This window comes from Cricetulus griseus, chromosome 5, assembly GCF_003668045.3.
Source record: "Cricetulus griseus strain 17A/GY chromosome 5, alternate assembly CriGri-PICRH-1.0, whole genome shotgun sequence".
Taxonomy (NCBI): domain Eukaryota; kingdom Metazoa; phylum Chordata; class Mammalia; order Rodentia; family Cricetidae; genus Cricetulus; species Cricetulus griseus.
This window is the reverse complement of record NC_048598.1, coordinates 176,077,270-176,149,358: the sequence shown is the minus strand read 5'-3', so window position 1 is coordinate 176,149,358 and position 72,089 is coordinate 176,077,270. Positions and strand designations below refer to the sequence as shown.

Below are 72,089 nucleotides of genomic sequence, written 5' to 3'. Positions count from 1 at the left end.
ATTTGTTGAATACTTGGTCCTCTCATAAGGCACTCTTTGGGAAGTACTAGTAGGTGTGGTATGGTTGAAGAATGTGAGTCAATGGGGGAAGAATTAGACATTCTATAATCTCATGGCATTTTCAGTGTTCAACTCTGCTGCCTGCTTGTGGATCAAGCTATGAGCCATCAACTGCAGCTCCAGCCACTAAGTTTTGGTTTGCAAATTGTGGACTCTAATGTTGAGAACCATAACCTCAAGCAAGTTCTTTCTTTCTTTATAAATATCCTTGGTCATAGGTGGTCATGTTTTTTTCTTGCAGTTATAGAAAAGTTACTAAGAGAGAGTTTCTTGCACCATGAGGGGAACTCCTCAGAGAACACAGCTGGAATTTCTGGCTCTTAGAGAAATGAGCTGGCTCTGTCAATGCTAATGTGTCACCCTCATACATTTAGGGGACCCTGTTACATTTAGATAAAATGGCAAATGTGTGTGAGAGATTTTCTAGGTGAGTAGTCCTCACTTCTCATGAATATTAGCATGTGATCAGATGCAGATGTTCAATACCTTCCTGTTTTGTAATCCCATATTCAAGTCCTTTAGAAGACAATAAACCATGCTTGAAATGCCGTCTCCATACAGACTCTGAACTGACTTTACTGAAGCACCAGGTTACAAAAGTCCCATGTTGAGCAGAAATGACATTCATTGAGTAATAAACTGAATTATCAGGAAGCACAGCTGGATCACGTATGAACCTGATGTGCACCATTGTCAGAAGAGGAGAGGTTTGGGTCTTGGTAGGGATTATGCACTGATATTTAGGCCCCATCGTCCTCTTGATTGTCCCTTCAATATAATAGATACTCTAATAAAGATATCTGACCAAGGATTTGCTTGAATATGATTTTTAAAAAGGAGGAATGAACACCCATGAACTTCCTCCTATGATTTCAGTGATGTAGGTGGAGGTGTTTTTACACTCATACCTGACACTTTTTTCATCTGAGACTCAGTCACCTTTCTTAAATAACAGCAGAAAGACAGGAGATACATTGAGGACACCAGTAACCCACAGCACAACTATTTACAGAGACTTTATGGGAACTGAAAGATGAAAGGAGCCTAAGCTGCTGATAAGAGTGCAGTTTTGCTTTTGTAGTCTCCAGGGATGGATGTGTGTTCGTTGTGTGCTGGGCGCCCCCTGGTGGCCGTGAGCGGCCTCACAGTGAGTTTATGTCTGGGTTCACACTGAGATCACTCACTGTGTCTCTAGCACAGTAATAAGTGGCGGTGTCCTCAGACTTCACACTGTTCATTTGCAGGTACAGAGTGTACTTGGCATTGTCTCTGGAGATGGTGAACCGGCCCTTCACGGATGGTGCATACCTTGTGGTACTGCCATCATAGTTAATATATCCAACCCACTCCAGCCCCTTCCCTGGAGCCTGGCGGACCCAGTTCATGTAGTGATCATTGAAGGTGAATCCAGAGGCTACACAGGAGAGTTTGAGGGACCCCCCAGGCTTCACCAGGCCACCTCCAGACTCCACCAGCTGCACCTCACACTGAACACCTGAAAACACACAAAAAATCCTGGTCAAGAAATCATCACACATGTCTATTGTCTCTCAGATTAATGTCCACTCACACAGTCAGCATCTACTGCTCTCCATAAATTACCTTTTAAAAGAGCAACAAGGAAAATCCAGCTCAGCCCCAACTCCATGCTGATCCCTGAGTTAGGACTTCGGATCCACAGCTGAGCTCCTCTGCCTAAGCTGCAAGTTCAGGGCTGGGCTGCTTTTCATGAGCAGAGAGAGGGTCCATTTGCATGTCTTCCTGCTTTATAGCAAGCTCTGTAGTGGAGCCTGGAGATGGCAGGTCCTGGATTATTCCTGAATGTGCTGGAGAAATCATATCATGATGTTAATGTTGGGGGAGATGATATTAAATTACATCATTTTCAATCATCTCATTTTATCCCTTTAACAAACAAAAGACTCATTTTGATGTTAATGAATGTCAACTCAATTCTCCATGTCAGAGATTACAAACCTCAGTGAGGTTGCTTTGTCATTCTCATTTCTCTAGGAGTTGGCACTGCTGTGTGGACCTCATCCTTGATGAACATAAACTCCCTACAGAGTTATACCTTTGTGAGCAGCAGCTTCCTGAGGTTGGGAACTCCCTTTCTGTATGGAGATCATGTGACATGCCTGAATCCCAGTGTTCAGCTAATCACCTGCATGAGCTTTTCCAGACAGGGTGTATTTCTTTTTTATCATCTTATTCAGTTTTCCTTTGCTGCACATTTACCTATTGGTGCCTAGGAATGGGAGTGACTGAGAAGCTGAATTTCAAGGAGAGCTGAGCTTTGACTTCTGTGTCTGCAGGTGGCCCTGTCAGAGGAGCAGCAGGGGGCAATCAAAGTTCAGCTATCAGCTCACCAGGAAGTGAATCCCTGGTGGGTGAATCCCTGCTTGGCAAAAACTGAGACCACAGACTCCAGAATGTCTTTTATTTCCATTGTTCCTTTACTTGTTTGCCACTGCCATCTTTCTCTGGACTCTTATGTGGTGTGAATGGGTGTGCGGAGATCCCCAATAACTGTGTTGTAGTGTGTGTATCTTGTGGAAGCACCCTGTTCTATTTGGCATTTTTACCTGTGGAGTAGTATAAAGATGATTTATCTTAAGGTGTGCTGCCTTACTGATAATAATAGAGTTAGTTTAAATAGAGTTTTGATGATTAAAAATAGATACTTGAAGTGTCACAGAGTAGGGCCTCTGAGTTTTACCCCTACAGTTGCTTAGACTGACGTTCAGGTAAATGTTGAAAGACACATTCACAGGTTTTGGTGTGCATCATAGCTGCAACCAATCCTGAAAACAACTTCTGGTTGGATTAGATGATTTGATAATAGCTTTGAGATGAAATGTCCCATAAAATAATCTGAAGTTCACAAGGACACATAGTTGTGTTACATATTCTTTTGGGTAGGATCACAGATACAAAGCAGCCCCATTATTATTAACTAACATGCTTTTATGCTAAGGATTGGTTGATGATTAAAGATGACGGCTAATGCCTTGTACCAATTTCTACCCTCAATCTCCTGATATAAAAAACCTGTTAACAAGTGGGTATGAAATTTACAGATTTAAACTAGAGCTGTTGGTTTCCATATATAAAATTTTAGGTTTATGATTGCTTTGAGATTTCTAAGAAAATCGCCTTCCAAGGTTAAGAATATAATGATTGGTCCTTTCCTTGTAGCCACAAAACGCAGCCTGACAGTAAAAGAACTGGTTGAAAAGAATACCTTTCTTGCTTTCACTGTTAATCTCCAAGAACTTGCTTGGGTATGGATGTTCATGGGTTCCATCTACAACTTCTTTTTCACCTGAAATGTGTAAAATGCTTAATCATGTAAGGGATATGGGAAATATACTCTTCTTTTTTACTTATATTCACTGTAATCATTCCTTGAAAAATTGAATGTAACCACAATGTAATTTTTATATTGATTGAAAGATTTTGCCAGTGCCTGGAGGCTTAAGGAAAAAATAAGGATCAGGAGGAGGAAAACATCAACAGAGCAAGAAGGGACATTCTGAATAGAGATGAGAAAAGAGAATATAGAACTCAGAAGAAAGAATACAGGAAAAGAATGAAGAAGGAAACTATAAAAACAGTGTCTATGTATTTTCCCTTAATTTCTCAGATTAAAAAAAAATGTCATAGTACCCTGACTCCATGGATTGATTCTGTTTGAGCCTTGTGATGCTGGAGTCTGGTCCCCCAGGCAGGAAACAAGTCCTCCAAGTGACCTGCACAGCCTCCCAGAAGGATGGGCTCACTTCGGTCACACATCCACTTGTCTTTTGTTTCTCAATCCCGTTAATGCCTATCCCAGGCAGTTGTAGGTTCTATTTTTACCAGGTGTACTTATGTCAGGTTTTCCTTTTCTATAGGCTATAAAAGTAAACATACAAGATGAATATCTGTTTGATTTCTCAGTCAATATATTTAATTACAATTAAAGACACTGGATTGCTTTGTGTGCAGCCTTCACTGTTTGATTGTTGACTGACATGCTGACAGGTCAATTGAACCTGCGGCTCTTATATCTGTTAATTTACTAATTCAAATTTGAATGGACTCCAGGTCCAGATCTATAGATGACCCAGCTGAGTTCTGGGATGTCATGGGAGAACATTGTTGGTCTCAGTGTTTAGCAACAAGAGTCAAGCAGACCAGAATAATGTCAGCTCATAGATTTCTGCACATGATATAGACTCAAGATAGACAATGGCATTGAGAAGCTTTGGTTCAGAAACACAGAGCTGGGCAGATCTGAACCTGTTGTGCACAGTCTCCAGGAGTGGAGGAGAGAGGAGGTTCCAGACCTGCTACAATTTGTGGTCTAAAAATCTTGGCTCTTCTTTCATCCTGGTTTTCCCATAAACACAAATCCATGAGCATTATATTCAAGAAATCTGACCAAGGCTCTTCCTAGGATATGAAAAGACCCGGGAGTGTCCAACAACTTCCTCATCATGTGACTTCAGTGACTATGTCAGGGTCCTTTATGTTCTCATAGATGCCAGTTTGCATTTTGTTCATGGGGGAGTGTGCCTTATATATTTAAATATTGTATAAAAAATACAATGTTTTGAGGACGTCAGATATTCAGGGTATACTTGTTTGAAAAAAAATGCAATCTAGACACCACAGAGGATCATGTCTACATGGTCTGCTGGACTGAACTTTGTTCTGTGTGTGCTATGCTCCCTTTGGTGACTGAAAGCGGCCTCGCAGTGAGGTTTATGTCTGGGTTCACACTAAGATCCCCTCACTGTGTGTCTAGCACAGTAATAAGTGGTCGTGTCCTCAGACTTCACACTGTTCATTTGCAGGTACAGAGTGCTCTTGGCATTGTCTCTGGGGATGCTGAATTGATCCTGCAAAGATACTGCAGGCTTTGTGGTACTGCCATCTCCATTAATTTTTGCCTGGAGGTTGGCAGACCCAACCCATTCAGTAGCTACTGAAGGTGAATCCAGAGGCTGCATAGGAGAGTCTCAGAGATGCCCCAGCCAGCACCAGGCCACTGGCTGACTCCACAAGCTGCACCTCGCCCTCAGCACTTGCAGACACAGAGATCCGGTCAACTGGCAAACAAGTCAGTATTTATACCATTCATGTCCACAAAAATACTCAGTGCCTATTCTTCTCCATAAATTACCTTTTAACAAACCAATAATGAAAACCCAAATCATCCTGAAATCCATGGTATGGGTGTCGTTCAGTGCTGATCATTAAATGTGAAGACCTGGGAATCCAGGGATGAGCTCTTTGTCAGGGCTTCAGGGTCAGTGCTGGGCTGGTTTTCATGAGAAGAGAGAGGCCCTAATTTCAGACATTCCTGATATATAGCAAGTTCCCTATCTGGAGCTTAGAATTTGGAAAAAATTGCAATGGTTGGAAAATTTTCTATCATATTGCATTATTTTTCCTTGGTACATACTAACTATCATCTATTTCATTTTATACATGCAAGGTAAAGATGCCCTTTCATGTAAATTTCAACCCTAATCTCAATGTAAAGATCAATGAATAATGAAGTATAATTAATGTAATGAAACTGGGCTCAGGACACCACGGGGGAAATTTTAACATGCACAAAGACCCAAGTTTCATCCTCATTATAGAATAAGTGCATATGTATATATAATAATATGTAATATGTATATACATATTACATAAACATGAGAATAAAAGGCTATTCCTTGATAAATCCTAAACCAACACAAACTGCTTTTACTTATATGCCACTTGTTTGTGTTTGGCATGTGTTAGTTAACATCTTTGACATTTGTACCATTATTTTTCTTCAAAGTGAATATAGGTTCCTTGTCTGTGGTTACCAGACAAAGAGTGGAAGCAGAGGAGTCTGTTACCTGGTTTTTAGTGCCATGGTTTTATGTCTTCCTGTCTCTCCAATAGCCCTGAGGATGTAGGACTTTCTTGGTGGCTGTGGCATCTGTCTCAAGAGGACCCTTCTGTAAGTCACCCCTTTATTAGAAAGGAGAGATGGGAAGTAATCTTTCAAATGATTAATTAATTCAGCTATTAGAGAATCATTGTTATGGCTAAGAGTTCTTATGGACTATGACATGATTGTTTCTGTGGCACTTTCAGGAAAGTGACTTCATTTGAATCAACAAATGCAGTGAGCTGATGACCTGAAATCACTTTTGCTTTGAGTCTTTTGGTGACCAAATCATTTTTTAACAGGTTTCAATTATTTAGCATGGTTATTATTTGTGGGTAAGCAAAAGGAAGAAACTCTAGATGGAAGCAGTGACCTCCTTTACTGATCAGGCTTTGCATCTGTTCCACAGACCCATCACAAAGCAAGTCTCAACAGCAACACGAAAATTAAAATAACTCCCTGTGATCTATAAGACCACCGTGAATTCACATTGGATATCAACAACTACAGAAGAAACAGAAGGCTACAAACTCATGGAAACTAAACAACTTCCTCCTGAATGACAACTGGGTGAAGTTATAAACAAAGAAAAAAACAAGAGACTTTCCAGCATTCAATGACAATGAATGCACAACACATCCAAACATTGGGGCACTATGAAAGGAGTGATAAGAGGAAAGTTCATAGCACTACTTGCTGCATAAAGACATTAGACACTTCTCACACAACAGACTTTACTGACCACCATAGCGTGTGAATGGGACTGACCTAGGGTCTCTGCATATGTTTGACAGATGTGTAGAATGTTCTTCTTCTGGGACTCCTGAAAGTGGGAGCATGGGCTGTCTGTGAATCTCCTGCTGACTTTTGTGACCGTTCTCCTCATACTAAGTTGTATCACCAACTGGCATGCCATGTTTTGTTGATATCCATGGGAGGCATCCCCTCCACTGAAGAGAAATGGAGGAGTGGATGGAGAGTCAGGGGAAAATGGGCAAAGTTTTGGAGGAGTGGAAAGAGGTGAAACAGCAGTTTGATGAATTAAAAAATAATAAAAATAAAAGGATATGAATTTTTATACATCCATATTGATATAAGTATCCTGAAACATAAGTTATCATATATCTGTACAAGATATAGAATCCGTATGGCACAACAAATCATAGTAGCGATACTGTGAGTAATCAAAAGTGGACTGTAGAGTAAGAGAAACATCAATTAGGATGCAATAATAAAACAAAATGTCTGGATAATCAACAGTTCATAGATCCATAGTTTTGTATTTCAGGTTTTCTTTACTTGAGCGAACAATTTTGTGTTCAGATTTTGGTGTGTTTTATGGATCTGATGGTATATTATTTTTATCAAAATAATAGATTTAAGAAAATTGTATGGAAAATTAATGATGTCGATGAACTTCTCATTTAGTTATTAGTGTTGTCCCACTGCTTGTTCTGATCATGTTCTATGTTATGTGAGATACGTGCCTGCAGAGATATGAGTGGAAAGAACGTGGTTGAGATTTCTGTTTATATTAACTTCTGAGTCTTTGAAAAGAGGTAAATGCATGGTGGACAGTGCTCATCACAGACGACCTGAGAGAGTAATTGAAGGCCACTGTGCTGGGTACATGAAAACTCCCAATGAGGTAATGGTCAGAGAGGCCCCACAGGTCCTGAGAACACTATGAGGTATTACATTGTTCTTACTTCCCCACAATAACTCCATAGACCAGTCTTGTTTCTGAGAAAGAATTGTAAAACTGAGTTGATTGTAAGAGAAGGAAGAAGAAACCAAGCAAATTTTCACTGTAAGTCACTCTATTTCCTGAACTCCAGTTGGGGGAGGAAAGGACAGTACTTTGCCAATGTTCCTCATCAATAGAAGAACATGTCCTTAGACAACTCTCTCTCTCTCTCTCTCTCTCTCTCTCTCTCTCTCTCTTCCTCTCTTCCCCCTCTGTCTCTGTGTGTGTCTGTCTCTCTCTGTGTGTCTGTCGGTCTGTCTCTTTCTCTCTCTGTCCCATTTGTGGTCCATTGTCCTCTTTTTCGTGGACAGCGCATGTGCTAATAAAGCTTTCAAAGACTGGAATGTTTTCATGCGTGAAGGATGGATTTGGAAGGTGAGCCCAGGAATGAGAAAAGCCAATATAACTATATACAATTTGGTTTGCATGTCGTTATAAATGTCTGAGCTGCAGCTACACATATTAAAACAAGAAAAGAGGATACAGAGAGTCAGCTGACACATGTCTGTTTTCCTCTAACTTCAATATCATGAATCAGATGCACCCAATGTTGCAGGGGAGAGGCAGCAGGAACCAGTGTATTTCATATCTTCTATCTACACCACAGTCTCTGAATGTAATGGTGTTGGCAGTGAAATGTGCAGAGGATGTAGGAATTCCGTCAGAGCACGTTTTTATCAGCTTCTGATACCATTTATTTCTTAGGGACTGGTGGATCTACAGTGCTGCCTGCTGGTTTGGAGAATCTAGTATTATAATTTTCTCTATGAACTCACACACCATGGCTTTTCCTTCTGTCTTCATTGTCTATGGTTCTGTTGAGTAGGTATTACAAAGATGAAAAGTGAGCTGTTCCTCATTTTTTTCCAGATTCCTGAAACCCAGTCTGTTCTATGGTGTTGTTGGATCTAGCGGTAGCAATGACCACTAATGATGAACTGAACTGATAGACAGCACAGCTGATGGACAGTGTCTACAAGTACTCTACCAGGGCAAAATTCACACACTCTGTAGAACAAAGGTGGCCAAAAGGTATCCAATGGCCTCTGAGAGATGATGTTGTATCAGTAAAAATCCATGTTCTATAAAGCCTTGAGACTGTGGGGCAGGTGACTGACACTGGGAATCAACTAAATATGGAACCAGAGAATACTGTCTGATCTCAGAATGAACCACAATGATTATGTACTTACATTGACTTGATTAAAGATTTTTGTGAAAGTAATGTAATAATACTTTTGGAGAACTTATAGGAATTATACTTAGGTGGTGGTCCATTCTGATACACACCTCACATTCTAAGAGACTGGAACTAGATTACACAGCAAGAGTTTATTATACATCTGATTCATATATTGGTTTATTAAAACCTGTACCAGCAAAGGTCCCAGGTTCAGATTGTCCAGAGATACTTTAACCTTAATGCATAATCACACTTTTCACTTTTATTGTATGATTAATAAAGAAACCAAAGAATAGAGTTGTCACTGGTGAAGAGAAAATCACAGTGTGGTGTACAGTAGGGCATCCTAAGTCAGCATCACCTCATGCACAGTTGTGATTTTGAGAATTTGCAAGGACTCTGTGAAGTAACAGACAAAGGGACACTCAGAATGGTTATTTTAAGCAAGGCTCCAGGTTCATCTTCTCTGACATCTCAGACCCAGGGCAGCTTCCTGCTCCTCCAGGGTTTCTGACACACTCAGGATGTGGTTCTATCACTGTGTGTCTTGCACAGTAATAGACTGCAGAATCCTCAGATGTCAGGCTGCTGAGCTCCATGTAGGCTGTGCTGGAGGATGTGTCTGCAGTCAGTGTGGCCTTGCCCTTAAACTTCTCTCCATAGTCAATAATATCAAAAGCAGGAAAAATACTTCCAATCCTCTCCAGGCCATGTCCAGGCTTCTGCTTCACCCAGCTCATATAGATGCTGGTGAAGGTGAAGCCTGAAGCCTTGCAGGACACCTTCACTGAGGACCCAGGCTTCACCAGCACAGCCCCAGACTGCTGCAGCTGGACCTGGGAGTGGACACCTGTGGAGAGAAACTCAGAGTAGATACCAATGCCACCTGAGTACATGACCTCTCCTCACTTCTGGAACTTGGAGACCCTTACCCGTAGCTGCTGTCACCAGGAAGAGGATAATCCAGCTCCATCCCATGGTGAGGACCAGTGTGCTCAGTGACTGTGGAGAGGACACGGATCATATGGAGTTAGTGGTGAGGACATTCCTGTATTTACCACCATAAAGTCATATGATTTGCATATTCATGAGCAGGGTGCTTCTTAGTTAAGGACCTAGTCCAGCTGTATTTGTGCATGGGAACATCACATGTCAACAACAGCAGGTGCCGGTCAGCTTGTAGACTCACGACAGGAAACCACAGAGGGAGGATACAGAGCCCCCTCCACACCAACCTCAGCTCCCTGCTGTGTATTGTTGACTCCATAGCGCCCCCTGCTGGTGCTGCTCTTCCCTGCAGGTTGATTTCTCTTGGCTTACACTGAAGTTGTACTGTGTCCCGTGAGCAGTAACACTCCCTGCATCTTCAGTGCTCACAGAGCCCAGCTGCAGGGAGAAATGGCTGCTGTTTATCTGGAGATGCTGACTGCAGCTGTAAATGACTGATTTTAAGCTTTTCAGAAACTGAACATTTTCATGGCAGATGGATGCTTTTGGAAGAAACTTCACTAATGTTAGTTGTGTGAGGCACAGATTAATGTGCAGAAATGGTCATGCCATTCAGAATCACTTTATTGTTGTATTTCTTTAGCATGGTTGTCCTCAAAGTTCCAATTGCTGCAGCCCTTTAATACAGTGCTCGTGTTGTGGTGATCACAAGGAACTTAAAATTATTTTATTGCTATTTCATAATTACAATTTCCACTATGAGTCATGATGTAAATATCTGACATCCAAGACATCTGATATGTGACCCCTGTAAAATATTCCTAGGACTCTGTGAAAGAGTTGTTAAATCCCTAACTTGGTTGCCACACAGGTTGAAAATCACTGCTTTAGCAGATCGTGTGATTTTCTCATAAGCCCATGGCCTATCTTGTCAAAGTTCTAGTTCTAGAACATTCTAGTATTTTCAGGCATGGGCTACATTCACAGACTGGGCTTTAATTTCAGTCTCATCAGCAGGTCACCATTGTAGGTCACAGTGATCTGTTAGGCTGATTCTCCTCTAGGGCATGCCAAGTAACCTCTACTCCTGTGAACTGTAGTCAGTAGGGCTGGGGCTGCACTTAGGCTCCAACTCACATTCTCCATGTCAGGTGATATATGTAAGCGTTGTCTTCACCAAAAGCATCCCATTGTTACCATCACTTTGTGGAGAGCAACCAGTTACCTGAGGTCATAGCTTGAGATATTTTGTGGTTTCCATGCAGTCACTTTGGCCAGTGACTCATTTTGTAAAAGACTATCTAGAAATGTCAGTCTTCCCCACATCCAGGAGTTTACTGAATATGAATGTTAAAATAATTCAGCATGTGCTGTCCTGGGGATTTGAGGCCTAAAACTAAGTGGAACAACAACCCTGATCTGCGATCTGCTTGGATCAGTGACCAGAAAACCTTATTCTTTAAAACCCCAACAGACAGTTTCTCATTTCTAAATAATTTTTAAAGCTAGCCTCATTTGTATAACAGAAAGCCAGGGATCTGAAACTCAGAGTAAAGAGGAAACCCCAGAGGCTAGCAGGAAATTGTGCCAATTCCCAACCCCATCAATTGCAGGAGGAAGACACAGAGCTGAGAACCAGCCTGAAATATTGTACAGCTGTCAGTCAAGGCTGTGTCATTGTGATCTCTGAGCACAGTAGTATGTGGCAGTATCTGCAGTGTCCACACTGGTGGTCTTGAGGGTTACCCGGTTGTTGGAGGTGTCCTTGGAGATGGTGAGGCGGCTCTTCAGGGATGGGTTGTACCTCTTGTCATCATCCCACCAAATGATTGCAAGCCCCTGGAGACCCTTCCCTGAGGGTTGTTGGACCCAGCCCACACCCATACCAGAAGTGCTCAGTGAAAACCCAGAGAAAGAGCAGGTCAGACTGAGGTCCTGGGAAGGCTGCAACAGCCCAGGGCCAGACTCCTTCAGGCTAACCTGGGACAGGACATCTGTGGGGAAAAAGTAGAAGGTAAGGTTGACAGAGAGTGAATTATGGGAGTTCATAGAGTAGGAATCCATGGCACTCACATGCAGGCACAATCAGCAGCACGAATGAGGAGACCAACAGGGCCATGGCTGCACACCAGTGACTGCCCAGGCCCAGCTTTGACTTTTCAACCTATGCTTGAGTGGAGCCAGGAGAGATTTGCATTCCCTCACCAGGAGCTGCCTCTGAAGGAGGACTTAAATTATGGGTCTCAGGAGGAGCCAATCTGTGATGCTGAGTGTCAGGTGAGTCACTGAACCCTTGTTGTAGGACAGGCATTATGTGATGCAGTAACACTTGGTTCCTTTTCCAGGGTGTGTCAATGTTACAGTGATTTTTAGTCTATTATTTAATTGTGTGTTTTCAAACAGGAGACTATCTGACATTGCTTCCACAGAGTGGACTTGCTTAACTTCTATTACTTAATAAACTACCTGTTATCAATCTAGATCAGACTCCACATTGCATTCGGCTTTACTTCCCTGAACTGCTTTATACTTTTCAAAATTACAGACCTCAGATATGTTCCCCTCACCCAAATAATCCCAACCTAGGCCACATCTTCTCTTATACACATACACTCCTGTTTATATATTTCATTATAATGAGAAAGGAAACAGAAGCAATGATGAAATAGAATAAGATTAAATAGAAACATCAAACTGGAGCAGGACTAAACAAACAAAGCAAAAGTACCAAAGAAACAAATCTAGACACAGAATATCTAGTTTGCACACACAGAGATCCCACAAAACATAAAGAGAGGACCAAATTTCATATATATATATATATATATATATATATATATATATATATCCTGTAGAATGAAAAAATCTGACAAGCATTATGAGATTAAGAATATCCAAAACCTTCACTGAATTCATTTTCTGTCAGCCATCTCCTTCTAGGCAGGTGACATTCCTTCAGAGTAGTTTATGTACCCAGTGAGACACCATCCAAGGAAAACATTTTGTCTCTGTGAGCAAGTTATCTGTTGGAGAGAGCTTCTGGCTTAGGGCTGATGCCTGGTGTCCACTTCCCCTCTTAACATTGGGACTCCATCTGGTTTAGACCTGGGAAAGCTCTGTGATGCTGACAAAGAGTCTCAGGTGTTAGTATTCGGGCAGCTGTACTGGCCTGTCCTTAGGGTACCCTCAGGACACACCCTTAGCTGCAGCCACTAAGAGTTCTACCTGTGCACATTCTCTGTGTTCCTCTACAGAAGGGCCCTTCCCGCCTCCCATTCTTCTCTCTCTTTCTTTCACTCCCTCTCTCTATCTGATCCCCTCTCCATCTCAAACCCTCTCATTTCCCCTCTTTCCTCTCTTCCCCCTCTTTTATGTCTCCCATCTTCTGCTACTCCTGTCTCCAGAGGCCTGATACCTTCCCTTTCCAATTTTTATTATTCCTTTCCTTAATTTAAAAAAGCCCTATGTTGAACCCTGTAGCGTGGCGTGTTTCTCTCAGGTGCCACTTTTCTAACTGACAACATCAGTGAGTTCACATCTGCATCAATCCTGTTGTGTCTGGAAAGCATTGTCTCCTTGGTGTCCTCCATTCCCTCAGGAATTTATCATCTGTGAGCATCCTCTTTTGCAAGGCTCCCTAAGCTCTGTGGGGACAGATTTGAAGGAGACATCACATGGAATGTTCCAAGATCTCTCACTCTCTGCACATTCTCAAGTCAGTCCCTGTATTTATGAATATTTCAGGAAGTTCTCTGATGATGGGTGATTTACGGATATTTGCAGAATGTCGTTGGTGTCATTTGATTGCTAGTTCTTTAGGATAACAAAATACTTGTTTTTTTCTCTAGGACTTATCTTACCTAGGATGCTGGCCTTATGAGTCTGCTTAACAAATCTCAAAGATTTGTTAATCTTTGGTTCTTGGCCACCACAGTGTCAGGATTGGTTCCATCTCATGGTATAGACCTTAAATGTAATCTATATATTGGTTGGTTCATACCTCAAGTTTTTGGAAAATATTGTATCTACATGTCCTATAGCCATGTCATGATTGTACATCTAAGGGATTATAACCATTGTACCATATTTTCTTCTTCTGTTTTTCTACTGATATCATCTACAATGTTTTTAATTCTGTCTATTATGACTAGAACAGCAATGACCATGGCTGTGCAAGTGTCTCTAGTAAGATGTGGAGTCCTTTGGGTTTATAGCCAAGGATGGTGATTTTGAATGCTGGGATAGATCTATTCCCAGCCTCCTGTGGAAAAGCCACACTGATTCCCACATGGCTGTACACAGTGGGTCACTTTGCAGTCTGAGGTGTTTGGGCTTTAAAATGACTCCCCCAGAATACACCAGATAAGTCTTAAAGTCATGTCTTTACAGCCACTAACAGATGCCTTCCTGGTACATCAGAGAATTCCATTGAGTTGGGGGCCAGGAGGTGAAGAATCTCCCGCTTTCTGGTCATTCTAGGCACCCCAGTTGGAGGAAGAGAGGAGAGTAATTTATACAACCATTGCTGTGTCCAGTAGTATTTTAAATTCAGCATGGATTTGCATAATCTCTAACATAGAATTGGCCTGGGGATTCATGTCTGCCACAAAGCATAAAGTATATATTTCACCTATGTTAAGGACATGGAACTTGAACTTGTCTTGGGGGTGATGGGGGAGGTCCTTCTGTATATATGTTTGTCTTATTAGTTGATAAATAAAGCACTCTTGGCAAATAGGGAAGCAAGTTAGGCAGGACTAGGAGAGAAGGAGGATTCTGCAAAACATTTTAAAAAGAGAGTCACGATGTGATCTCAGGTAGAGCAGACTCATAAGGCCAGCATCCTAGGTAAGATAAGTCCTTATAAAAATATATAGATTAGTAGTTATGGTTGATAACTAAGACTGAGAGAGCAAATAAGAAATCCTAGTCATTGGCTGGCAGCATTGTAACTAATATAAGACTCTGTGTGTTATTTGGGGTCCTAAGCAGCAGCAGAACCCAGGAAGCTGGCAGAAAGAGTTATCATTACTGGGAAGGGGATACAATATAGGGACATGCAAACTAATGTTATGAGATATGGGACATCACACTGAATCCAGCACTTGAGATGACTAAGCACCCTTGGTCTCCATGCTTGTTACTCACACACTAGTGAAAACCAAATATTCCATAGCATGAGGATGAGGAGCTGGTATCCAATGACTGTAGAGCTGATGCCATAGCAATGTTTTGGAGAGACTTGGTACTGTAGAGCTGGGTACTTGGACTGAAAAAGCAATAATTATAGCAGCCGAGACTAAGGTATAATCTCAGAAGCTGCCTCTAATAGCATGCACATGCCTCCAGTTGATACAAGTTACCTGTAAAAATAATTTAATAGTACATGTGTCCAATTTATAGGAATCATGCTAACAAGGCAGTGGATTCTGATATAAATATGTCTTTCATTATAAGGTATGGGAACTTGACCAGGCCACAAGGTCAGAGTCGACAACATACCTTGAGGTCACTGAAGACTTAAGACTATGAAAGGAGTTTTTATTTGCACTCTGTTGGTGATTTGGAATTGACAGGTCAACTGTGTTATACTTTATTCTCTGCTCTTGCTCCAAAACTTCTCATCACTCAAAATTCTTATATATTGTCATGGTAATTCATCATCACAGTTTTGTACATTTATTGTTTTATTAAAGAAAAACTGTGTCAGTGGGCGTTGGTGCTGCACAACTTTAATCCCAGCACTTTGGAGGCAGAGACAGATGGATCTCTGTGACTTCGAGGCCAGCCTTGTCTACAGCATGAGTGCCAAGATAGGCTGCAAAGCTACACAGAGAAACCCAGTCTAAAAAAAAAAAAAAACAAGAAAAAAAGAAAAACTGTGTCAGTGCAGGCAGTCACTGATGGAGTTTTCCTAAGGATATGGTATACTCTTGAGGATTCTAATCAATACCACTTTGTACTTAAATGTCCTTTGAAAAGTTGACAAAAGTAATATATGCCTTTGAGGAGGAATCAAACAAAGAGAAACTCCGATTTCTTATTTCTGAACAAGGCCCCAGGCTGATCTTCTCTTTCATCTCAGTCCCAGGGCAGCTTCCTGCTCCTCCAGGGTTTCTGACACACTCAGGATGTGGTTGCAACACTGTGTGTAGCACAGTAATAGACTGCAGAGTCCTCAGACGTCAGCCTGCTGAGCTCCATGTAGGCTGTGCTGGAGGATGTGTCTGCAGTGATTGTGGCCTTGCCTTGGAACTTCTGATTGTAGTCAGTCTCACCATTTTCAGGATCAATATCTCCAACCAACTCTAGTCCCTGTCCAGGCCTCTGCTTCACCCAGTAAACATAGTAGTCAGTGAAGGTGATGCCAGAAGCTTTGCAGGACAACTTCCCTGAGAAGCCAGGCTTCACCAGCTGAGGATCAGACTGGTGCAGCTCAACCTGGGAGTAGACACCTGTGGAGAAAAGGCAGAGTGGATATCTTTGACTCCTCAGTCCCTGTTGCTTCTTCAGCATTGGAACTGGAAATGCCCTGACCTGTGGTTAGTGACACAGAGAAGATGATGATCCAGCTCCATCCCATGGTGAGGACCTGTGTGCTCAGTGACTGTGGAGAGGACACTGCTCATATGTTGGTGGTGTGGACATCCCTGTATTTACCACTATAGACTCACATGATTTACATATTCATGAGCAGGGTAGTTCTTAGATAAGGCCTATTCCTGGTGGAGAAGAAGACAGAGGAAACCTGTGTCAGGCAGCAGGATCTTGAGGTTCGAGTCCTAATCCTCTCAGAGCATTTGTACAGCATCCTTCTTCCCTGGGCTCTCTGAAGATGCTAAGGAAGTAACAGCAGGACCTAAGATCTCAATAGATTTCAGGCCTGAAACAGTGACTCCAATGTGTGACAAGGTTAACACATTGATTTACAGATGTTGACTATGATGATGATGATGATGACAGTGATGAAGAACTTAAAACCTGCTGAGTTTTAAATTTACAGCCTCCTTTCAGATACATGCAATTAATATTTTCTTTTCCAAAAGATTATTTACTAAGAAATTCCCCCAAATGAACCAAAGCAAATATACTTCAGAAATATTTACACCACAATGGTTATTGCAGCAGCATCACAGTAACTAAATTATGGAAAAAAACTGTGCATCTGTTAACAGAGAATCTCATCTCTGTTATATGGTCATATAAACAACACAACAGAAGTTTTTCATCTACAAGTAAAGTGGAACTTAGTTTAGTGATAAAAAATGGAAGCAACTAGAGATAAATGTACTAATTAAGACTAGACATTGAATGAAACTCTCAAATGTAGTTTTTAGATATTGCATGCTTACTTACAATTATGAATACCAATCCATGATGAAGTATAAGTGAACTTGTCTAGTAGAATACACATAAATTAGGAGAGGAAAGAAAATGAAGGATAGAGATGATGGGGGCGAAAAATACATTGTACGAAAAACATGAGTATGAAAATTCTAAAACAATGAAAATTGTTATTTTAAAATTTTATATCCTGGTGACCACAGGGAATCACTCTCCCCTCACAGACACTTTCTGCATTTATTCAGGGAGGACTAGGTAACATATTTGTTTTAAGAATGTTAGTAAAAACAGAATCAATATTTTTTAGAGGTGGTGATCAATTTCTGAGTCTATAATTATGAATGGATCCCCCAGAAAACCAGCAGATGGAGAGGACACCCAGATAAAAACCACAAAAATAATCAATTACTTCTGAAGCTGGGCTTTATATGTACTGAGCGCCCCCTGTTGGCTATGAGAACCTATCAGGGAGGTTTTTGTCTGGGTTCACACTGGAGACTCCTCACTGTGTCAGCTGTACAGTAATAGGTGGCCGTGTCCTCAGTTCTCAGGTTGTTCATTTGCAGGTAGACCATTCTTCGAGAATCATCTCTGGAGATGGTGAATCTGCCTTTCACCGAATCTGAGTAATAGGTTGCATAATTATTAGGTTTAGTACTTATGCTTGCAACCCACTGCAGCCCCTTCCCTGGAGACTGGCGGACCCAGCGCATGGCATAGTCAGTGAAGGTGAATCCAGAGGTTGCACAGGAGACTTTCAGTGACCATGCAGGCTTCACCAATCCTCCACCAGACTCAACCAGCTGCAACTCACAGTGGACACCTGCAGAGAGGATCCTGATGAAGAAACTGTCACAAAGTCTACTGTCTCTCTCACTCATGTCTCCTCACACACTCAGTATCCCGTGTTATCTACCTTTTAAAAGAGCAACAAAGAAAACCCAGTGCAGCCCCAACCCCATGTTGATTGTCGTGTTTTCAGTGCTGCTCACTGAATGGGAAGACAGGGCTAGAGTCCTCTGCCTGACCTGCGGGGTGAAGGCAGGGATGGTTTTCATCAGCACAGGCAGGCCGTATTTGCATATCTTCCTGATATATATTATTCTCTGGTGTGTGTGAGACTTAGAGGCAACAGGTAATGGTGCAAATGTCTGAGAGAAAATGAACCAGAGAGGACCATGATTTCATTAAAATATTATTCATTATTTTTACAAAAACAGTCAACATCGTTAATTTTTTCTTCTTATTACATGAACTCTTCCCTGCTTATCTTATCAAATATTATACAGTAAGTTCATGGAAGTTTAAAAATTAAACATTACAATTTGAAAATTCAATGGGAACTAATGTAAAGATGAATGAATACTGAAGTGTACATTAAATTACAGTATTGAAACTAGGCTGGGACAGCATGGTGGGAAAGTTTAACATGTACAAGACACAAGTTTTATCCTCATTATAGAATACATATATATATATATATATATGTATATTACACACATTAAATAAACATTAGTAGTACAGAGGCTAATCCTCGTGAAATATTGAACACATCACAATCTTCTTTTACCTTTATGCCATATGTTTGTGTTTGGGGTGTGTTAGTTAACATCTTTGTCATTTCTGACATTAATTTACTCAAACTAAATAAAGGATCCTTGTCTGTGATTACAACAGGACGGAGAAGAATCTGTTACGTGGTCTGTAGTGCAATGGTTTATGTCTTCCAATCTCTCCAATCCCCTTAGGATGTAGGATTTTCTTGGTGGTTGTGGGATCAGTTTCAAGTGGTCCCCTAAAATAGTCACTGTGTATTAGAAAGGAGAGTTGGGAAGTAATTGTTTAATGGATTAATTAATTCAACTATTACAGAAACATCATTATGGCTAAGAGTTCTTACAGACTATGACATGATTGATTCTGTGGCACTTGCAGGAAAGTGACTTCATTTAAAGCAACTAAATGCAGTGAGTGGCTGATCTGAAGTGATTTCTGCTTTGAGACCTTTCATGACCAAACCATTTCTCTGCCATGTTTCACTTATTTAGCCTGGTTATGTGTGGGTTGGCAAAAGGAAGAAACTCCAGACACAAGCAGTGACCCCCTGCTGTTTTGTCTTTGCATCTGTTCCTTAGGACCATAAATGGCTGAGGTGTGGTCATCCCCTGCTGGCCTGTGCTTCATATGCATCAGTTTGATCTGTTATGGGAGTTGCTTCTGATCAGGAGTATGGATGATATATAGGATCCATCAAGTCTGGAATGTGGATATTAGATTCTTCTGCATGGTCTTTGTTCATTTCTATGCCCTTTTCACAGTTAGATGGTGTCATCTCAGTGGGTTTCTTCTCACAAGAACTGCTGGATAATACTCATGCACAGTTTCTCATAGTCATGATCTAGTAATATTACTTGCAGCAGACTGGAAAAAATAAATCCACATAAAAGTGAGCATGGAAGTTTGGACTGGTATCATCACGATACTTAGAAATTGAAGGTATATAAAATATTATATTAATTCCATAACTACAGGTAGAGGTACATAAAATGCAATGATGCCACTTTGTTATCAGCTGTGATAAGGGCAAAGCATTAGGGGAAATTTCATTTAATGTTTCCCTAGCATGATTTCAGGGTCCTAGTGCTCAGCTGTTCTATAAAAAGAACCTTGTTCTCAACCCAAACCCCTGATGATCCAGGACTGTGCTTTTTATCAATTGATGACAAAAATCTATTTTCTTGTCTGAACTTTTGTCTCTCACTCCAAACAAAACAAAATGGAAATTTTCAGCTTCGTAAACTTGCAGTTTTTAATTTGCTTTTTTCCCTGTTTTATTTGTTATGGGAATTCTGTTACAGCTCCTCTAGCAAACTGAGAGGAACATTTTAGTCTGAGAGATATGTTTTTCACTGGGGATGGACATGACTAAGAGAGAAAAGACTGAGCAGAGGAGTGTGTGAGCAGAGGAGTGACAGAGGGTGTTAGTGGTGGCTGTTTTTCAACTCATGTTCCCTTTTGTTCCTTAATAGTTGAGCACGGGATTTTTCATTTTTATAAACCAAAAAAAAAATAACTTGTAACATTTACTGTTATTCATGCAATGTATTTTGTCATACACCCATCAAACTCTTGTCAGATATTTGTTACCTTTATCCAATCATCTTTATGTTCTCTGTCTCTGTCTCTGTCTCTGTCTCTCTCTCTCTCTCTCTCTCTCTCTCTCTCTCTCTCTCTCTCTCTCTCCCCTGGTACTTCTTTTTTAATAATAGAAACTAGTGTTTTATTTTTTCCAACTTTTTATTTGAATTAGGAAGAGGATTGTTTTACATGACAATCCCAGTTCCCTTCTCCCACCTGTCCTCCCCTACCTCCCCCAACTAAAACCTTATCTGTCACATATCTTCTCTGCTCCCCCTGGATGGTGAGGCCTTCCATAGGGTGTCATCAGAGTCTTATGTTTCCTTTGGGGTAGGGCCTAGGCCCACCCCTGTGTGTCTTGGCTCAGGGAGTTTTCCTTTATATGGAATGGGCTCCCAAAGTCCACACCTATGCTAGGGATAAATACCGGGTTTCTACAGAGGTCCCAAGATTTCTGAGGTTTCCTCACAGAAACCCATGTTTCTGGTGTCTGGATCAGTCCCATGCTGGTATCTATTTTTTTCCCATTTACCAATAACACAGATCCACTCTCACAGCCCCAAACACTTACACTGTCTCACGTGCACTCACGGAAATTCTATGAAGACTGGAGTCTCTCCTATCATTATGTCCATGTAGCACCTACCCCCAATATAAATGGGGACCACTTCCAACAAACTGCCTTTGCTTGCTTTAGGCAAACCACATTGGACTATGAAACAGGCTTTTTTTGCCCATATGCTGTTTATTTCTCTCTTACTGGAATAACCTGTAGTATAGCTTATTCCCAGCTACTCCAGCAACAGCTCCAGACACTTGTATTTAAGAGATATGTATATCATGATGGATTGCTGCAGATTGTATTATTTTGCTTTATTAAAAATGAATCATGTTGAAGGAGGTGGTCACTGTTAGAGGTCTGATCAATGTATGGAGTATTCTAAGACAATCCTAAATCAGCATCACTTTATTCCCACAGTATTTACAATAGTTGACAAAGACCCTATAGGACAGTGAATGACAGAGGAACACACAGAATAATTGTTTCTGAGCAAGTCTCTAGTCTTATCTTTTCTGGCATCTCAGTGTCCTGCTCCTTCAGAGTTTCTGACACACTCAGGATGTGGTTTCAACACTGTGTGTCTTGCACAGTAATAGGCAGCAGAGTCCTCAGATGTCAGGCTGCTGAGCTCCATGTAGGCTGTGCTGGAGGATGTGTCTGCAGTAGGGTGACCTTGCCTGAACTTCTGATTGTAGTTGGCATCACCATCTCCAGGATAAATCCTTCCAAATGACACCAGGTCCTGTCCAGGACTCTGTTTCTCCCAGTTAATAAATCAGTGAAGGTGCAGCCAGAAGCCTTACAAGACATCTTCACTGAGGATACAGGCCTCACTGGCTCAGTCCCAGACTGCTGCAGCTGGGCCTGGGAGTGGACACCTGTGGAGAGAAAGGCAGAGTGGATGTCACTGTCACCTGAGTGCATGGCCCCTCTTCAAGTCTGTAACTTGGAGCCCTGACTTGTAGTTGCTGTCACCAGGAAGAGGATGATCCAGCTCCATCCCGTAGTGAGGACCTGTGTACTCAGTGACTGTGGAGAGGACACTGGTCATAAGCTGTTTTTGGGTGTGGACATCTGTGTATTTACCTCCATAGACTCACATGATTTGAATATTCATGAGCAGGACATTTCTTTAAATAAGTACTTAGTGCAGTTTTGAAGAAAGTAGAGGACACTTGGGACAGTAAAAAGATGCTGAAGACCAAATCCCATTCCTGTCTGTGGAAAGGCATCTTTATCCTTCTCTCAGATCTGTGCAGATGCTGTGGGTGAAACATCAGGACCTAAGCTCTCAGTAGATTTCAGACCTGGGGCAGTTGCTCTGCTTTGTGACAAGCTTGTCAGACTGATTTACAGCAGGTAGTTGTAATGATGTTGGTAATGACTGGAAATTTAAAATAAATTTTGCCAATTATATCCCCATTCTAATATATAGAATTAATATTTTCCATTCAAGAAGGCTACATATAAAAAACTCAGAGAACTGACCTAAAGGAAACATACCTCAGAAATTTTTGCACTTCATGTGTGTCAGCAGATGACTTCATCAAAAAGACATGGTTATATGTGAGACACAATGGGAGTATTTCATTTGAAAGAATGAGGAACTTGTATCAACTTTAGGAAAATCGATGTGACATTGGATAACTGTATTAAGATCATCTCTGAAACACAGATATTCTATGAGACTCTAAGTAGTTTTTAGGTATTGTCTAGGCACACAGAACTATGTATGTAAATTCCTAACTACTTGTAACTGAAAGTGTCCAGCAGAATACAGTATAAAACAGGAGTGTCAAGAACAGTAGATAACATAAACTCTAAGCAGATGAAGTGGTTTACTCAATATTTTCAGATATTCCAGAAGACAGCACAATGGGCAAAGGATGTTGGCAGTAGGAGCTCACAGGCCCTGGGGAATTTCTTCACTGATATCAGAGATGTTAAAGGATTTTTCTTATAAACTTTGATGTTTTTTACAACATCACAGAGATGTTTGTGGTTTGCCTGACTTTCACAACTTGCACAATGGCTGGCTTGCACATTGGTATGATCATGACTGAATATATGGAAAGACTTTTGAGTGAACTCTATATTTCATTAAAGATAGTGACACAAAAGTTAATATTTATGTATGAAACATCTTCATGTTTTAAACCCTTGAAGACAAATATGTCAAGATTTGTCCAAACTATGTTTGGTGATACTAAGTAAACTCTAAGATAGAAACACTGAAAAGAGAAACAAAACCCAGAATGCTGAGTGCAGTGAGGCTCTGAACCCTTAGACTTGGACAGGCTGTAAGAGCTGCACTAACACTTGGGTTCCCTTTCCAGGGGTTGACCAACACTAAACTGACTTTTGGTCTATGATTAAGTTATACATCTCAGAATTGGAGAATATCTGGCATGTGTCCATTACATTCCAAGATCATCACACTCATTCTGGAATGGATGATACAGAGGAAAAGTCATCGAGTATGGGTGAAGGGGCCAGAGGGTCAGAGATGCAAGGACCGCTGGTTCCTGTTGCAGGGAAGGCAGGCGACAGACTCTTCTGAAGAGAGAACTTCATTTCTAACCAGGAACACTCATGTTGTGTTTCACATGCCTTGTTCATGGAGGACATAAAAGTGTGGTGTTTTGTCTTAATCTGTGATATGAACTGCAATGCATATAGACATAATTCCCCAATTTTTCAGAGATGTACTTGAAGTGCTTCTGGTTCCAAGGCCAAAAAAGAAAAAAGAAAAGAAAAAAAAACATGAGTACAGGTGTGGATTATGTAAATTAAAATGCAGGAATTTAATCCGACAAAAGCTTACACAAATGTAGATTATCTCTCTTTGACAATAAGGGCTTACAATAAGAAAATATTCTTGTAAAGTTGTATCAGAGTAACTCATGCAATCAGAACATTTCTCTGAACTGCTTCATGGACCTTAAAATTCCAGAACTCAGATAGAGTCACCATGAGAGTCTATTTAATATATTTCCAATCAGTGCTGTAGGCATGTCTCAGTCTGTGACATGTGAGGTGGAAAGCACTTCAGAGAGAACATGTGTTAGATAAAGTGTAATTACTATTTCATCCTTCTCTGTTGCCAAATGCAGAGCCATTCCTGTCCCTGAGATATGACCTCATCATAAAATACCACCTTCACCTTTCACTAAGGAGATTCTTGTGGAGCTTTTTAGCATACAATGTGGAACATTACACCTGGTGGAAAACTACTTTTCATGGACAGGAAGAGGTCTGCCCAAACTTCTGGGCCTCAGCTAATGAAATCTGCCATTTCCTGCTCTCCCAGACAGAAATGTCTCCACCTTCTCCAACATCCATGTTCCTTGTATGTTACTAACTGACAATCCTGTATTCCTTTCAGTGACTGGGGCTGTGGTAGTTTGAATTGGAAGGTCCCCCAGTGTCTAGTATGTTGAATACTTGGTCCTCTCATAAGGCACTCTTTGGGAAGTACCAGTAGGTGTGGTCTTGTTGGAGAATGTGAGTCAATGGGGGAAGGCTCAGAGGTTCTATAATCTCTTGGGATTTTCACTGTGCATCTCTGCTGCCTGCTTGTGGATCAAGACATGAGCCACCAACTGCTGTTCTTGCCACTCAGCCTTTGGTTTGCAAATTGTGGACTCGATTGTTGGAAACCATAATCCCAACTAAGTTCTTTCTTTCCTTACATGTTTCCTTCATCACAGTTGGTCTTGATGTTTTATCACAGCTACAGAAAATTTACTAAGACAAACTTTCTCAGTTTTTTGTACAGTGAGAGGAACTTCTCAGAGAACACAGCTGGAATTTCTGTGGCTTTTAGAGAAATGATCTGGCTCTGTCCCTGCTAATGTGACACCCCCAAAGTGATCTCTGTTAGATTTACATAAAAAGCCCAATTGTGTGTGAGAGATTTTCTAGGAGATTAGATCTCACTTCTCATGAACATTATCATGTGATCAGATGCAGATGTTCAGTACCTTGCTGGGTGTGTAATCCCATATTCAGGTCAATTAGAAGACAATAAACCATCCTTGAAATCCCATCTGCACACAGACACTGAACTAACTTTCCTGAAGGACAAGTTTATAAAAATCTCATGATGAGAAGAGATGAAATTCATGGAGAAATAAACTGAATTAGCTTAAAGCACAGCTGGATCAAGTCTGAACCTGATGTGCACCATTGTCAGGAGGAGGGGAGGGGAGGTTTGAGCCTCGGTAGCATTTGTGCACCTGTAATGGGCCCTGTCTTACCCTTGATTGGCCCTTAAATATAAATGCTACCCTCATAAAGAAATATGATTGAGGATCTGCTTGAATCTGAGAAAAAGACATAGGAACATCCATGTTTCTTAAGTAACAGCAGAAATACAGGAGATATTTTGATGACAACAGTTACCCATAGCACAAATATTTAGAGAGACTTTATTGGGAACTATAAGATGAAAGGAGCCTAAGCTGCTGAGAAGATTGCTCAGTTATGCCTTCATAGTCTGTGGGATGAACCTGTGTTCTGTGTGTGCTGTGCGCCCCCTGGTGGCGGTGAGCGGCCTCACAGTGAGGTTTATGTCTGGGTTCACACTGGGGTCTCATCACTGTGTCTCTAGTACAGTAATAAGTGGCGGTGTCCTCAGACTTCACACTGTTCATTTGCAGGTACAGAGTGTTCTTGGCATTGTCTCTGGAGATGGTGAACCGGCCCTTCACGGATGGTGCATAGTTTGTGGTACTGCCATCATAATTAATATATACAAGCCACTCCAGCCCCTTCCCTGGAGCCTGGCGGACCCAGTGCATCCAGGAGTGACTGAAGCTGAATCCAGAGGCTACACAGGAGAGTTTCAGGGACCCTCCAGGCTTCAACAGGCCACCCCCAGACTCCACCAGCTTCACTTCACACTGAACACCTGAAAACACACAAAAAATCCTGGTCAAGAAATCATCACACATGTCCATTATCCCTCAGATTAATGTCCACTCACACAGTCAGCATCTACTGCTCTCCATAAATTACCTTTAAAAGAGCAACAAGGAAAATCCAGCTCAGCCCCAACTCCATGCTGATCCCTGAGTGAAGTCTTGGGATCCACAGCTGAGCACCTCTGCCTGAGCTGTAAGGTCAGGACTGGGCTGCTTTTCATCAGCAGAGAGAGGGCCCATTTGCATGTCTTCCTGCTTTATAGCCATCTCTGTAGTGGAGCCTGGAAGGGTCAGGTCCTGGGTTATTTGTGAATGTGCTGGAGGAATCAGATCATGATGTTAATGTTGGGGAAATGTTATTAAATTATATCATTTTCAAATTATCTCCTATTATCAATTTTTCTATAAAGACTCATTTTCATGTTCATTTCAACTCAATTCTCCATGTCTGGGATTACAAACCTCGTAATATTGCTTATGGTGCTCATTTCTGTAGGAGTTGGCACTGCTGTGTGGACCTCATCCTTGATGAACATAAAATTCCCTGCAGAGCTATAGCTTTGTTTTCAGCTGCTGCCAGAGTTGGGGAACTCCCTTTCTGTTTGGAGGTCATGTGACATGCCTGAATTCCAGTGTTCAGCTAATCACATGCATGAGCCTTTTCCAGACAGCCTGTGAATTTCTTGTTTTATCATGTAATTCAGTTTTCCTTTGCTGCACGTTTACCTATTTGTCCATAGAAATGGGGAGTGACTGAGAAGCTGAACTTCAAGGGGAGCTGAGCTTTGACTTCTGTGTCTGCAGGTGGCCCTGTCAGAGGAGCAGCAGGGGGCAAGTGACAATAAGGTGTCACCTCACCAGGATGTGAAGCCCGGATGGATGAATCTCTGATTGGGAAAACCTGGAGTCCGCAGACTCCAGAATGTCTTTTGCTTCTGCTGTTCCTTTTCATTTTTGCTGCTGCCATCTTTCTCTGGTACCTGGCATGGTGTGAATGGGTGTGGGGAGACCCCCACTGCCTGTAATACAGTGTGTTCTCATGTGTAAACATCCCATTCTACTGGACATTTTTACCTGTGCATTATTTTGAATATGATTTCTTCTTAAGCTGTACTGCCTAATAGATAATAATAAACTTAGTTTAAATATTCTTTTGATAATGAAAAATAAATACAAGGAAGTGCCACACAGCTGGGGCTTATGAGTTTCACCTCCATGGCTACTTAGACTGTAGTTCAGGTTAATGAATAAGGAAAACAATTGAGTCCCTGGAAGCCAAGCTGTCTCAAATTCTTTCAATCTTAATGTTGAGAGATGCTTTCATAGGTTTTGGTGTGCATCAAAGCTGCAAACAACCCTGAATATAACTACAGGTTGGATTAGATGACTTGATAATAGATTTGAGATGTAATGTCCCAGAAAATAACTAAAGTTCACAAGGACACCTAGTTGAGTTATAAATTCATTAGGTTACGGTCACAAATACAAAGCAGCCTCATTTTTATTGGCTGACATGCTTTAATGCTCAGGAGGGTTAATGACCAAAGATGGTGATTAATATCTTGTACAAATTTCTTCCTTAATCTATGATATAAAAAGTGATGATGATTGTTTTCATGTATAAATTTAGATTTTTAATTCTTTTAAGATTTCTTATGAGTTTACCTTTCAAGATGAAGAATTAAATGATTAATCCTTTCCTTGTAGCCACAAATTGCAGTCTGCCAGTTAAAGAAGAATACCTTGAGAAGAATACCTTGCTTGCTTAATGCTGTTAATCTAAAACAGGTTGCTTGGGTATGGTTGTACATGGCTTACATTGACAATTTTCTTCTCATCTGTAATATTTAAAATGTCTAATCATATAAGAGTTATGGAAAATATACTGTTCTACTTGCTTATATTCGTTGTAATAATTCTCTTGAAAATCTGAGTGTAAACATATTGTAATTTTTATATTGCTTGAAAGATTTTGCTGGGGTATAAACACTGTAAGGGAAAATAAGAATCAGGAGGCAGAAAACATTAAGAGAGAAAGAGAGGACATTTCTGCATAGAAATGAGACAAGAGAATAGAACTCAGAAAAAGCATAAAGAAGGAAACATCAAGAGAGTGTGCAAGTCTTTTCCCTTAACCCCCTCAGTTAAAATGCCAAAGACCCTGACACCGTGGATTCTGTTTGAGCCTTGTCTTGCTGTAGTCTGGGCCCCAGGCAAGAAACAAGTCCTCCAGGTGACCTGCTCAACCTCCCAGAAGGATGGCCTCACTTCCATCACACATCCACTTCTCTTTTGTTTCTCAGTCTCCTGTCCCAGAAAATTATAAGTCCTAATTTTTTATGGGTCCTTAAGTCAGGCTTTCCTTTTCTAGAGGCTACAGAAGTTAACATACCGAATGCACATCTGTTTGATTTCTCAGTCAATATATTTAATTATGAAGATTGATACCGGATTGCTTTGTGTGCAGCCTTCACTGTTTGAGTGGTGACTGACATGCTGACAGGACAATTGAACCTGTGGCTCTTATATCTGTTAATTTACTAATTCACATTTGAATGGGCTCCAGGTCAAGAACTGTAGTTGACCCAGCTGAGCTCTAGGATATCGTGGGGGAACAGTATTGGTCTCCGTGTTTAGCAACTAGAGTCAAGCAGAGTAGAATGCAGGTCAGCTCATAGATTTCTGCACATGATATAGACACAGGAGAGACAATGGTATTGGGAGATTTTGGTTTAGAAAACACAGAGCTGAGCAGATCTCTCCCTGATGTTCAGAGTCTTATGGAGGAGAGAAGATTCCAGACCAGTGAGAAATCATGGTCTAAAAACTTGGCTCTTCCTTCCTCCTGGGTTTCCCTTAAATACACATTCATGTGGGCAATGTTAATTAACAAATAATTTTATTCTACTAAGTTTGGAGTATTGTCATAGTAGCTACATCAGGAGAATTACATGGTCTTGGCAGTTATTTGAGGTCAGGAGAGGAAACCTTAGGGTTTCAGAGAACTCATCACTGTCCAGATGTTTCTCTCATCTACTATATTTTCTTTCCTAGTGAAAGTTGGGTCTACGGTGCCCCCTGCTGATCCTGAGCATCCTCAGATTGAGGTTGTTTCTGGGCACACAGGGAACCTGCTCACTGTGTCTGCTGCAGTGTAAGGCAGGGCTGTGTCTTCAGTGGGAGCAGAGCTCAGCTTCAGGGAGATCTGATCCTTGAATGCATCACTGACACACTATGGACTTCTCAGTGACAGCTGCAAAGTTTCTCCAGTCATTGTCCTCCATTCTCTCACGTCATGCAGGCTTTTCCTGAAGGGGAACGCCCAGGAAGAGGATCTCAACTCTAGAGACACAGGTGTTTTGTTTTGTGACCCATTGATTCATCCAGGACCCTGGAAGTAATCCTGATAGTAAGACTGTTTAAAGGAGACTCGTGGTTTCCTTTTGTTCCTAGTTAAAACAAGGTATCAAATGGTCACAAGTGCCCTGGAACCAGCTGTGTCCTGAGACTACCCTTGACCTGCTAATCTTCCTTATCTACACAAGGTGCTAAGATTGTGAGCTTCATTCCAATAAGCCAATGATCACCAAAAACAGCATTTTCTTTATTTTACCTTGTAACTAATTTTGAGTTTGTGAGTGGCTGTTTTCTTCCATATATATATATATATATATATATATATATATATATATATATATCTTTATGTTTTCATTTACAAGTAAATATGAGAATTCCCACATGATCAAAATATTTTCTCCAAAATATTTGCCCAATACTGGTAGACGCATATGCTCACATTATTACCAACATGGGACTCTTGGGTCAGTGTCGTCAAGTTTAAACTGCTCACTCTCTGAGTCCTGAGGGCAGCTTGACCAGGAAGCTTCTGAATATAGTGAGAATGGATTCATAACAAAAGGCAAAAGGATCAGGATCTGAGAATCCACAGTAGAAGCTCACAGGAAGGACACTGCCCAGACCACACAGCAGCCATCCCTTAGCTCCAGATGAGTGGCTGAGCTCTGAGTTAGTGCAGACAGGTCAGAACTAGAATTATCTAATACAACACAGAAGCAGAAGATACCATGTTGAAAGCAGTAATGAAAATAATTTAATTAAAATTTCAATGCTATCACTTCTTAGCCTTATATGCGCAGCTGTGCAGAATAGGAGAGGGTATTGGACAACTCAGATGCTTACTGTGACTGAGCCTGGCTCCACTTCCACTTGGTTCCCTCTGAATTACTAACACTGTTCCAGTCGAGGGTCTGGCCCAACTTCAGTATGAGAGAAAAGTCCATATGAGTCTCCAGAGCTTCTCCAACACCTGACCACAGAGAAAGGAAAATTTTCTGGACAGACTTCACTTACCGAAATTAAATCAAGAACAGATAAGCAACTGAAATAGACCTATAACCCCTAATGAAATTGAAGTAGTCATCAGAAGTCTCCCAACCAAAAAAAGCCAAGGGCCAGATGGCTTCACTGGCAGAATTCTACCAGAAATTCCAGGTACAGCTAATACCAATTCTCTTCAAAGTATTTGACACAACAGAAGCAGAAGGGTCATTGCCAAACTCTTTTTATGAGGCTTCAATAACCTTGATACCCAAGCCACACAAAGACACAACTAAGAAAGAGAACTACAAACCAATATCCCTCATGAACACTGATGCAAAAATTCTCAATAAAATATTGGCAAATCGAATCCATGAACACATCAGAGAAATCATCCACCACGAACAAGTAGGCTTCATCCCAGGGATGCAAGGATGGTTCAACAAACGAAAATCCATCAATGTAATCCACCATATAAACAGACTGAGGAAAAAAAAAAACACATGATCATCTCACTAGATCCCCAAATAACCTCTGACAAAATGTAACACCCCTTCATGATAAAGGTCTTGGAGAAATCAGGAATAACAGGAACATACCTTAACATAATAAAAGCAATATACAGCAAGCTAACAGCTGACATCAAATTAAATGAAGAGAAACTCAATGCAATTCCTTTAAAATTGGGGACAAGACAAGGCTGTCCACTCTCTCCATACCACTTTAATATTGTACTTGAAATTCTAGCTAGAGCAATAAGACAACAAAAGGAGGTCAAGGGAATAAAAATCTGAAAGGAAGAAGTCAAACTCTCACTACTTGCAGATGATATGATAGTCTACATAAGTGACCTGAAAAACTCTACCAGGGAACTCCTACAGCTGATAAACACCTTCAGCTAAGTGACAGGATACAAGATTAACTAAAAAAAATCTGTAGCCCTAATATATACGGATTACACATTGGTGGAGAAAGAAATCAGAGAAGCATAACCCTTTACAATTGCCACAAATAACATAAAATACCTTGTAGTAACAGTAACCAAAAAGTGAAAGACCTCAACCATAAGAATTTTGAGTCAGTAAAGAAAGAAATTAAAGAAGATACCAGAAAATGGAAAGATCTCCCGTGCTCTTGGATAGGCAGGATCAACATAGTAAAAATGTCAATCTTGCCAAAAGCAATCTACAGATTCAATGCAATCCCCATCAAAATCCCAACACAATTCTTCACTGGCCTTGAAAGAACAATTCACAACTTTATATGGAGAAACAAAAGACCCAGGATAGCCAAAACAACCCTGTACAATAGAGGAACCTCTGGAGGCAACACCATCCCTGATTTCAAGCTCTATTACAGAGCTATAGTCCTGAAAACAACTTGGTATTGGCACAGAAATAGACAGGTAGACCAATGGAATAGAGTTGAAAACCCTTATATTAACCAACACACCTACGAACACCTGATTTTTGACAAACAATCCAAATATATACGCTGGAACAAAGAGAATATCTTCAACAAATGGTGCTGGCGTAACTGGATGAGGACATGTATAAGACATATAGATAGACCCAAGCCGTTCGCCCTGCACAAAACTTAAGTCAAAATGCATCAAAGACCTCAACATAAACCCAGCCAAAATGAACCTGTTAGAAGATAAAGTGGGAAATACCCTTGAATTAATTGGTACAGGAGACTGCTTCCTGAACATAACACCAGTAGTACAGACAGTGAGATCAACAATTGATAAATGTGATCTCCTGAAACTGAGAAGCTTCTGTAAGGCAAAGGACACAGTCAGCAAGGCAAAACAGCAGCCCACAGACTGGGAAAAGATATTCACCAACCCCATATCTGACAGAGGGCTGATCTCCAAAATAAACAAAGAACTCAAGAAGTATAGTAGGAAATTACCAATACAGAGTCAGGTAGAAATATAAGGGTATTTAATAGGGAAAAGCCTTACTTACAGAGCGAACCAGCCAGCCGGTGGTAGTCTGTACAGCAAGAAGCAAAGAGAAACCGAAACCGAAACGCAGTCCCCCTACTCACTCTGACCATGCCCTCACAAGCCCTCAGGTACTCCTGTAGCCAGCCCCTAAGAAGGCGAGGCTACAGCTTCCCCTACAAAGAAGCTATTCCCCAAAACACCAAACAATCCAATTAAAAATTGGGATACAGAACTTAATAGACAATTCTCAATAGAGGAATCTAAAATGGCTGAAAGACACATAAGAAAGTGTTCAGCATCCTTAGCCATCAGGGAAATGCGAGTCAAAACAACTCTGAGAAACCATCTTACTCCTGTCAGAATGGCTAAAATCAAAAGCACCAATGACAGTTTATGCTGGAGAGGATGCAGAGAAAGAGGAACACTTCTCCACTGCTGGTGGGAGTGTCAACTTGAACAGACACTTTGGAAATCAGTATGGCGACTCCTCAGGAAAATGGGAATCAGTCTACTAAAAGATCCAGCAATTCCACTCTAAGGCATTAACCCAAAAGAAGCACATTCATACATCAAGGACATCTGTTCAACTATGTTCATAGCAACATTATTTGTAATAGCCAGAAACTGGAAGCAGCCTGGATGTCCCTCTACCGAAGAATGGATAGAGAAAATGTGGTACATTTACACAATTGAGCACTACTCACCAGAAACAAAACAAAACAACAATGGAATCTTGAAATTTCCAGGAAAACGGATGGAACTAGAAGAAACCCATTCTGAGTGAGGTAAACCAAGCACAAAAAGACAAACATGGTATGTACTCACTCATATGTGGATTTTAGACATAGAGTAAAGTATTGCCAGCCTACAATCCACACTGCCAGAGAAGCTAGTATACAAGGAGGACCCTAAGATACACATGGTTCCCTGGAGAAGGGGAAAGGGTCACCATCCCCTGAGCAAATTGAGAGCATGGGAAGAGGGGCGGGCGAGGGAGCTACAAGAATGAGAAGGGAAGAAGAGGAAGGAAGCAGAGGTCATGAGGGAGCAGAAAGGTTGAGTCAGGGGAAGAATAGAAGAAATGATATGTGACAGGGTTCCAGTTGGGGGGTAGTAGGGGAAGATGGGAGGGAGAAGAGAACTGGGATTGTCATGTAAAACAATCTTGTTTCTGATTCAAACAAAAAATGATAAAAAAGAATGTTCGTCAAAAGAGAAGACATAATTTTTAGAGGCGCTGATCAATTCCCGAGTCTATAATTATTAAAAGGATCCCCGACAAAAAACAAAACAAAACAAAACAGTAAATGGAGAGGACACCCAGATAAAACAGAAAAAAAAAAAAAATATCAACTTTGTCTGAACCTGGGCTTTATTGTGCCGCGTGCCCCCTGCTGGTCATGGGAACACGGCAGGGAGGTTTTTGTCTGGGCTCACACTGCAGACTCCTCACTGTGTCAGCTGTACAGTAATAAGTGGCCGTGTCCTCAGTTCTCAGGTTGTTCATTTGCAGGTAGATCATGCTTTGGGAATCATCTCTGGAGATGGTGAATCTGCCTTTCACCGAATCCGCGTAATAGGTTGCATAATTATAATGTTTACTTCTTATGTGAGCGACCCACTCCAGTCCCTTCCCTGGAGCCTGGCTGACCCAGTTCATGGCATAGTCAGTGAAGGTGAATCCTGAGGCCGCACAGGAGAGTTTCAGTGACCCTGCAGGCTTCACCAATCCTCCACCAGACTCAACCAGCTGTACTCCACAGTGGACACCTGCAAACAGATAGGATCCTGATGAAGAAACTGTCACAAAGTTGACTGTCTCTCTCACACATGTCTCCTCACACACTCAGCATCCCGTGTTATCTACCTTTTAAAAGAGCAACAAAGAAAACCCAGTGCAGCCCCAACCCCATGTTGATTGTCGTGTTTTCAGTGCTGGTCACTGAATGGGAAGACAGGGCTGGAGTCCTCTGCCTGACCTGCGGGGTGAGGGCAGGGCTGGTTTTATGAGCAGAGGGAGGCCGTATTTGCATATCTTCCTGATATATCTTATTCTCTGGTGTGTGAGAGCCTTTGAGGCAGCAGGTAATGGTGCAAATTTCTGAGAGAAAATGAAACAGTGAGGACAATGATTTTATTAAATTATTTTTCATGATTTGTTTATAAGAAGGTTCAACATCCTTAACTTATTTTTTCTTTTATACACGAACTCTTCACAGCTTATCTTATCAGATATTATACAGTAAGTTCATAGAAGTTTAAAAATTAAACATTACAATTTGAATCTCCATCACCAGAGACACATCCAAGAACCAGTTCTTCCTGCAGCTGAACTCTGTGACCACTGAGGACACAGCCACATATTACTGTGCAAGACACACAGTGAGAGACTTAAGCATGAGCCCAGACAAAAAAAAAATCCCTCCCTGCAGAGGAGCTCTGGGCCAGCAGGTCACTGAACATTAACCAAGCCCAGGAACTCCAAGACTTTAGAGCTGGAAAGAAAAACACCTGGTTTCCTGTGACTTTGCATTCACCTTCCTAAACACCGAGAAGACAGGGCATTTTTCTCTCTCTGATTCTGAAATGCTGTGTTTCTCTTAAGTTGCATTTGTTTGCCTCTAACTGTCTCTCAAGACAGTGTGCATAGTAATATTTGTTTTCATTTTTGTTGTGGTTCTAGCATTCAGCAGCTGAGCCATTCCTCTGATCTTAGGAATATATTTAGAAAATATATGTCTCCTCTTGAAAGTCAGTTGACCTTGGCATTGCAGTAGTTGACCCGTTAAAAAGTTAAATCTTCTCTCGATTCCCGATTCCCTCCATCCTCAGATATAACTTCATGCAGTAGCACTTCCTAGACCCTTGACAGAAAGTAGTTGCTCTATGCCTAAGGAATGTGCCACAGACAGTATGGAATCCACACATAACTGCAGCTGTTAATACAGGCTGTAAGGTGAGGCAGGGATTTCCTGAGGTCAAGTGTTCATGGGTGAGGTACAAAGAGTGGTGTCATGATTGTTACTCCCAAGAAAATTTTGGATTTTCATACAAAACGCACCTTGGTGAGGATATGAATTTTGGCCATCCCAGTTATAAAAAACATCAGAGGCCTGGACATTTCCCCAAAGCTCCTTCCTCATCTTCTTGGGTGGTTGACAGTTCAGAGAGTAAATGGAGACTCACACAGCTCAGGTCTGAAGAGCAGGAAGGTGGAGCCATGCCCTAAAGGAAACCTTCTTTATTTCATTGCTTCTCTTCCTGTCATTTGGATTCTACTTCAACTTCTTCACAGGAAGGACCTGGGCTTCCTGTGGATCAGTTCCCACCTCTCCCTTCTCAGTCTGGCTCTCAAATATCTCTCACTGTGTGAGTCTCTGCCCCTTAAGCTCCTGCATCTTCACAGTTCTGGCATCCTCGCCTCTATTGCCAGGAGTCTTAGCAGGGGTCTCCTTGCGGATTCTTGGGAATTACCCCAGCGCAAGGTTTCTCCCTAAACGCATAGTGACTCTCTCTATTAAGAAACCACTTTTCGTTGCTCTTCCAATGCATCCCTACCCAGCCCAACCAGCCTGCTCCCTCACGTTCTCACCCTCCTCCCCTCTCCCAAACCACCCTCCCCATCCACAGTTTTGCCAAAGGATCTCATCTAATTTACCTTCAGGAATATTTCGTTATCCCAACCATGTTTGCCTGCTCAAAGAAATGAGAAATAATGCAGATCATGTTATCCAGACACTGCTCTGTGAAAAGGAAGATGACCTCCTTACCTTTGTTCATAGACCATGGGAAACCTTAGTTCCATTCCCACTCTGCACTATTGAGTCTGAGGTGTGGGTGTTATTAGAAAATCCTTACAGGTGAGGACAGTCTGTGGGATTTGGACGGACTTTTTGGATGCCCATCCACTTCTTCATCCCAGGAAATCCCATATCTGATTCCTTGATTTTATGAATGACTTTTAGGCTATGGGTTTCCGTGGTAGGGTCAGTTCTCATCAATGGAGAAGCAGCTGTCCAGTGCAGGTTCTGAGGGACTTCAACCACTCTGCATTCTCTGTCACCTTGTGTGTGATTCTACCAAGGTTTGGAGGACATTTATTGCAGACATTCTGTCTCATGTTTGGTTTGTTCAAATTTTCCTATGTTCAGAGATAATTAGACAAAAATATCACAGAATGCAATGTAAGGCTTGTTAACTGAAGGGTTGGTATGAGACCACTCAGCCTGCTGATTTTATTTTATTACGTGAGTTGGGCTCTCTGTTTCATGGTGTTTAATTGGGTTAGGTATCCATTCCCATGATACTGTGGGAGGAGAGCACAAATCACAGGTCAGGTCATTCTGATCACATGACTTTCAATTTTCTTCTATGTCTGATTCTCCTCTGTCACAGTTGAAGATATTAACCATGAGTGTGAACACTTGAGTATTTACTTCATATGGTGTTTTTAATCCTATCACCATTTGATTTATTTTCTCACACAGAAGAGTCCATCTCTGGGAGGCAGTAAGCATGGACAGCAATGTTCTTATATACACTCAGCCTCACACACTTGACACCAGGAAATCCCCGGCTGTGCATTGCATGGTGGGTAATGCAGCTGCAGGGGTGTGGATCCCCTTATCACACTGTGTCATTCCCTAGGCATCTCAGCAACCACTATGTTTCAGTAGGACAGGATGAGCTCTAACCTACAGATGTTATTGAGAGTAGAGTGTGTGAACAATCAAAAATGGAATCAGATTTCTCTGTGAAAACAAATTCCATGTGAGAACAGCTGTGTTCCAAAAAATTGTTCTCATCAACACATATTCCTAAACACAGAGAGATGGTTCAGCCTCTAAAGACTTCATCCATATTCAAAGTGACAAGAAATATCACTGTACACCCTGTCTTGAGACTCAAAATTGAGACACAAACGAATGTGACTTTATATAAACACAGCATTTCAGCATCAGAGAGAAAATATCCCCTGTCTTCTCTGTGCTTAGGGAGTGGGAAGCAAAGGCAGAGAAAACCGGGTATTTTTCTTTCCCTGCTCTGAGTTCCTGGGCTTCCTTAGGGCTCATCTCCCCCTGCTGTCCCAGAGCTCCTCAGCAGGGAGGTTTTTGTCTGGGCTCATGCTGAAGTCCCCTCACTGTGTGACTCCTGCACAATAATATGTGGCTGTGTCCTCAGTGGTCACAGAGTTCAGCTGCAGGAAGCACTGGTTCTTGGCTGTGTCTCTGGTGATGGAGATGCGGCTCTTGAGGGATGGGTTGTAGTCGGTGCTACCATCATAACCTATGTACCCCATCCACTCCAGCTTCTTCACTGGGAACTGCCTGATCCAGTGCCAGCCATAACCACTGGTGGTGATGGAGTAACTAGTGACAGAGCAAGTGAGGGACAGCGATTGTGAGGGCTTCACCAGGCCAGGTAATGACTCCTGAAGCTGGATCTGGGACAGGACACCTGCAGACAGGAAGAGTTAATTCTGTCAATCACATATTGTCACATCCCCTCATGGACACATGTATGAAATGGTCACACTCACCAGGAAGGGCTGTCACCAGGTACAGAAGACCCAACATTGTCATCTTCTAGGCTACACCCCCTTTTCTCAGAGGTCAGCCTCCTGTGAGAGAGATGTGAGCTGCCACAGCTCAGGAGGGGATTTAACTTATATCTATAAGACGCATTTGCATGTGTGAACTCAGCCTAGTCTTTATAAACGAGGAGGGTGGATACCACTCCATTTCCTTTTAACAATATGCCCATCATTCCCTCTGACTTCCTACACTGTGAGTTTGGGATAGAGAGCATGGGGACTACAGGGATCACAGGAAACACATCTTTTCATGACCCCACCTCCAAGCCCTAGCCCAAACCCTCACCAAATTCTTCTGCTCCTGTATTTTTTGCTTCTTCTCAACTGACTTATTTCTTAAAACTTTCTATATTTTTCTTTTTAATTTATTGAGTTTTTTCAAGACAGGGTTTCTCTTTGGCTTTGGAAGCTGTCTTGGAACCAACTCTTGGTCTGAAACTCACAGAGATTGATCTGCCTTGCCTGCCAAATGCAGGGATTAAAGACCAGGCACCACTAAAACCCATCTTTATCAATTTATATTTTAACATTTCAATACCAGTTGCCCACCCTCCTCTCCACCTGTTCCCCCCACTTCCTCCTCACCTTCTATGTTCTCCTTGAATATGGTAAATCTTCCCTTTGGAATTCTAAAATTCAGTCCCATCATCTTCTTGAGTCAGGAAAACTGTACTCCCTGCCTACCACCATGCACCCCTGTGTCTTGGATGAACAAGGTTTCTCTCCCTAAATAGTGGGCTCCACTAAGTCAGATTGTGCTATAGAGTTAGAACTTGGACCCATTGCCAATGACCTCATATATTACCCCCTTCCCACCATCATCACCTACATTAAGGGGGTCTAGTTCAGTCTTATGCAGGTTCCCCATTTCTCAGAACAGAGTGAGTTATCTCTCACTAGCTCGGATCATCTGATTCTGTGGGGTTTCCCCATCGTGGTCTTGACTACTTTGTTCTTTTAATATCTCCTCCCTCACTTTGATTCTACTCCAGGGGCTTGGCCCATTTGTTAGTTATGGATCTCTACATCTGCCTCCATCTGTTTCAAGCATTAAGTTCTAGCTTTTCTGGAGTTGTAGATTGTAGGCTGGGTATCTTTTGCTTTATGCCTGGTATCCACTTATGAGTGACTAATACTATATTTGTGTTTCTAGGTATGGGTTACCTCATTCAGGCAGGTTTTTGCCAGTTCTGTCCATTTGCCTGCAAATTTTAGGATGCCATCATTTCTTAGCACTGAATTCTACTCCATTGTATAAATGTAACACATTTTTAATCCCTTCCTTGTTTGAGTGGCATCTAGGTTGTTTCCAATTTCTGGCTTTTAGAATAACATTACTATGAAAATAGTTGCTGTTCCTGTGTTTTACTGTCTGAGGTCAGTACTAACCTTCTTTTAACAATTGGGTTCCTATGTACCTGGTTTTATATTATGAAGCCCACAAAGTTCAACTTTTCTTTCCTTTTGCACCAGGAAATGGGTTTCCATCTTTCGAAGAAAGTTAGAACGCTGTCATCTTGTTTTATCATGGGATCCACAATGAATTCTTGTTCCACCCAGACTCTGGAATGTAGAGCAAACACCTGCTGATAGAAGTGGCTGCATCCCACACTCCCTCCTCCCTCCTTAACTCCCAAGTCCTCCCCATCCATATTCACCACCGTGATGTCTTTTGAAAACAAATAGCCTTGTAGTAAATAAAAAAATAAAATAAAATAAAATAAATTAAAGCGAGATCAAAGAAAAACTAATATGTTATAACAGGACAAAATAAAACGAATAAATGAAGGAAAAGAGCCAAAGAAATGTCAAGAGAAACAGTTATAGACACAGAGAACTCCTGATTTGTATACTCAGGAATCCCCTAAAAATTCAAAGCTGTACTATATATACAAAGGAATGTAAGGCATAAATAAATAAATGTATAAAGTGGCAATAAAGCCTTTTGATATCATGAGACAGGGAACCTCCAAAGGCATTTGAATGGATTCCTGATGACATCATCTGATGGACCTACAGCCTATGCTTAGGATGTTTGTTTCCCTTCTTATGCTCCCTTAAAAAAATCTTATTTTTCATTTGAAAGATGTGATAATTGGAGACAGCTTTTGGATTACATGTACACTTCTCCTTTCTGCTCTAGAACCCCATCTGTTGTTGACCCACACAGGTCCTACTTTTCCAATACAGATTTTATTCTGAGACAAATTGTCTTCATGGTGAGTGAGAGAATCTTTGAACTGGGTCATTTCTGTTATTGCAGCATTTACAGGAGAGCGACATTGATTCTAAGAACTAACTGTTCTAGTAACCTGATAGAGAAGGGTTCTAACTGCCTTGCTTAAAATTCAGTTCTCACTGACTGTAATCCAGCAACCCTGGCTCGGTAAGTAAGCACTGGTGACTAATGTAAGTAAGCACTGGACGCATAATGTTGTTGAAGAATTATTAGCCCAAATGAAAGCAGAAACATGGCAAGTCACATTCATTAAATACTGCTCATGTATGTATGTCTTTTCTTCAGAGAAATGATGAGAAGTTAATCCACAAAATCCTGGTGTCCAGAGTGTGTTTGAGCTGCAGGTTCACTGTGGTTATCATATATCACTGGCAGCCATGTGGGCTGACCTCATCCTGGTTTTAGGGAACAGACAATGGATCCCTTGGTTTTCACCTTCACTCTGTAATGTTCAATGAGTTGTGTTTGTCTTGATGTCAGTAATCCCACATTCTATAGTCTGATTGTTCACCAATAATTCTTGACACAAAGCTGAGGTCAGTATAAAAGAATCCAGAGGATGCTCAGGCCTGGAGAAGTAGGTTTTCTTTTCCTTTTCCAGATTACTGAAACCTGTGATTATTAACTCTGAACCAACACATACCATCACTTCTCCCATTGATCTTCTCTAACTCAAAGGTAAACACTCCAGCTCTCCTACCTTCAGCTGCATCAGAGTCCATAGTGGTGAGCATGCAGGCAACATGAACAAGAAAACATCAGGAAAAAGCAAAAAACTTAGATAAGGAACTTTGTTGCCAATGGAAGGGAGATAAAAGAGATATATTAGAGGACATCAATTGGCTTGTGCACAAAGGTCACTCAGGCTTCTCCACAAGATGAAGTACAAACATCTTCAAAAGAAACATTATCTGGGACATAGGGTTTAAATTAATCTTGACAAGGATGCAAATTTCCAAGTTGCATTGTGTGAAAATGTGAATTATCTGTGCCTTAGTAAACCATCAACACATTGGTAGCTGGGGACAGTAGACAGCTTGTTTCTCCATCTAGGTGAAGTAATAACATTTATTCATGGAAGATCTGGTTTCTATGCCTCAAGATGGGAAATAAATAGAAAGGTTTTCAGATGATTTAAATTCCCTGTGATTTCCATCTAAACCTATCATCACCAAATCTGAAAATGGCAGACCATTGTGAGAAAACATGGAAAGTTTTATTTTCTGTTTATTCCATCTAATAGCAAGAAGCAAGTGGATGCCATAGCTGCTCCATGGGCTCATAATGATAAACCCATTAGAAAATAAGCAAATAGTAATTATCATAGAATAAGATGTACCAGAGATCCATAGGATATTTTTTGAGCAGAAAGGGAAAACCACATATTCTGAAGTGTAGGTGACATATGCTTGTTTGTGGGGACAATCATATAACATGAGGGCATCCAGTTGTTCTGAGTAGTCTCAGCGCTTCTTAAGAGCTATGATTTCCTTGAACTCTTATGCAGGGAGGTTTGTGTCTGAGTTCACACTGATGTTCCTCCCATGTCTCTGGCACAGGAAGGCACACGAAGGCACACGAGATGGTTCAGATGCCAACAAACTTGGCTATCATAAGCTTTGTTTCTCACACTGATGCTAGGGTTGAAGTCCTGATTACAAACTCTGTCTCCAGTAGCCCATACATGGTTCCAGATTCTTCTATGACACACTTATAAAATGTTAAATATCAGTGTACATAATGGAGAATTTAATATGATGTTTTAATCATAATGCAAGTTTTGCATTTTGTATGAAAATCCAAAATTTTCTTGGGGGTAACAATCATGACACCACTCTTTGTACCTCACCCATGAACACTTGACCTCAGGAAATCCCTGCCTCACCTTATATCCTGTATTAACAGCTGCAGTTATGTGTGGATTCCATACTATCTGTAGCACATTCCTTAGGCATAGAGCAACTACTTTCTGTCAAGGATCTAGGAAGTGCTACTGCATGAGGTTATATCTGAGGGTGGAGGTAATGGGGAATCGAGAGAAGATTTAACTTTTTAACGGGTCAACTACTGCAATACAAAGGTCAACTGACTTTCAAAAAGAGACATATATTTTCTAAATATATTCCAAAGACCAGAGGAATGGCTCAGCTGCTAAATGCTAGAACAACAACAAAAATGACAACAAATATTACTATGCTGTCTTGAGAGACATAGGTAGAGGCAAACAAATATGACTTAACAAAAACACAGCATTTCAGAATCAGAGAGAGAAAGACCCCCTGCCTTCTCTGTGTTTAGGAAGGTGAAAGCAAAGTCATAGGAAACCAGGTGTTTTTCTATTCAGCTCTAAAGTCTTGGAGTTCCTGGGCTTGGTTAGTGCTCAGTGACCTGCTGGCCCAGAGTTCTTCTGCTGGGAATTTTTTTTTGTCTGGGCTCATGCTGAAGTCCCCTCACTGTGTCTCTTGCACAGTAATATGTGGCTGTGTCCTCAGTGGTCACAGAGTTCAGCTGCAGGAAGAACTGGTTCTTGGATGTGTCTCTGGTGATGGAGATGCGGCTCTTGAGGGATGGGTTGTAGCCAGTGCCACCATTATAACCTATGTACCCCATCCACTCCAGCCTATTCCCTGCGAACTGCCTGATTCAGCTCCAGTCGTAACTGGTGATGGATTCACCAGTGACAGAGCAAGTGAGAGACAGCGACTGTGAGGGCTTCACCAGGCCAGGTCCTGACTCCTGAAGCTGGATCTGGGACAGGACACCTGCAGACAAGAAGAGTCAATTCTGTCAATCACATGTTGTCACATCCCCTCATGGACACATGTATGAAATGGTCACACTCACCAGGAATGGCTGTCACCAGGTACAGAAGACCCAACAGTCTCATCTTCTAGGCTACACCCCCTTTTCTCAGAGGTCAGCCTCCTGTGAGAGAGATGTGAGTTCCCACAGCTCAGGAGAGGATTTAACTTAGAGCAAATTCTTTTGCTTCTGTATTTTTAAGGCTCAGGTCAGTGATAACATTTTTTCACACCTAGGTTCCTGAGTTCCTGGTTCTGATTAAGAAGACAACACTGCTTAGGTTTTTCTTCCTTTTCCCACGCACGTGATTGGTTTCCATCTTTCCCAGAAAGTTAGCATGCCGTCCTGTTGTTGCAGCACAGGGTCCACACCTGATTCTTGCTCCCTCCAGACTGTGGAATGTAGAGGAAACACCTGCTGGTAGAAGTCTCTGCATCCCATATTCCCTCCTCCTGACTCAACTCCTAAGTCCTCCCCTTCCTAATACACCACTGTGCTATCTTTTGAAGACAAACAGGCTTCTAGTGAATAAAACACAATAAAGCAAAATGATATGAAAGAAAAAGTCACTCATTGGAACAGGACAAAACAAACAAACAAACAAAAACTGGAGGAAAAGAGCCCAAGAAAAGGCACAAGGAACAGGTGTGGATGCAGAGACCTGATTTACATGATCAAGAATCCCATAAATCCACAATTATTAACTTACTATAAGAGAAGGAACTGTATTACAAAATAAAGCCATGTGTTATCTTGAGGCTGGGAAACTCCCAAATCCATTAGAATTGGATACCTTAAGATATCTACTGATGGACCTGCAACCTATGCTTAGGAGTGGTAGTTTCCCTCAGTTAGGCTATCTTAGAGAAATCTCATTTTTCATTTGAAAGATGTCATCAATTGGAGACAGTGATGGGAAAACTTGTATACTTCTTTGTGCTCTAGAACCCCATCTTCTATGGACCCTTGCAGGTCCTACTTTTCCTATACAGAAACTGATTCCACTATGAGAGAAATTGTCTTTATAGTGAATGAGAGAGTCTTTGAACTGGGTCATTTCTGTTATTGTAGCAATCCCAGGAGAGTGACATAGATTATAATAACTAACTGATCTTGTGTCCTTCTAGGGGAGGGTTCTAACTGACATAGGAGATGGTCTCCTGGGCCTTGTATGTGGTTAACTGAGAGGAACAAACTCTGAGTAGAGTCAGGAAACACCCTTTCTGGCCCCTCTGCACTTACTCCCCAGGCTCTGCATAACTAATTTATCGTTGCTCTCCCTTTTTGCTGTCTCATGACAAACATAATTAGCAATGATGTTGATCATATGAACTTGACGTAATAATGGGGTATGTCCCTCTTTGTTTACTTTGACAGAACATTGTATCCAGTTGATTAATCTCACTCCCATGTAGAGATTGCTCTGAAATGTGTGTTGGCAGGTTTGTACTCTCTCAGAAATCCTGCACAGGTCATGGATGCTGTCCTTGGAATCTAGTGTAACTGGGATGCATCAGGGGAGCCATAAGATGAAGTTCTGTGGGGGATGGAAGCTTTGTCTATTCTTGAGAAATGCATCCTGTCCCATATGAAGTAATACTATGAACCTTGCATAGGTCCAGCTGGTTCAAAATTAACAACAATCCAACAATTATATCAGTCTTATTCTTTCTGTTGCTGTTTTCCCAGAATTCACACATAAGGGAACCCTTATTTCCTTTCTAATCTGACACTGGTTTATGTTTGGAAAAAAGAATTCATGATGGTGTTGACACTTCTTGTTGCACCAAAAAATGCAGGGCAGAACTAGGCCTTGGAGGCCAAGGAATTTCTGCTCACCATTACTTGGTGCAACAGATACTTCCTGAGTATCATGTGATCTTTGGGAAAAGGCCCAGAGGAAAAGGAGGGATAATGATGAAGTATGAGAATAAATTACCCTGAGTGCTGGCAAGAAATTCCAATCAACGCTTAACCTGAGAGTGCTCATGTGTGTGAGAAGACCCAGGTCAGATGGGGAGCTAATTGGGTTTTCTCATCACAGGGTTTTGTTTATATTACTACATAGTGTTGTTCAGAGTTACTAATCCAACAAACAAGTGAATGGATTGAATGAATGAATAAATAAATAAATCTATACACACCAGAAAATCCCACTATCAACTGTTGTATTGATATATTGTTTTTGATCTAATATAGCCACTGGAAAGCATTTTACAAAGCCAGCCTCACTAGTTATCTCTAGAAACTCGACAGTGGTGGCACACACATTTAATCCCTGGACTCAGGATTAGGAGATGGATCTCTGAGTCCAAAGTCACCCCTAGCAACAACACAATGAATCGGAGTTCATGCTTCTAATTCCAGGATATGACAGATATCTATGGTAGGGTCATTCAGTGTCAGGATTATTGTTTGGCCACCTTGAGGAGACCATCGGAGTTGGAGTGAATCTGAGTATCAGGGAAGTCTGGAACAGTTTGAGCATAGGGAGTGGCCAGCTGTTTTGCTTCTCTGATCTTTAACTTGAAACTTAAACCCCAATATCAGTCTCTGGGTCTTTTATTTTTCATGTCACACACTGTATTATTACTTTTTATTATTGTTTTAATTAAAGTAGTCAGATTGAAGCCAGGCTATGAGTGGCAGTATTGTTTCTGTTCTTGACATTCAGCCTTTCTGCAGCAAAGATTTATGTGTTTTCTCCTAATTAAGCAATCCAATCACCCAGTCACTCACTCTCTCTCTCTCTCTCTCTCTCTCTCTCTCTCTCTCTCTCTCTATCTCTATCTCTTTCTCACACACACACACACACACACACACACACACACACACACACACACACAACAAAAGCATACAAAGAAAGAAAAGTTTGGAATCAGACATGTAAAAGTTATAACAGAGTCAAGAATCAAGAGAAGTCATAATTTGGCCTCATTGCATTTAACAAAAAAGTGTATGTTTGTACATTAGATGCATGGAGGGCATTTTGCACCATACAGTCGCTGACGTCTAGGTTACAAACACATTCCAGCTTCAGGAAACAGGGAAGTGAGCAGGCAGGCATCCTGATGACGTGAACTGGTCTCTTACAGTCCCAGTTTGGAATCCCATTGCTCCTTCTGAAATGTTATCTGAGAAGGGGCCAAGTTGCAAAATAATGTATTGACACGGGTTGTCTTTGTTTTTCTTCATTAAAAAAACAAGTCAGTGGAGGTTGGCACTGAAACTGGTGCCCACAGAGAATCATTCTTCCCTTGTAGACACTTTCTGCATTTGTTCAGGTAGGAATAGGTGACATACGGTTTTAAAAATGTTAGTCAAGCCTGGCATTGGTGACGCACGCCTTTAATCCCAGCACTCTATGGGCAGAGGCAGGCAGATCTCTGTAGGTTCAAGGCCAGGCTCCAAAAAATACAGAGAAAAACAAACAAAAAAGTATGTTAGTCAAAACAGAATTTGTGATTGTTAGAGGCATTATCAATTCCTAAAGTGTATAATTATAAAAGGATCCCCCAGAAAACCAGCAGGTGAAGAGAGCACCAAGATAAAAAAAATAATCAATTATGTCTGAACCTGGGCCTAATGTGTGTTGAGTGCCTCCTTTTGTCTATGGGATTCTGGCAGGGAGATTTTTTCTCTGGGCTCACACTGAAGACTCCTCATTGTGTCCCTTGTACAGTAATAAGTGGCAGTGTCCTCAGTTCTCAGGCTATTCATTTGCAATGCGTTTTGAATCATCTCTGGAGATGGTGAATCTGTCTTTCACTGAATCAAGGTAATAGGTTGCATAATTATAACTTTAGTGCCTATGGGAGCAACCCACTCCAGCCCCTTTTTTGGAGCCTGGCGGACCCAGTTCATGGCAGCCTTACTGAAGGTGAATCCAGAGGCCGCACAGGAGAGTTTCAGTGACCCTGCAGGCTTCACCAATCCTCCACCAGACTCAACCAACTGCACCTCACAGTGGACACCTGCAAACAGAGAGGATCCTGATGAAGAAACTATCACAAAGTCTACTGTCTCTCTCACTCATGTCTCCTCACACACTCAGCATCCGTGTTATCTACCTTTTAAAAGAGCAACAAAGAAAACTCAGTGCAGCCCCAAACCCATGTTGATTGTTGTGTTTTCAGTGCTGCTCACTGAATGGGAAGACAGGGCTAGAGTCCTCTGCCTGACCTGCGGGGTGAGGGCAGGGCTGGTTTTATGAGCAGAGAGAGGACGTATTTGCATATCTTCCTGATATATATTATTCTCTGGTGTGTGAGCCCTTGGGGCATCAAGTAATGGTACAAATATGTGACAGCCAACGAAGTAGTAAGGACCACGATTTCGTTAAAATATTATTAGTTGTTTGTTTGTTAAAAGCTTTAACAGCCTTACTTGAATTTTTTGCATTTTTGCATGTATTCTTTACTGCTTATCTTACCAGTTATTATACAATAAGTTCATAGAAGTTTAAAAAGTAAAAATTACAATTTGATATTTCAAGTGGCACTAATGTAAAGATCAATCCATAGTGAAGTAAATATTAATTTACTGTAATGAAACTGTGCTTGGTAGAGCATGGGGAAGAATTTAACATGCACAAAGACCCAAGCTGTATCCTCATTATGGAACACACACACACACACACACACACACACACACACACACACACACACACACACACACACACACACACACACACACCACACACACACACACACACACACACACACACACCACACACAGACACACACACACACACCACACACACACAGACACACACACAGCACACACACACACACAGACACACTCACACACAGACACACACACACATACACACACAGAGACACAGACACACACACACACAAACACATACACAGACAGACACACCACACACACACACACAACACACACACACACTCATACACAGACACACACAGAGACACAGACACACACACACACACACAGACACACACCACACACACACACACACACACACACACCACACACACACAGACACACACACAGGCACACACACACACACAGACACACTCACACACAGACACACACACACATACACACACAGAGACACAGACACACACACACACAAACACATACACAGACAGACACACCACACACACACACACACACACACACACACACACACACACACACATATATATATATATATATATATATATATATATATATTATTCAATACACATGTTAAATAAAAATTAAGACAGGCCTCATCTTTGTGAAATACTAAACACATCATGAACCGCTTTCAAATATATGCCACATATTTGTGTTTGGGGTGTATTAGTTAACACCTTTGGCATCTGTACCATTATCTTTCCTCAAATTGAAAATAGGTTTCTTGTCTCTGGTTACAACAGGAAGGAGAGAAGCCTGCTACCTGGTCTTTAGTGCCATGGTTTCATGTCTTCCCAACTCTCCACCCCCCTGAGGATATAGGACTTTCTTGATGGTTTGGGGATCAGTCTCAAGAGGAGGACCCTTAAAATAGTCACCCCTGTATTAGAAAGGAGAGTTGGGAATTAATTGTTTAATTGATTGATTACTTCAACTATTACAAAAACATTGTTATGGCTAAGAGTTCTTTTTGACTAAGACATTATTGTTTCTGTGGCAACTGCAGGAATGTGACTTCATTTTAAGCAACTAAATGCAGAGAGCAGATGATTGAAAGTCACTACCGCTTTGAGTTCTTTGATGATCAACTCATTTCTCTGACAGGTTTCACTTATTTAGCATGGTTATATGAGGGTAAACTAAAGGAAGAAACTCTGGACGGATGTGGTGACCTCCCTTGCTATTCTGTCTTTGCATCTGTTAGTAAGGCCCTGAATGGCTGAGGTGTGGTCATCCCTGCTGGCCTGTTCTCCATATACATCAGGGTGATCTGTCGTGGGAACTGGTTCTGATGCAGAGTATAGCTGATCAATAGGATTCTTCCAAATCCAGAGTGTGGATTTTAGTAATCTACTCCACAGCCTTTTTCTTTTCTATTCCTCTAGCCATATAAGTGGAAGGTTTCGGTGCAATAACAGCTTTTCCACTGGGCATGGACATGACCAAAAGAAAAAGGCCTGAGCAGAGGAGTGTGTGGCTCTTCTGAGTGAGGAAAAGAGTAACAGAGGGTGTGAGTGGTGGCTTGTGATTCGCCTCAGGTTCCCCTTTGGTTCTTTAATATTCGAGCATGGGGGCTTTCATTTTATAAACCATGAAGAAATTTATAACACAATGTTTTTTCATCCATTATCTTTTTGTCATACCCCACATCAAACTCTTGCCAGTTATTCCCCATCCATATCCAATCATCTTAATGCTCTCTTCATATCTTTCTGCCTTTATCTATCGCTGTCTCTGTCACTCTCTGTGTCCTTCTGTCTCTATCTCTCTCTCCATGACTTCCTCCCTAGTACTTCTTACCTATTTTCCTTCCTTGTTAAGAGTGGATGCTGATCCATCCTCACAGCATGTCCTTAACTCTTACCTTGGCTCACAGGCACTCATGGAAATTCTACAAGACTGGGGTCTCCCTTATCATTATGTCCAAGTAGCACTGACCCCCAAATCAATGGGAACTCCTTCCAACAAACTGACTTTTCTTGCTTTAGGCAAAAATTTAGACAATAAAACAGGCTTTAATTTACCCATATGCTGTTGATCTCTCTCTTACTGGAGTAATCTATATTAGAGCTTATTCCCAGCTACCAACAACTGTATCAGACCCCTTGATATAGAGATATGTGTATGTATCTATTTAGAGATATGTATATGGATCACTTAACAACTTCAGGGGAGTATATTCACATTGGAAGCAGTAGAAATATTGTGCATTTTACCACGACTCAATCTGTTTCTCCTTCTGTACCTGCATGCATTCAAGAGAACGAAGGGAAAGAGGACATCACTTTACAAGGATCCTCAACGGTGAATGGTGTGTCCCCTTACAAAGCTTTATCTCTCCCAGTCTACCTTTCCACGTTCACATCTTCCTATTTCCGGACAGAGACTTGGTTACTAAATCTTTCCCTAAGCTGAACATTTTCCCTGATGAAGAATGTTTAGGGATGTGCTCCCTTAATTGAGAGAAGCCAACAGCACTATGTAGGATTTTGTGTGCACCCATGGTTAAAGGTTTGAAGTGGAGCTACACAGATCAAAACAAAAAATGTTTACTCTACAGAATGCCAGGCTATTCATATATGTTTTGCTCTAACACCAAGACCACAAATAATATTGACATGATTTTGCAAGAGAGAAGGAGATGGGACCAGTTCCATAAAGACTGCTCTTCTCTCAGTGGTCAGAATTGATGTGATGTCCATTGCACTGTCAGGACACTGAGAAACACCTTAAGGATAATATTGTCTTCTCATTGTAGAAGAACAGTTACTCCAACAGTTCAGGATGCTGGAGTGGCTTCCCTTGGCTTCCAGCACCTCAGTTCTCCTGTGTAATGTGTATAATGCCATGCTTCATAGTCCAGTATGGTGTGATGCTAATGGATACCATGGGTGGTATCTGAAAGTTTGCCAACCCTCAAGTGGTGAACAGACAAAGCAACCAAGGTTTTATAAGGACTTGGAATAAAATTGCTGATATTATTATTCCCACAGGCATCTTCATCACTATAGACAGAAATCTACAGAGAATTTTATGACTTTGTCCATCACCTGAATCAAGATAAAGAGCAGTGGTCAGATAATAAAGATGCTGCTTATCCATTGCAACTTTCATCTGCTCATGAAAATATAATTTTACCTGTAAATAGGCTGTTCTTTAGTTTATAGGACATGTCACAATTGTTGCTGATGTGATTGAAGCATGCCAGAATGATGGCACACAGGAAGGTAAGGCTCTGATCCTGGCTGTGTTCTTGCGTCCTCCTTAGTGTTTCAAATTCTGAGGGAAAAGGCCACTTACAAAAATAACATAAACTAAAACTTCCCAATCATCCTCAGTATAGTAAAGTTCCCTCTAAAATACCTGCAACATGTAAGATGCATTTTCACTGCTCCAGTCAGTGGCAATCTAGAATTGATGACAAATACAAACCAATTTTATCAAACAGAGTGGTGAGCACCCAGGGATGTTCACTACAGAATCAGGCCTCTACATTCCAGCATTAGAATCCCACTGCTCTGACCACAGTGCTATCTGAGAAAGGAGCCAGTTTGTTGCCAAAATGGAAACTCCACACCCTCAGAATCTGCAGCAGGCCACTCAACTCTATCTTCAATCTGAAAACAAGAGATTGATTACTACTGCCAAAAGTAATTCAGGATCAGATGTATCAATAACTAAAGACATAAATTTAGATTTCATAGGAGAGATTAAAGCACCTACCCCAAAAATCTATGGGGACCTCTTCCAACACATTGCCTTTCCTTGTTGTAGGCAAAGCAAACTGGACTATCAAAGGGGCTGTGTTTACCCACATGCTGGTGATTTGTCTTTTATTGCCATAATCCATATTGTAGGTCATTCCCAGCTACCTAGCATCAGATCTAGTCCCTCAGATTTAAAAGGTATTCATATCATAATGTACTGACACAGTTTATCCTATCTTACTTTATTAATAATCAAGTCAGTGGGTGTGGTCACTGGTAAACAGCTGATGGAGGTTAGTGCACTTTAAGAACATCCCCCAACACATCACTTTCTTCCCAGTGGTCCTTTGAAAAATGGACAAACACCCTCTAGGAATGGGAAGTGACAAACAAAGGGACACTCAGATTGGTTATGTCCGAGCAAGCCTCCAGGGTGATCTTCTCTGTCATCTCAGTTCCAGAGAAGCTTCCTGCTCCTCCACGGTTTCTGACACACTCAGGATGTGGTTACAACACTGTGTGTCCAACAGTAATAGACTGCAGAGTCCTCATATGTCAGGCTGCTAAGCTCCATATAGGCTGTGCTAGAGAATGTGTCTGCAGTCAGTGTAGCCTTTCCCTTGAACTTCTGATTGCAATCAGTATTACCATTTTCAGGATTAATGACTCCAATGCACTCTAGGCCCTGTCCAGTTTTTTGCTTCATCCAGTGCATGACGTAGTAAGTGAAGGTGTAACCTGGAGCCTTGCAGAACAACTTCACTGAGGACCCAGGTCTCACCAGTTCAGCCCCAGACTGCCGCAGCTGGACCTGGGAGTGGACAACTGTGGAAAGAAAGGAAGAGTATATATCTTTGACACCTCAGTCCCTGTTCCTTCTTCTGGTTTAGAACTTGAAATCCTCTTACCTGTATTTACTGACACAAGAAAGAGAATGATCCAGCTCCATCCCATGGTGAGGACTTGTGTCTTGTGTAAGTAAGGACAGGACACTGATCTTATGCTGTGCTGAGGTGTGGATGTCCTTGAATTCACCATAGTAGACTCAGGTAATTTGCATATTAATGGACAGGGTACTCCTTAGATAAGGACCTAGTCTTGTTGGAGAGGAAGGTAGAGGAGACATATATATAGGTCAGGCAGCAGGAAGCTGAGGTCCCAGTCCTAATCCTTTCTGAGGATATATATATATAGCATCCTTGTTCCCTGGGCTCTCTGCAGATGCTGAGGTAAGTCCTTATACAAGAGCAATATAATTGTCCCATGCTGAACCAGCTTAGTCAAGATGGTTTTTGATACTAGCCAGAATATCAATCTCAAAGTGAAAGTAAATAATCCAAATTAGAAAACAAAACCCAATTTAACACTTCAGGTGACATGAATATATGTACATATATACAATAAAAACAGTCAAGGATTACACAAGAAATTAGACCAAAAAATAAATTAAGAAAATTAGTGGTATGCACCATAGCTAAACCCTACAAATCAATATTAGATATTTAATTAAATAAATTAAGAAAGAAAAATAAAGACATACAGACTTTCACCATGCTTCCCAAACTCTCACTCCCAAACTCCTAACCTCCTCTTCTCTATTTAGTATTTACACACACACACACACACACACACACACACACACACACACACGCAGGTGCATGGGCATGTTTATACACAAAGATATGTATACAACATGCTAGGTTTGTTCAGTGTTGCATGTACATGATTTCAGGGCTGACAGCATCACATTGGAATATTCACACAGCATACATATGATCAGGAGCCCATATACACATACGAAGGTAACTCAATCACAAGAAGAGGGAAAATGAATTAAATAGTAAAAAGAATACTTGATATTCATTTTTCTAAATGATACTTGGGTATGTTTATAGATATGAAAAGAATTTTCATTTTTGAATTATTATAATTCACAGATTAAATTCACATGTGAATTTCTTTCACATAACTTAGTATAACTTGTCAGAAACAAGAGATAATAATGGCTGATACACATATAAGACAATTCATTGGTTTGTCTGTAGAATAGTGCGATGAGACTGGTGTGCACTCTTCACCAAACAAAACACAGCTTCACCATAAGTTCTCACAGTCAACCAATAGGCTACAGATGAGAGACAGGAACGTGTGTTCATGAGAGGTCTACACCAACATCTGCATCTATTGCAGGGTCATTCCTAGGAGTCAAGATAAGAAAAGGACTTCACTATGAAGCTGAGAGTGGTTTGTGGGGTGTGGGAATTGAGAAGTTAATGGGATGATTAGCTGATCACTATCATCAAATATGTCATAGTTGCAAAATTGATCAAAGTTACAATACAATGACTAAGTTGAAATGATCACAGTATTTGAGGAAGAAGTCATTGACAAAAAAAAAGGATGGCAAAGAGAATCTGTGAGAATACTGTGATGTGGTCTTGAGATGAGGAAACCAGTGTTCTGTGTGTGAAATTGAATGGACCTGAGTAAGTTACAAGTGAGATAATAAAGGGACATGAACACATATACTACCTGACCTGAGTCACATAGAGAATGAAAAGGTGAAAATCCTGACATGGGGAACATTGGTCTGATTCCCAGAGTCTGAGGTGAGTAGGGGAGTTTACAGTGGAAGGGAACAAAGTCAGAAAACACAGGAATTCACATTCCACAATTGTTGAGAGATATATATTCAGTATTTGAAACAGAAAGAATGATATGAGATAGTAAGTTAATTGCTCAGTGTTCTGTTTCCACACTAAACTCATATTTTTTTGTTGTTGTTTTTCGAGACAGGGTTTCTCTGTGTAGCTTTGGAGCCTATTCTGGCACTTTCTCTGGAGAACAGGCTGGCCTCAAACTCACAGAGCTCCTCCTGCCTCTGTCTCCTGAGTGCTGGGATTAAAGGAGTGCACCACCAATGCCCAGCCAAACTCATAATTTTAATATAAGGCAGTGTTATTGGTATAGAAAATTGTGATTTGACAACCTATGACTTTTGAAAACCAAATTTCAAACACTGGTGATAGTGTACAAACTCATTGTTGATGTCTACTCTACTCATCATTGTACGTGAATAGGACACAAGAATATAATTACTGCATCCACTGTATGGGTGTTTACACACATGCTTTTCTCATTATTAAATTAATTCTCTAAATTTTTTCTCCATCCTTAATGTCCTATAGATTTTTCAATACCTACATACCTTCTTTCATCTTTTTTTCTGTCATTTGAAAAGAAAAACAGAAACAAAAATTACAAATAAAAAATATTCAGTAAAGTCCCTGTTTTGTTGTCAAACATCTCCTCTGAAATATGGTTGATGTAACCTGATGTAACCTCTCTGATGTAACACAGAGAGACCTGTGTCTCTCTGCTGTGGAAAACTGACTTCCTCCCAGCAGTTGTCAACTGTGGATGGCTTTATTGATAAGAGAGAGAGTTAGTGTCCACTGCCATTGCTCCATGCTTGTGTGAATTGAGTTCTTAATCTGTCTCCATAGTAAAACCTGGAGTCAAATGTAGAGGGAAATGCTGAGAGATTAGAGAGAAGGAGCAAGGCAAAGCCACCTTGACCTCATTAGCATCCCAGCAGGAACGAGACAAGTTCCTGTTTCTAACCACTTATATCCACTCTGGCCAGCCACCTCACTTCCTGTCTGTCTGTACAGACTTCCAGACCTGTGGTTAGCTGGTGACATGCTCCATCCTCTCATCTTCAGAAAAGCTTTATTTGTCCAAGCAAGAAGTCACCTCTGTCTTCAGCTTCTCCATGTCTTGTTCACAGTGCCCGAGTTCATATGTGTGTCTGCTGTAGTGTCCCTAAAAACAGTTTCCTTGATGCTGCCAGACATTGTGGTTCCTGCAATCATTCCAGCCACTCTTCTTCATAGGTTCCTGAGCACTGAGGGGAGGGTTGTGACAAAGACATCCCACTTAGGAATGAGCATGCCAAAGGCTCTCCCTCTCTGAAGGTTGTCATGTTGTGGATTTAATGTTGCTCTTCTTAAACACAGCAAGTAGGAAACAGAACATTGGGGCAGCGAACTGAGCTCTGCAGAGCCTTTCCGGTCCCTGAGATATGACCTCATCATAAAACAGCACCTTCCAGTTATCATTAAGTAGATTCTTGTGGAACTTTTTAGTACACATGTGTAACATCACATCTGTGGTAAAATCACTTTTCATGGACAGGACGAGGTCTGTACAGGATTCCTGGCCTCAGTTAATGGAATCTGTCATTTCCTGCTCTCCCTGTCAGGACTGCCAATTTCTCTTCCAACCTCCATGTTGACTGTAGATTACTAACTGCCAATCCCGCATTCCTTTCAGAGAGATTTTCTAGGTCAGCAGATCTCACTTCTCAGGACCATTTCCATGTGATCAGATGCACATGTTCAATACAGTCCTGGTTGTGGAATCCCAAATTCACGTCCTGTAGAAGACAATAAACCATCCTTGAAATGCCATCTCCACACAGACTCTGAACTGACTTTACTGAAGGACCGGCTTATAGAAAACCCACGTATGAACCTGATGTGCACCACTGTCAGGGAGAGGAGGGGAGGTTTGAGCCTTGGTAGGGTTTATGCTCCTATATATGGGCCCCAACTTTCTCTTGATTTACCCTTAAATATAAGTTCTACTCTAATAAAGAAATCTGTACAAGGATCTACTTGAATATTAGAAAAAAGACACCAGAACACCCATGAACTTCCTGCTGTGATTTCAGTGATACAATGGAGATGTTTTTACCCTCAGAGCTGTCACTTTGCATTTTGTTCATCTGAGACTCAGCCTCCTATGCTTAAATAACAGCAGAAACACAGGAGATGTATTGAGGACAACAGTCACCCATAGCACAAATATTTAGAGAGACTTTCTGGGAACTGTAGGATGAACGGCAGCAAGGCTGCTGATGAACATACACAGTTACGTCTTTATAGTCTCCTGGGATGGACCTGTGTTCTGTGTGTGCTGTGCGCCCCCTGGTGGCCGTGAGCGGCCTCACAGTGAGGTTTATGTCTGGGTTCACACTGAGATCACTCACTGTGTCTAGCACAGTAATAAGTGGCGGTGTCCTCAGACTTCACACTGTTCATTTGCAGGTACAGAGTGTTCTTGGCATTGTCTCTGGAGATGGTGAACCGGCCCTTCACGGATGGTGCATAGTTTGTGGTACTGCCATCATATATAATTTCTCCAACCCACTCCAGCCCCTTCCCTGGAGCCTGGCGGACCCAGTGCATCCAGTAGTCACTGAAGGTGAATCCAGAGGCTACACAGGAGAGTTTCAGGGAAGCTCCAGGCTTGACGAGGCCACCCCCAGACTCCACCAGCTGCACCTCACATTGAACACCTGCAAACATAAACATTCCTGATCAAGAAATCATCACACATGTCCATTGTCCCTCAGATTAATGTCCACTCACACAGTCAGCATCTACTGCTCTCCATAAATTACCTTTTAAAAGAGCAACAAGGAAAATGCAGCTCAGCCCCAACTCCATGCTGACCCCTGAGTGAAGTCTTGGGATCCACAGCTGAGCTCCTGTGTTTGAGCTGTAAGGTCAGGACTGGGCTGCTTTTCATGAGCAGGGAGAGGGCCCATTTGCATGTCTTCCGGCTTTATAGCAAGCTCTGTCATGGAGTCTGGAGGTGTCAGGTCCTGGGTTATTTGTTAATGTTCTGGAGGAATCTGATAATGAAGTTAATGTTGGGGAAATATTATTAAATTAGATCATTTTCAAATCATCTCCTATTATCCCTTTTTCTATAATGACTCATATTCATGTTTATTTCAACTCCCTTCTCCACTTCTGGGATTAAGAAAGCAGTGACATTGCTTTGCAGTGCTCATTTTTTATGAAGTGAGCACTATTGTGTTGACCTCATCCCTGATGAACATAAAACTTCTAATACAGCTATAGCTTTGTGTAAAGCTGCTTCCTGATGTTGGAAATTCCCTTTCTGTATGTAGGTCATGTGACATGCCTGAATTCCAGTGTTCAGCTAATCACATGTAAAAGCCTTTTCCAGATACTATGTGTATTTCATGTGTTATTGTCTAATTCAGTTTTCCTTTGCTGCATGATTACTTATTTGACCCTAGAAATAGGGAGTGACTGAGAAGCTGAACTTCAAGGCAGAGCTCAGCATTTGACTTCTGTGTCTGCAGGTGGCCCTGTGAGAGGGGCAGACTGTGGCAACTGAAGTTCAGGAGTCAGGCCACCAAGAGGTGAATACATGGGGGAGTGAATATCTGATAGGAAAAACCTGGAGTCCACAGACTCCAGAAAGTCTTTTGCCTTTGCTGTTCTGTTTCATTTTTGCTGCTGCCATCTTTCTCTGGTACCTGGCATGATGTGAATGGGTCTGGGGAGATCCCCACTGCCTGCAATACAGTGTGTTCTCATGTGGAAACATCCCATTCTACTGGACATTTTTACCTGTGCATTATCGTTAAGATAATTTCATCTTAACACATACTGTCTAATTGATAATAATAATAAAGTTAGTTTAAATCGACTAATGATGTTGAAAATTAATACAAGGGAGCTTCATACAGGGAGGGCCTATGAGTTTCACCTCCACAGCTGCATAAATTGTAGTTCTGGTTAATGAATAGGGAAAACACTTGAGTCCCTGGAAGCCAGGCTCTCTCAAATTCTTTCAATCTTATTGTTGAAAGATGCATTCACAGGTCTCTGTAAAAAATATTGGAATCCAAGTTAGGAATACTTATATTAGGAGATGCTATGAATTCACCCTTTCATTTAAAGCCTTCTCAACAGAAGGAAATCCAACCTGGTGCTGGAAACCTAGTCAGCTGCCCAGGGTTTCTCACATCATAGATGGTGGAGGAAAACATTCAACTGCCACTAACTAGCATGATTTCTAACTACACTCCAACTCTTTGTCTTCAAACTTACAAATATGTGTTGTTATCTCCACTCATCAAGAAAACTTGCCTTGGCAAAAGTTGGAGGCCATTACAGAAAACCACAGCAGATAAAATGCAGAGTAGTTAAACCTAAACCTCACCTGATGCATCTACAACGCATCTCCTGCATCATAGGCTTAGGGATTGTTGTAGAAGAGGAAGTAGAAAGAGTGTGTGCACCTTAGGAAGGGTAAGCCTGCTCTGAGATTGTCTCCTATACATATTAGAGAAGATGTGTCCATCTAGTCTACCTGACAAGGCTCTTGAAACATGAGCCAAATAAGAATGAAAACAGCAGACACACTAACATGGAATGAGGAGAGTTTACCAGGCCTCAGCTCTACTCAAAATTTTTATAGGCACTAAGTAGCCCAGAGCAGGAGAAAGAGTCTTCAAGAGAATAGAGTATACCTCTAGGTTTTCCAATACCATAAAACCCTGAAAACTTATTACATAAACTGTAGTTGAATTTCATTATTTAGAAATACAGAAATCACACACACACAGACACACACAGACACACACACACACACACAGACACACACAGACACACACACACACACACACACACACAGAGAGAGAGAGAGAGAGAGAGAGAGAGATCAATATTAATAAATTAAAAAAGAAAGAATTTGAAAGAAAACAGGAATCTCCAAAGGAAGGTTGGTAGGGAGAAAAGGGAATAGGAAAATGAAGTATATTATAACCTAAAAAGTATTCATATTAAGTGACAATAAAAACCAAACTCCTTGTTTCCTGAGTTTCTTTAATTGTCAGATAGACATAAACATAGTAGAAAATGCATGAGTGATTGCCTAGTAGGTAACAAAATCCACACCAGGAATATTCCCTGTCCTGGCACATGCATTAAACCCTAGAATTCTGGGGTGGTTCATTAGCATCAAGAACTATAAAACTCCTTGTATTTGTAACATTAGTGAGGCAAGCCTGGGACTCATGATGCTAGTTTCCCACAAAATATAATTAAAAAATACTTTTAGAGGTGATTTCACAACACATATTACAGGAAGAGATAATTGCCGGCACAGGAAACGAATCTTCTGCATGCTCTGCACCTGGTTCATGCGCTGTCTTCCAATGTGTGCTCTACAGACTTTGGCAGACTTGGAACCTTGTTCAACCCTCAGCCGATAGGGAGCCAGGGACACAGTTCTCATCAGGTTGCTTCCTTTGGATCTTCTGTTTGCGCCTCCTCTCTGCTGTTCATCTTCCTGCCCAGTTATGATCAGTACATGACTGTCTGCCTGTGTTTTTATGCAAGATTTCAGTCATTTGAAATTTTGAGAAGATATAAAAATATTAAATTCAGTGTGTGTGACAATTGCCTTGCAATGCATGAGCTGCAATGTCATCCAGCCATTAATAGTTGAGTCAGGAAAGAAAGTGAATACCTTAAGAGAGAGAAATCACCATTAATCTCAGGAGTCACCATAGGAAGCCAAAATTTTACAAAGCCAGAGTGGAGCTAATTCCTGAACCCTAATAAAATGTTCTGGAAATGAATCTGAACACCAGGACAGGTCAGGTACATACACCTGGGACATCACACCGGACTGAAGGACTCTCATTCTTTAAATACAAGAAAGGACCATGATGAAGCTGATGCTGGCTGAGTTCTAGAGTGTTGTGAAGAGATGAAGGTAGCCTGTGCATCAGGATATCACATGAAACAGTTTCAAACTCATGTGTGAGTCAGAAAAACATTTATTAGGCTATGTATTATCAATTTGACTTAAAACCTTTCCTTTTAGAAAAAATATGCATGGAACAATGAGACATGGAATCCTAAATGCAGTGAGGGACTCACTGTGTTTATCCCCAGCTTTTTTTCTCTCCGTCCCCTGAGCTGAGGGCTGCACAGGGCAGTGTATCACACCTGGGCACTGGTCATCCACAGCAGAGCTACGTGGAATCAACACTGTGACTGGAGCATCCAGGCCTGAGATCCCAGATCACAGTCAAAGATTCCAGCTGAGAAAACCCCTCCCCCAGGGGACAGAAGTTACAGAGAGAATTACAGATGCTGCTGCTGCTGCTGGCTGTGATGACGATGACTGGGTGTCTGACACCTCCTGTGTGAAAATGTGTGGCCTTCTTATATGTATGTCCAATGGGTGTTGACCTTCCTATAAGGTTTCCATGTTAATTCCATATTAATTAACGAATACTTTTTAGTCTACTAAGTTGGAGTCTTGTCACAGTAACTGCATCACGTGTATCACGTGGTGTCTGCAGTTATTTGAGGTCAGAACAGGAAACCTTAGGGTCCCTGAGGACTTCCTCACTCTCCAGATGTTTCTCTCACCTTCTATATTTTCTTTCCTAGTGAAAGTTGAGTCTACAGTGCCCCCTGCTGGTCCTGAGCATCCTCACATTGCGGTTGTTTCTGGGCACACAGGGAACCTGCTCACTGTGTCTGCTGCAGTGTAAGGCAGGGCTGTGTCTTCAGTGGGAGCAGAGCTCAGCTTCAGGGAGATCTGATCCTTGAATGCATCACTGACCACTATGGACTTCTCAGTGACAGCTGCAAAGTTTCTCCAGTCATTGTCCTCCATTCTCTCACGTCATGCAGGCTCTTCCTGAAGGGGAAAACCCAGGAAGAGGATCTCAACTCTAGAGACACAGGTGTTTTGTTTGTGACCCATTGATTCATCCAGGACCCTGGAAGTAATCCTGATAGTAAGACTGTTTAATGGAGACTCATGGTTTCCTTTTGTTCCTAGTTAAAACAAGGTATCAAATGGTCACAAGTGCCCTGGAACCAGCTGTGTCCTGAGACTACCCTTGACCTGCTAATCTTCCTTGTCTACACTTCCTGGATGCTCAGATTGTCAGTTTCATTCCAATGAGCCAGATGATCATAGGAAATAACATTTTCTTTATTTTAACTTGTAATTCATTTTGAGTTTTGAGTGGCTGTTTTCTTTCATGTATTTATCCATATGTTTTCATTTGCAAGTTAATATGAGAATTTCCACAAGATCAAAATATTTTTTCCAAAATATTTACCCAATACTGGTAGAAGCATACACTCTCATTATTACTAACATGGACATTTTTGGGTCAGTGTCGTCAAGTTTAAACTGCTCACTCTCTGAGTCCTGAGGGCAGCTTGACCAGGAAACTTCTGAATATAGTGAGAATGGATTCATAACCAAAGGCAACCAGATCAGGATCTGAGAATCCACAGTAGAAGCTCACAGGAAGGACACTGCCCAGACCACACAGCAGCCATCCCTTAGCTCCAGGTGAGCGGTTGAGCTCTGAGTTAGTGCAGAGAGGTCAGAAATAGAATATTCTAATTAAACATAGAAGCAGAAGACACCATGTTGAATGGAGTAATGAAAGTAATTTAATGAAGATTTCAATGTTATCACTTCTTAGCCTTATATGCACAGCTGCGCAGAAGAGGAGAGTGGTTTGGACAACTCAGATGCTTACTGTGACTGAGCCCAGCTCCACTTCCACTTGGTTCCCTCTGAATTACTGACACTGTTCCTGTCGAGGGTCTGCCCCAACCTCAGTATGAGGGAAAAGTCCATTGAGTCTCCAGAGCTTCCCCAACGCCTGACCACAGAGAATCACTCTTCCCTCATAGACACTTTCTGCATTTGTTCAGAGAGTACTAGGTGGCATATTTGTTTTAAGAATGTTCGTCAAAACAGAAGCCATAATTTTTAGAGGCGCTGATCAATTCCTGAGTCTATAATTATTAAAAGGATCCCAAAATAACAGTAAACAGAGAGGACATCCAGATAAAACAGAAAAATAAATAAATCAATTATGTCTGAACCTGGGCTTTATGTGTGCTGAGCGCCCCCTGCTGGTCATGGGAGCCCAGCAGGGAGGTTTTTGTCTGGGCTCACACTGGAAACTCCTCACTGTGTTGCTTTGTACAGTAATAAGTGGCCGTGTCCTCAGTTCTCAGGTTGTTCATTTGCAGGTAGACCATGCTTTGGGAATCATCTCTGGAGATGGTGAATCTGCCTTTCACCGAATCCGCGTAATAGGTTGCATAATTATTGGGTTTAGTTCTTATGCGAGCAACCCACTCCAGTCCCTTCCCTGGAGCCTGGCGGACCCAGTGCATGGCAGAGTTACTGAAGGTGAATCCAGAGGCCGCACAGGAGAGTTTCAGTGACCCTGCAGGCTTCACCAATCCTCCACCAGACTCAACCAGCTGCACCTCACAGTGGACACCTGCAAACAGAGAGGATCCTGATGAAGAAACTGTCACAAAGTCTACTGTCTCTCTCACTCGTGTCTCCTCACACACTCAGTATCCCGTGTTATCTACCTTTTAAAAGAGCAACAAAGAAAACCCAGTGCAGCCGCAACCCCATGTTGATTGTCTTGTTTTCAGTGCTGCTCACTGAATGGGAAGACAGGGCTAGAGTCCTCTGCCTGACCTGCGGGGTCAGGGCAGGGCTGGTTTTTATGAGCAGAGGGAGGCCTTATTTGCATATTTTCTTTCTATATCTCATGCTCTGTTGTGTGAGCCCTTGGGGCAGCAGTTAATGGTGCAAATATCTGAGAGAAAATGAAGCAACGGTGTAAGCATGATTTCACTAAAATGTTATTCATATTGTATTTGTAATAAAACTTCATGAGTGTTAATTTATTTTCATTGTGCTTTCTGTGTAATGTCTGTTAGGAAAGGCAGTACAGAGTGCATGTGCCACAGGAAGGAGAAGAGTCTGTTACCTGGTCTCTGGTGACATGACTGTGTGACCTCCCATCTCTCCAGTTCCCCTGAGAAAGTAGGGCTTGCTTGGTGGCTGTGGGATCAGTCCAGGTTCAAGAGGACCCTTGGAATAGCCACCCCTTATTAGAAGAGATATTGGGTCCCAATTGTCCAGTGGAATAATTAAATGTACTGTTAGAGAAACTGTGCTTCCTATGGCTTAGAGGGTTGGTGGATTATGGCATTTTCATTTTTGTGGCATTCCCAGGGAAAGGAACCCATTAAAGCAACTAAGTGTAGTGAACTGGTGATCTGAAGTCATTTATGATTTGACCCTTAAATGATCAAATCATTTCTCTTTTGGATTTCATATACTTAAAGGGTTATATGTAGATAAGTGAAAGGAGGAAATTCTGGGTCGATGCAGTAACCTCCCTTGCTGTCCCTTGATGGCACCTGCTCCGTGGGGTGTCTGAGTGTCTGAGAGGCCAGAATCACCTGCTGACCTGCATTTCCTTTGCATCAGGTTGATCTTGTCTGGATTTGCTTGTGAACCACAGTCTAGCTGATGTGTAGGACTCACCAGGGTCCACAGTGTGGATATGTACTTCTGTCTGCTGTCTGGCTCCCCTGAAGTTCCCTGCCCCTGTGCCTAGTAGGTGTTGCCATTTCAGTGACTTTCTTCTCACAGGAACAGCTGGACAATTATCCAGGGATGGTTATGACAGATTTGTAACAAAGTGGAAGGGTTCGTGCACATGAAAACGAACCTGCAGGTCTAGATTGGGCTCAACATGTCTCTGCGGAGTTGAAAGCATTTGAATATATCAATTTAATAACCCCAGGAATGACTGTAAGAAACAAAATGATGGATTTCACTGCAGCTAACAGAGAAGTGGTAAGATCAAAGAGTTATGGAATTTTCAGTTGATGTTTCCCCAGCTGATTTCAGGGTCTTGGTGCCCAGGTGTTCTATAGAGACAACCTTGTCCTCAGCCCAGACACCTGATGATCCAGGACTGTGCTTTGTATACAGTGATGACTTGAATCAAATGAGGCTCCTGATGAACTAAGGGCTGACAAATCCTTGGCCATAAATTTGTTTCCTAAACATTTGTCTCTCAAGTCCCAACAAAGCAAATAGTTTTTTTTTAATTCCACAGACTTTTATGTATTTTATTTTTTGTCTTTTTAAAATTTCGCCATATACTGTATTTTGATCATGCCCCCAGATCTTTCCCTCCTGTATGACACAATGCTGTGCCCTCCCAGCCCTCCTCATTTCCTCTGTCCCTCCCTCCTGGTACTTCCTGTCTATTCTTCATCATCACTGTTCCTGGTGTAGACTCCAGGTTTCTGGGGATGATGATTCTGGACTTAAAAAGAAACCCTCCCAAGACTTAGTACCTGGTAATTGGTCTTTTGTGCTAACTGGGTCAATAAGGAGGCTTCTGTGTGGACAGGAGTGGTGGCAAGAGCAGAAATCTGAAAGTTCACGTCTTCAATGCAAACACAAAGCAGAGAGGCGATCAGTGGAGGGGTTCATGTCAGAGCTCACATGGAGGTCTCCTCTCTGTGACTCTAGCACAGCAATACAGACTAATGTCCTCATATCTCAAATGTTCATTGGAGATAGACAGTGTTGTTGGAAATGTCTCAGGAATCAGTGAGTATGTCCTTTAGAATCTGGGTAATGTTTACTGTTACCATCAGTAACCACTGAAACCCACTCCAGGTCCTTCCCTGGAGCCTGGCAGACACCTATCATCCAGGAGCTGCTAAAGGTGAATGAAAAGACTGAACAGGAGTGTTCAGGAAACCCCAGGCTGCAGCAAATCTGCCTAGGACACATTCTGCACCTCACACTGGATATTGGCAAACACATAGAAACCTGGTCAGGAAACTGTCACATTTCCACACTCCCTCCCTCTCATGTCCACCCCCACACTCAGCATTTCTAATTCTACAAAAATGAGCCCTTAAACACAAACAAGGAAGCCGGCCATTGGTGGCTCACGCCTTTAATCCCAGCACTTGGGAGGCTGATGCAGATGGATCTCTGTGAGTTCGAGACCAGCCTGGTCTACAAGAGCTAGTTCCTGGACAGCCTCCAAAAGCCACAGAGAAACCCTGTCTCGGAAAAAAAAAAAAAAGGAAAACTCAACTGATCTCCAACTGTGTGGTGAGTGGTCTGTGTTCAGTGTTGATCACTGGATAGGAAAATCAGGAAATTCAGGAGTTGTGTCTCCTCCAAGAGCTACAAGGCCAGTGCTAAAGTATGGTTGGCTTCCCCTTCTGCTCTATAGGGAATTCTGCTGTGGGAACTTAAAGAAACAGTCACTATTGCAGATAACAAACAAGAAATAAAGGCTTCCCTTTCCGTGGACTCATCGCAGACCAGGTGAGCCACCCCCTGCTTTTACCCAATTCTTGTCCTAAGTGCCATTCACCCAGATCCCTCCAGGCTCCTCCCTGCTTGAAACTGACATGCCCAGGCAGGGAGGAGCTTCCTGAATCTGGCTTGGTTCAGGACACTCTTCCTTCCCTTTCCGTGGACTCATCGCAGACCAGGTGAGCCACCCCCTGCTTTTACCCAATTCATGTCCTAAGCGCCATTCACCCAGATCCCTCCAGGCTCGTCCCTGCTTGAAACAGACACGCCCAGGCAGGGAGGAGCTCCCCGAATCTGGGTACAGGCCACTCTTCATTCCATTCCCGGCGACCGATCTGCCAAGAGGCCTAACTCCATCAGAGTGAGGAGGCTACGAGGAGAGGCAAGACCATCCAGAGCTTCGGACATTGAATTCCTGGCCCACACACGCTACAGAGTAACAAGAGGAGATAGAGAGATCCTACCTGCACTCACTGGAAAAAGATATGGGAAGAAGACAGAATAAGAACTCGCTCAACAACAGAAAGACCAATATGACACCACCAGAATCTAGGGATTCCACTCCAGCAAGATCTGAAAAGCCCAACACAGTGCATGAAGAAGAGATGGACCTCAAAAATTATCTGAGCAAGATGATAGAGACCTTCAAAGAGGAAACAAGAAAATCCCTTAAAGAAATAGAAGAAAAAGTAAGCAAAAAATTACACGATATGGAGGAAAAGACAAACCAAAATATTCAAGAAATAAACAAATCTCTTAAAGAAGCTAAAGAAACCCAAGATAAAACAACCAAACAAGTGAAGGAAGCTCCTTGAAACAGTTCAAAACATGAAAGCTGAATTAGACACATTAAAGAAAACACAGAATGAGGCGATGCTGGAAATGGAAAGGTTGGATAAACGATCAGGATCTAAAGATGTGAGTATAACTAATAGAATTCAAGAGACAGAAGAGAGAATCTCAGCTATTGAAGACTCGCTAGAGGATATACATTCATCAACCAAAGAAAACCTCAAGTCCAACAAATCCCTAACACAAAATATACCAGGAAATATGGGACACCGTGAAAAGACCAAACCTAAGAATAATAGGTGTAGAAGAAGGTGAAGAAACACTGCTCAAAGGTACAGAAAACATATTCAACAAAATCATAGAAGAAAACTTCCCCAACCTACAGAAAGATATGCCTATGAAAGTACAAGAAGCTTACAGGACACCAAACAGACTGGACCACAAAAAGAAGTCCCCCCGACACATAATAATCAAAACTCCAAATCTACAGAATAAAGAAAAAATATTAAGAGCTGCAAAGGAAAAAGGCCAAGTAACATATAAAGGCAAACCAATCAGAATCACACCCGACTTCTCAATGGAAACTATGAAAGCCAGAAGGTCTTGGATAGATACACTACAAGCACTAAGGGAGCATGGATGTCAACCCAGACTACTGTACCCAGCAAAACTTTCAATCACTATAGATGGAGAAAACAAGATTTTCCATGACAAAAACAGATTTAAACAATACATATCCACAAATCCAGCACTACAGAAGGTTCTGGAAGGAAAACTCCAACCCAAGGAACATAACTACATGCACAAAAACACAGGCAATAGATAATCTAATATTGCCAAACACAAAAAGAAGCAGGAGGGCAAAATCCACACACAATGACACCACCAACAATAAATCCAAACCAAACAAGAACCAACGAACAATGGACATTAATATCCCTAAATGTCAATGGCCTTAACTTACCCGTAAAAAGATATAGGCTAACAGAATGGATACGAAGACAGAATCCATCTTTCTGCTGTTTACAAGAAACACACCTCAACTTCAAAGACAGGCGATACCTCAGAGTAAAAGGATGGGAAAAGATTTTCCAATCAAATGGCCTCAAGAAACAAGCAGGTGTAGCAATCCTAATATCTAACAAAATGGACTTTAAACTAAAATCAATCAAAAGAGATGAAGAAGGGCATTTCATACTCATCACAGGAAAAGTCCATCAAGATGAAATCTCAATCCTGAACATCTATGCTCCAAATAAGAAGGCACCCACATTTGTGAAAGAAACATTACTAAAGCTCAAACCACACATAAAACCACACACACTTATAGTAGGAGACTTCAACACCCCCCTTACACCACTAGACAGGACCACCAGACAAAAACTTAACAAAGAAACAGAGGATCTGAAAGAAGTCATGGCCCAACTGGGGTTAACGGATATCTATAGAGCATTCCATCCAAACTCAAAAGAATATACCTTCTTCTCAGCACCACATGGCACCTTCTCCAAAATTGACCACATAGTAGGCAACAAAGCAAACCTCCACAATTACAAAAGAATTGAAATAACCCCCTGTATCTTATCAGACCACCATGCATTAAAGCTAGAATTCAGCAACAATACAAATGGCAGAAAACCTGCAAACTTTTGGAAAATGAATAACACCCAATTGCACCATTCCTGGGTTGAGGAAGAAATAAAAAAACAAATTAAAGACTTCCTAGATTCTAATGAAAATGCAGACACAACATACCCAAACTTATGGGACACTCTGAAAGCAGTCCTAAGAGGGAAGTTCATAGCACTAAGTGCCCACATGAAGAAACTAGAGAAAAGTCACATTAGAGAACTGACAGAACAACTGAAAGCACTAGAGCAAAAAGAAGCAAACTCACCAAGGAGGAGTAGACGCCAGGAAATAATCAACCTGAGAGCTGAAATCAATAAAGTAGAAACTAGGAAAACATTACAAAGAATCAATGAAACAAAGAGTTGGTTCTTTGAGAAGATCAACAAGATAGACAAACCTCTAGCCAAACTAACCAAAAGGCAGAGAGAGAGCACACTAATTAACAAAATCAGAAACGAAAAGGGGGATATAACAACGGACACTGTGGAAATCCAGAGAATCTTTAGGTCATACTTTGAAAATCTGTACTCCACAAAATTCGAAAATCTAATGGAAATGGACAGTTTCCTGGATAAATATCACTTACCAAAATTAAATCAAGATCAGATAAACAATTTAAATCGACCCATAACCCCTAATGAAATAGAAGCAGTCATCAAAAGCCTCCCAACCAAAAAAAGCCCAGGACCAGATGGCTTCACTGCAGAATTCTACCAGAAATTCAAACAAGAGCTGATACCAATACTCCTCAAACTGTTCCGCACAATAGAAGCAGATGGGATATTGCCAAACTCTTTCTATGAGGCTACAATCACTTTGATACCCAAGCCACACAAAGATAAGACTAAGAAAGAGAACTACAGACCAATATCTCTCATGAACATTGATGCTAAAATACTCAATAAAATATTGGCTAATCGAATCCAAGAACATATCAGAAAAATCATCCACCACGATCAAGTGGGCTTCATCCCAGGGATGCAAGGATGGTTCAATATACGAAAAACCATCAATGTAATCCACCATATAAACAAACTGAAAAAGAAAAACCACATGATCATCTCACTAGATGCTGAAAAGGCCTTTGACAAAATCCAACATCCCTTCATGATAAAGATCTTGGAGAGAACAGGAATAACAGGAACATATCTAAACATGATAAACGCAATATACACCAAACCAATAGCCAACATCAAACTAAATGGAGAGAAACTCAAAGCATTTCCTCTAAAATCAGGAACAAGACAAGGATGTCCACTCTCTCCATATCTCTTCAATATTGTACTTGAAGTTCTAGCTAGAGCAATAAGACAAGATCAGGATATCAAAGGGATACAAATTGGAAAGGACGAAGTCAAACTTTCACTATTTGCAGATGACATGATAGTCTACATAAGTGACCCGAAAAACTCTACCAGGAAACTCCTACAGCTGATAAACACCTTCAGCAAGGTAGCAGGATACAAAATTAACTTAAATAAATCTGTAGCCCTACTGTATACAGATGATAAACTCAATGAGAAAGAAATCATGGAAACATCACCTTTCACAATATCCACAAGCAACATTAAATATCTGGGGGTAACACTAACCAAAAAAGTGAAAGACCTGTACAATAAGAACTTTGAGACTTTAAAGAAAGAAATTAAAGAAGATACCAGAAAGTGGAAAGATCTCCCGTGCTCTTGGATAGGCAGAATTAACATAGTAAAAATGGCAATTCTACCAAAAGCAATCTACAGATTTAATGCAATCCCCATCAAAATCCCAACACAGTTTTTCACAGACATTGAAAGAACAATACTCAACTTTATATGGAAAAATAAAAAACCTAGGATAGCCAAAACAACTCTTTACAATAAAAGATCCTCTGGAGGCATCACCATCCCTGACTTCAAGGTCTACTATAGAGCCATAGTTCTGAAAACAGCTTGGTATTGGCACAAGAATAGACAGATAGACCAATGGAATCGAATTGAAGACCCAGATATTAACCCACGCACCTACGAACACCTTATTTTTGACAAAGGTGCTAAATCCATACAATGGAAAAAAGATAGCATCTTCAACAAATGGTGCTGGCACAATTGGATTCGAACATGCAGAAAATTGCAGATAGATCCATACTTGTCACCATGCACGAAACTTAAGTGCAAATGGATCAAAGATCTCTCCATAAACCCAGCCACACTGAATCTTTTAGAAGAGAAAGTGGGAACAACCCTTGAACAAATTGGCACAGGAGAACGATTCCTGAACATCACGCCAGAAGCACAGACACTGAGGTCTGCAATTAATAAATGGGACCTCCTGAAACTGAGAAGCTTCTGTAAGGCAAAGGACACAGTCAGTAAGACAAAACGACCACCCACAGAATGGGAAAAAATCTTCACCAGCCCCACATCTGACAGAGGACTGATTTCCAAAATATACAAGGAGCTCAAGAAGCTAGCCACCAAAACACCATACAATGAAATTAAAAAGTGGGGTGCAGAACTAAACAGAGATTTTTCAACAGAGGAATCTGAAATGGCTGAAAGACACTTAAGAAAGTGCTCAAAATCCTTGGCCATCAGAGAAATGCAACTCAAAACAACTCTGAGATACCACCTCACACCTGTCAGAATGGCTAAAATCAAAAATACCAATGACAACCTATGCTGGAGAGGTTGTGGAGAAGAAGGAACACTCCTCCATTGCTGGTGGGAGTGTGAACTTGTAAGACCACTTTGGAAATCAGTATGGCGGTTGCTCAGAAAAATGGGAATCAATCTACCTCAAGATCCAGCCATTCCTCTCTTGGGTATATACCCAAATACTGCTTGTCCATACAACAAGGACATATGTTCAACCATGTTCATAGCAGCATTGTTTGTAATAGCCAGAACCTGGAAGCAACCTAGATGCCCCTCAACTGAAGAATGGAAAGAGAAAATGTGGTACATTTATACAATGGAGTACTACTCAGCAGAAAAAAGCAATGGAATCTTGAAATTCGCAGGCAAATGGATGGAACTAGAAGAAACCATCCTGAGTGAGGTAACCCAATCACAAAAAGACAAACATGGTATGTACTCACTCATATATGATTTTTAGACATAGAGCAAAGGTTTACCAGCCTATAATCCTCTACCCCAAGGAAACTAGAAATCATGAATGACTCTAAGGGATAAATGGACCCCAGGAATGGGAAGTGGCATGAACTCCCGAGCTAATTGGGGGCATGAGGGTAGGGGAGTGGGTGTTGCCACAATAAGAGCACAAGATGAAGAGTAGAGGAGAAGAAATGGAGGAGCAGATATATTGAGTTGGGGGAAGAATAGAGGAGAGAGAGCAGGATGAGAGATACCATATCAGAGGGAGCCACTATAGGTCCGAGAAGAGATCTGGAACTAGGAAGATCTCCAGAGACCTATAAGGATGACACGATCTGACAGTCTGGGCAGTGGAGGAGAGGATGGCCTAGAAGCCCTTCCCCTAGAATGAGATTGATGAATACTCTCTATGCTATTCTAGAGTCCTCATCCAGTGGCTGATGAGAGCAGAGACAGACATCCACAGAAATACACTGAGCTGAAATCTGGAACTCAGTTGAAGAGAGGGAGGAATGAAGAACGAAGGGGTCTGTACCTGGTTGGAGAAACCCACAGAAACAGTTGGCCTGAAAAAGGGAAAGCATATCGACCCCAGATGCTCTTTGGGAGGACAGTACAGGACTAATCCAGCCCCCTGATCATGGATGCCAATGGGGAGGCCCCTGCACTCCTGGGAGCCTCTGGAGGTGGACTGGCGTTTTGCCCTGGTGGGTGGGAGGGACTTCGAGAGCCCATCCCACTTGAAGGGATTCGCTCTGTCTCTGAACACATGGGGAGGGGCCTAGGCCCAGCACAGGAAGATTTGGTGGACTTGGTGGAGCCCTGGTTGGGGGCCCTACCCTGCCTGGGGAGTGGCGGGTGGATGGGGTGGGGGGTAGGTTGGAGGTGGGGGAGAAGGAATGGGGGTCGGGGGAGGGAGAGGGAGAGGGAAAGTACATGTGAAAATATTAATAATTTAATAAAAAATGCAAAAAAAAGAAATAAAGGAACTGTTTGATGGGGGAAGTACTTCTGTGTATTTTTATCTTATTGATTGTTAAATAAAATACTGTTTGACCAATGAGACAGCAAGTTAGACGGGACTAGGAGTCAAAGAGGATTCTGGGAAATGAAGTAGAGAAGTGGTGATCCAGGCGGGAAGTGACATAGCAAGGAGACTCATATTTAAGCAAAGGAAACAGGAAGGGTTTCCTTTTATCCCCTTCCTCCTCCAGCGGCCCCATGTGAGCCATCAGCAAGAGAGGGCGCCAGCAAAAGGCATCCTCTATAAGTCTTATAAAATATATAGATTTATGATAATTAAGACTGAGCTAACAGATGAGGAATCCTAGTCACTGGCCAAGCAGCATTTGAACCTAATACAAGTCACTCTGTGTGTTAATTTGGGCCCTAACTCAGGGGGGCGGCTGGCATAAAGCACACA

The 72,089-nt window shown here is 41.6% G+C and overlaps 5 gene segments (V, D, J or C); all 5 read right to left on the bottom strand.

The window, feature by feature from the left end:
• Nucleotides 1-9,344: 9,344 nt before the first annotated feature.
• On the bottom strand, nt 9,345-9,888 carry LOC113835868. The segment is given in 2 exon segments: nt 9,345-9,760; nt 9,843-9,888. Coding segments are annotated over 2 exon segments (462 nt in total).
• A 1,644-nt stretch (nt 9,889-11,532) lies between these two features.
• Nucleotides 11,533-11,977, bottom strand: LOC113835869. The segment is given in 2 exon segments: nt 11,533-11,852; nt 11,932-11,977. Coding segments are annotated over 2 exon segments (366 nt in total).
• A 4,007-nt stretch (nt 11,978-15,984) lies between these two features.
• Nucleotides 15,985-16,441, bottom strand: LOC113835870. The segment is given in 2 exon segments: nt 15,985-16,313; nt 16,396-16,441. Coding segments are annotated over 2 exon segments (375 nt in total).
• Nucleotides 16,442-32,762: 16,321 nt separating this feature from the next.
• Nucleotides 32,763-34,029, bottom strand: LOC113835873 (the record flags this gene model as incomplete). The annotated part of the segment is given in 3 exon segments: nt 32,763-32,787; nt 33,565-33,886; nt 33,984-34,029. Coding segments are annotated over 3 exon segments (393 nt in total), but the record flags the coding sequence as incomplete, so codon positions are not given.
• A 27,415-nt stretch (nt 34,030-61,444) lies between these two features.
• On the bottom strand, nt 61,445-62,414 carry LOC103162455. The segment is given in 3 exon segments: nt 61,445-61,590; nt 61,954-62,271; nt 62,369-62,414. Coding segments are annotated over 3 exon segments (510 nt in total).
• Between the last annotated feature and the right edge of the window lie 9,675 nt (nt 62,415-72,089).